The 59,750-nt window shown below is 40.0% G+C and overlaps 4 protein-coding genes and 1 long non-coding RNA gene across 9 annotated transcripts; 3 read left to right on the top strand and 2 right to left on the bottom strand.

The window, feature by feature from the left end:
* The first annotated feature begins 10,709 nt into the window (after positions 1-10,709).
* LOC146654340 (G2/M phase-specific E3 ubiquitin-protein ligase-like) lies at positions 10,710-17,837 on the top strand. Of its 4 annotated transcripts, none has more exons than XM_085380482.1 (15): positions 10,710-11,260; positions 12,254-12,357; positions 12,511-12,585; positions 12,951-13,167; positions 13,477-13,552; positions 13,759-14,070; positions 14,196-14,277; positions 14,357-14,454; positions 14,711-14,908; positions 14,989-15,075; positions 15,229-15,482; positions 15,712-15,840; positions 15,905-16,042; positions 16,780-16,882; positions 17,482-17,837. In XM_085380482.1, the coding sequence occupies exons 1-15, from the start codon at positions 11,189-11,191 to the stop codon at positions 17,697-17,699; spliced, it is 2,163 nt and encodes a 720-aa protein (XP_085236608.1). In that variant the 5' UTR covers positions 10,710-11,188; the 3' UTR covers positions 17,700-17,837. The 4 variants fall into 4 exon arrangements, with proteins under 4 accessions (XP_085236608.1, XP_085236610.1, XP_085236611.1 ...); XM_085380484.1 differs by having other exon boundaries at positions 10,850-11,260; positions 14,360-14,454; positions 17,482-17,835; XM_085380485.1 differs by lacking the exons at positions 14,196-14,277; positions 14,357-14,454 and having other exon boundaries at positions 10,855-11,260; positions 13,759-13,845; positions 17,482-17,835.
* A 113-nt stretch (positions 17,838-17,950) lies between these two features.
* Positions 17,951-23,360, bottom strand: LOC146654339 (uncharacterized). Of its 2 annotated transcripts, XM_085380488.1 has the most exons (8): positions 23,013-23,360; positions 22,791-22,848; positions 20,877-21,550; positions 20,627-20,672; positions 20,461-20,552; positions 19,567-19,677; positions 18,700-18,976; positions 17,951-18,623 (listed from the first exon to the last, which is right to left on the bottom strand). In XM_085380488.1, exons 2-8 carry the CDS (start codon positions 22,818-22,820, stop codon positions 18,417-18,419), a joined length of 1,437 nt encoding a protein of 478 aa, XP_085236614.1. In that variant the 5' UTR covers positions 22,821-22,848; positions 23,013-23,360; the 3' UTR covers positions 17,951-18,416. The 2 variants fall into 2 exon arrangements, with proteins under 2 accessions (XP_085236614.1, XP_085236613.1); XM_085380487.1 differs by having other exon boundaries at positions 22,791-23,360.
* Positions 23,361-39,305: 15,945 nt separating this feature from the next.
* LOC146654338 (uncharacterized) lies at positions 39,306-46,314 on the bottom strand. The gene is made up of 3 exons (XM_085429323.1): positions 46,239-46,314; positions 39,681-45,991; positions 39,306-39,433 (listed from the first exon to the last, which is right to left on the bottom strand). The coding sequence occupies exon 2, from the start codon at positions 45,739-45,741 to the stop codon at positions 39,985-39,987; it is 5,757 nt and encodes a 1,918-aa protein (XP_085285449.1). The 5' UTR covers positions 45,742-45,991; positions 46,239-46,314; the 3' UTR covers positions 39,306-39,433; positions 39,681-39,984.
* A 5,439-nt stretch (positions 46,315-51,753) lies between these two features.
* On the top strand, positions 51,754-53,566 carry LOC146654337 (zinc finger MYM-type protein 1-like). Its single transcript, XM_085380863.1, has 3 exons — positions 51,754-52,230; positions 52,655-52,769; positions 52,977-53,566. The coding sequence occupies exons 1-3, from the start codon at positions 51,791-51,793 to the stop codon at positions 53,502-53,504; spliced, it is 1,083 nt and encodes a 360-aa protein (XP_085236989.1). The 5' UTR covers positions 51,754-51,790; the 3' UTR covers positions 53,505-53,566.
* A 3,979-nt stretch (positions 53,567-57,545) lies between these two features.
* On the top strand, positions 57,546-59,532 carry LOC146654336 (uncharacterized). The gene is made up of 3 exons (XR_014907336.1): positions 57,546-57,709; positions 57,784-57,842; positions 58,174-59,532. It is a non-coding gene; the product is annotated as an uncharacterized LOC146654336 (long non-coding RNA).
* The last annotated feature ends 218 nt before the right edge of the window (positions 59,533-59,750 follow it).

Below are 59,750 nucleotides of genomic sequence, written 5' to 3'. Positions count from 1 at the left end.
TTAACACATCAGATTGATATCTGTATCTTCAAGCTTTTATCAGGAATTGCCTTTGAAATTCCTCCTTTAAGAATAGTTTTTGAAGACAGGGAAATATATGAAGTGGCTCTGTTGGGCTGATTTGCTTTGATAGTGTGATTAAAAATGCGAGTTTAATCACAAAGATATTAAAGAAGTTTCAAAAGTGTATAGTTCTTCTCTCAATCAAAAAAAAAAACACTACAATTCTCAGTATCATCAGTGGCCCTCTGTAACAGCACTGCAAGGTACGACATGTGTGGTGTAAAGTATCACTGCTCTTCAGTGACAAACTGATAAAAACATATTTTATTTAATGAAACTCCAGCCATGACCCTGAATTGGATAAGCTAAAGAAAATGGATGGATGGTTGGAAACTTTCATTGGTGAGGACTTTAGAGATCACGGTATTTATCTAGTACATGATTGCGTAGGCTGTTAGCCTGCAAGCAGTGATGGTCTCATTAAAGCAGACCTTTAATTAACAACACTGTCTTTTTATCACGAGTGTCATGAAGTGCATAAGCACAGCCACATCCAACTCCTACACATTTACACACTGTCAACATGACAATACACCTGGATGGCTTCGGCTGTGATCTAAGAACCAAGACAGTGTTTAATTCAGTCTAAACTTAGAGCCACCGCAAAGCCCTATTCTTCCTTCAGAAATACTGAGTGCCAGAGGGCCTGGTCACTTTCATTATAATAGACAGCTGAGAAGATTTGGTGTCTGCTGCAGTCACCAGGCAGCTGCAATCAGTAGCGCGGCCTTCTCACGCGCTTGCTCAGTAATTAGAAACAGGGAGGATGGAGGAAAGAGCTTGCATTTAACCTTCACATCTCCTTGTTTTATAGGAAGTGAATTTCCACTTCTATTTGGGCAGTACGCCTTAACACTCATGTCTTTTTTACTGCTTTTATCTGCCTCAGGTCTTTCTTCATATAGACACGAGAAAGATTTGTGTTAAAAGCATTTACTAATATTTGTTGTTCTCTCTATTAATACACATCTAATATTATAGGTTATTGATCTCTGAGCATTTAAAAGATTAAAAGATTAAAAAAAATATATATATATGTAAACACTTTAAAAGAGTTCATCTTAATGAGTCGTGAGGTGTTTGCTTCTTATACACACCACAACTAATTGAGTATGCCAACTGGGATGTTTGGCTTGCTGCCCTCCACTGTGTGCACAGAGGGAATCCCAAATTCCTGTCGTAAAAGCACAGGAAGCTGTGACCTCTTTTGAAAGACTATGAATCATCCTGTTATCTCCATCGCTTCAGCGGCAGGGACTCTCGTTCCAGCGTATCACTGTCGACTCAGGGCTTGGTAAATGAAATGGGAAGGCAGTAGTAATGACATTGAAATGGCATTCTCAGAATTGTATTGAGGAATCAGATTTGCATGGCTTCAGGTATTTGAAAGCAATATTACACACCAAACTTAAGAGAAAGTCAATGCAGGAGGGAGCTTAAGTCACACAAAAGGTAGAATGATGGAAAGATCTGTTCAGTAATACCCTTTTCAACACTGTAGTCCCTGGCTGGAGTAATGAAGCGCAGGCAGTCATTAGTATGCCCTATGTGTGTCTAGTCAAATTACCTCTTTGCTTTGCTGCTGTGACTCAAAACAACCAGCTCTTCAAACCATCTGATTAAATGCAGCAAATCCCTGCATTGGCTTATTCTTTTTTTCCTCTTAATTGGTGGTGAAACCTCAAGCCAAGTTCACATACAAAATATTATTGTTGAAATTCCCTTTTAATATGCTCCATATTTAAACCTCGCCAGGGATCTAATTTATCAAGAAACTCTGGCTGTTAAATGGTGAATTTGAGGTTGCAAATGAAAAAGTTCAACTATTTTCAGGGCTACACAACGTTTCACTTACATTTATTTGATTTAGCATATGCACGCTGCAGCCTCATGCAGAGATTTGACTGTTTCACTTTGATCGGTTTTATTCTTCCCGGCATGCACATTAGGTCTGAATTGTCCCTCACATTCCTCTGAATAGAATGTGATTTAGACCCGTGCATATCTATGAAATGGAAAACAGTCACTGGCAAAAGTAGTTATTTGAGGCATGATAATGGGCATATTGCAATGCAAATTTTGCTTTTTTTGCTAATTACTTATGTTTTTGAGGCCTCAAAACAGGGCCATTTGTGATAAAAGGATGAATTTATGATCCTTCTTCTAATCCGTGTGCAGAAACAGAATGGATTTCAAAGGTCATTTCCCTGCCTCAGACAGACATAATGGATATGTCACTTCGGTCCGTTTGTCGTAGCTATGACCTGAATGCATACACGCATCACACCACACATAATACTTGCATCCTGAAGCATGAAATTATTTAACTACCTTAAGTAAAACACTGTCACATGTTAAACTTGATGGTTTTGTTACGCTACCTAAATTGCAGTTTTACCACCCAGAGACAATGTAGTTGATGGCCAATATTTTTGTTTGCCTTACAAAAGCAAACTGAGACATAAGCACAAAATCGCACAAAATCACGGTCAGAAATGTGTCACCAGCAAGCCATTTGCAGGTATAAATCACCGTGTTCATACATGCACCTCAGGGAAGGACATAGTAAATCACAGGCAGTGTTCACAAGTGGCATAATTCCAAATTGAATTCTCCTGCAAAAAATAGGTTGAGACTGGCCCTCTGCCAAAACACTAAGTAAATCTTGCTTGTGCCAAATTATGGTGTTATCCAAGCTAGATTTGATGGCTTATGCTGTGTAAAGATGGCTTATAATGGTTGTTATAGATGAATTACAGGATAGATTAAGAATTTGTTGAATAATGTACCATAAAAGCTATAATATCACTTCATGCATACCAGCCTCTCTTTCTCCACCCCAAAGATAGGTTAGGTTAGGGTTTTCTGCTGTTAATGACTGTGACATTTCTAAATGTCTTGCAAAATGGGCCACATTGCCTGTCTTTGAAAGGGGAGCTGGGACACCTGGTGGTCCAGAGCTGGCCAGGGGCCCGAGAGATGGAGAAAAGGCTAACCTTTTAAAATAAAATGAGATTAGGTCATTCATCCTTGTCTCAGCATTCGCATTGTACTGCTTTGTGCAGGGAAAAGATGAAATCACAGCAATCTCAAGGCCTCTCACACAAAGCCTAAACTGTAAGATTAGGTTTCATGCTACGACATAGAGCACAATACATAGAATAGCACATTATTTGTTTAGCTCCTTTCTGGTATGACTTATGGCCTGGTCATCACCTGCAGTGCAAAGTCAATCCTTATCTCAGTTAGATATTGATTCTGTAAATTCAATTCAGTGTAAAGACTAGAATTATGACTTCCCTTTAAGTCCACTTCCAGGATTATTGTTGCTGTATGCGCAGAATGTTGCATACCACTTTATTGCCTTACTATCTGCTGGGTGGGAAATGTGTAGAAATGGTTGTCATCATCGCAAATCACTAATGGTTATAGATTGGATTGCTCAGAAAAATGTGGATGATTTCCAGAAGTGATGAATAATTCTCCATGAGGCTCAAGAAGCTTCCCCATCACGGCGCAGAACCACCAGAACCGTTTTGTGTTCCTTTGACTTAATATTCATGTCTTTACTTTGATCAGCTTGCTGTCAGTGAGGTCTCTTGAAGTTAATATTCATAAAATTTAAATTCATGGCTCCACTGTGCTGAAATAAAGCACCTGACATCAGTGCAGAACTAGACTACAAATTTATGATTTTTTTTGTCCTGGCTTGCTTTTAATTCCCAAACGTGTCGCTTGGTGACTGCGGCAGTAATTATCACCTGACTAAATATCCCACAGTGTTGAGCTAATACTGAAATTTATAATATTACCTGGAAAAACAATGCCACCGTGTAGCAGAGATAAAACAATTCTCTCCACATCAACACCCTTGTTATTCCCCAATATTATTGCTCATCATGGATACTGAGGTCGCATGTTCCGTTGTATATATCGGTTGTTGCTCAACTGAAATCCTGTTTCTTTTGACATTATTATCGCTTATTAACTACTTTTTGATTCTGCAGTTGTTCGGGGGGTAGCAATTAGAGTAAATTGCTGCGTGAAAGGGAACCAAATATAGCTGGTATATTATGCATAATTTAAGAGAAAAAAATAAATGAAAACTTTCTAAATTTTAAACTTGCAGCTCTGCTTTTATTCTTCAAGTTGCAGCAAAAAGTTACAGATTAAGACCAAGTTTGAGACAAGCTTTAATGCGCAAATGAAAATCTAAAGAGGAAGAAAATGGTTTTTTCCTAAATCTTCTACTTTGAGAAACCAAAACAGCTGCAGGGAGTAAGAGCCCTGGTCTGCATGGGTGAGTCAGAAGCATCAGAGCCTGCAGTCTTAGACCTTATGTCATTCCCATTTAATATTTCCATTACAGTGATTACACACACACTAACACACACACACACCTTTATAAAACGCATGTCATTGTTGTAGCAAATCTACTTCTTTGCCCTCAGGAAATTAACTTTGTGATGTTAACCTTTGGTGTGATGAAGATAAATCCCCAACTTGGGTGATACTTCCTTTCATGAGGACACCACCATCCTAAAATAGAAGAAATCTTTTTATCGTGCTCCGGTGGTGTTTGAACAGTAAAACAATACTGCAGTTAGTGCTCGCTGCTCTGCATCCACCAGCTCTTTTTTCAATCGCTCTTCTTTTTCACTTCATAACCTACAGCTTTCGCCCACAGCCTGTCCTTATCTTGATAATCAATGTTAAATTCACATTAGGGACCATTGTAGTAAGTCAGGAAGTTGGGAGACACTAGAAATCCTGTAATAGAATCTTTGTAATGACCACTTTATTCAGTTTAAGGGCAATATAATCTAAGTAGCTTTAGCCTCAGTCTGAATGGTTTTCCTTTTCGATCTCTCACAGCTATATGCACTCTGGAAAAAAGTTTGGCCACGATTCAAAACCCTTTAACACTTTGTAATTGGGTTTCTTTTAAAGTTTCTTTAATTATTAAGTGAACTAAAATAGACTGAAATCTTTCTACTTATTAGTGTTATAGCAAGAAAAACCAACAACTGTGCAGGATCAAAACAATCAAAGAGCAAAAAACTGCACTTTCCTTCAAACACTTACGACCTTTTATAGTTAAAAAGCCAGAAACCACCAGTGTCAAGTATCTTTTAACACACGAGTCCACATGCTGAGCTGATTTGCTTTGATGACAATCTCATCGAAACAGGAGGTATCCAAATACCACATTTTCTTCCCGATTTCCCGATTCAGTCTTTTGTACCTTCTGAGCCAAGTTGCAACAAAGTTTAATATAAATACAGTGGGGCAAAAAAGTATTTAGTTAGCCACCGATTGTGCAAGTTCCCCCACTTAAAATGATGACAGAGGTCAGTAATTTGCACCAGAGGTACACTTCAACTGTGAGAGACAGAATGTGAAAAAAAAATCCATGAATCCACATGGTAGGATTTGTAAAGAATTTATTCGTAAATTAGGGTGGAAAATAAGTATTTGGTCACCTCAAACATGGAAAATCTCTGGCTCTCACAGACCTGTAACGTCTTCTGTAAGAAGCTTTTCTGTCCCCCACTCGTTACCTGTATGAATGGCACCTGTTTGAACTCATCATCTGTATAAAAGACACCTGTCCACAGCCGCAAACAGTCAGACTCCAAACTCCGCCATGGCCAAGACCAAAGAGCTTTCGAAGGACACCAGGAAAAGTATTGTAGACCTGCACCAGACTGGGAAGAGTGAATCTACAATAGGCAAGCAGCTTGGTGTGAAAAAATCAACTGTGGGAGCAATCATCAGAAAATGGAAGACATACAAGACCACTGATAATCTCCCTCGATCTGGGGCTCCACGCAAGATCTCATCCCGTGGGGTCAAAATGATCATGAGAACGGTGAGCAAAGATCCCAGAACCACACGGGGGGACCTGGTGAATGACCTGCAGAGAGCTGGGACCAAAGTAACAAAGGTCACCATCAGTAACACACTACAACGGCAGGGAATCAAATCCCGCAGTGCCAGACGTGTTCCGCTGCTGAAGCCAGTGCATGTCCAGGCCCGTCTGAAGTTTGCCAGAGAGCACATGGATGATACAGCAGAGGATTGGGAGAATGTCATGTGGTCAGATGAAGCCAAAGTAGAACTTTTTGGTATAAACTCAACTCGTCGTGTTTGGAGGAAGAAGAATACTGAGTTGCATCCCAAGAACACCATACCTACTGTGAAGCATGGGGGTGGAAACATCATGCTATGGGGCTGTTTTTCTGCCAAGGGGACAGGACGACTGATCCGTGTTAAGGACAGAATGAATGGGGCCATGTATGGTGAGATTTTGAGCCAAAACCTCCTTCCATCAGTGAGAACTTTGAAGATGAAACGAGGCTGGGTCTTCCAACATGACAATGATCCAAAACACACCGCCCGGGCAACAAAGGAGTGGCTCCGTAAGAAGCATTTGAAAGTCCTGGAGTGGCCTAGCCAGTCTCCAGACCTCAACCCCATAGAAAATCTGTGGCGGGAGTTGAAAGTCCGTGTTGCTCGGCGACAGCCCCAAAACATCACTGCTCTCGAGAAGATCTGCATGGAGGAATGGGCCAAAATACCAGCTACTGTGTGTGCAAACCTGGTAAAGACCTATAGTAAACGTTTGACCTCTGTTATTGCCAACAAAGGTTATGTTACAAAGTATTGAGTTGTATTTTTGTTATTGACCAAATACTTATTTTCCACCCTGATTTACGAATAAATTCTTTACAAATCCTACCATGTGGATTCATGGATTTTTTTTTTCACATTCTGTCTCTCACAGTTGAAGTGTACCTCTGGTGCAAATTACTGACCTCTGTCATCATTTTAGGTGGGGGAACTTGCACAATCGGTGGCTGACTAAATACTTTTTTGCCCCACTGTAATTACAAGTTATACTGTGGAGACTGCACAATGGCAACAGAATAACAAAGGCGACGTAGACAGGATGCTAATGCTATTTGTAATTTGATAGTTGGGTATGGTAATTGGCCCTTGGATCAGCAACAACAGCAACAATGAAAAAGCTGCAGGTTTATGATTTGAATTATGCTCCTGAAAATCTCCACGTACCTTTGCCTCCAACGCTGACCAAAAACAGCTATTATCAATTCTTCTCCATAAATGCAGAGGCTCATTACTGTGCATATCAACAAGGCATTTTTAAACACATGAAGCCATTTTATCATAATTGCAGTTGAATTATTATTAGCAGGGTTGCAGCGTAGACAGTGGCAAATGGAATTATGAATATCCATTAGTTATCTACACAAACTATAGCCTATGTGGAAAGCCAGCTGAAGGTGTGATTTAAATAAATGTATACATGCATCAGGAATTCCGCTTTTAATTGTACAGTTCGACCATGATGCGTTTAATTGAAAAATTATCTTTATTGTACACTGTATAGTAAAATACATGTGCCCCATCTAGTTATTCTGTTATATGTTAAAACATATTAATCCCTTGTTTTATTACCAAACTGCACAAAATGCATAATTCAAACTCCAGCCTTGTACCAAATCACTGAGGTTAATTTTTCTCTTGCTGGCAGGAAAACCTGTACAGTAAATTAAATGCTTCCTGTCTAGTTTCTCATTACTGCATCACCCTTTAAAACCTAGTAAGTATCTTAAAGGAGGACTGATCACTTTTCATGGCAGCATCTGCAGTGCCTGATAAGGCAAGTCTAGCTGGTGTTAGTGAGTCAAGACCCTTGACTATCTCCATAAGCCCTGTTGCAGTGGCTGGCTCTTAGATATGGGTCTGGATAAGCTCTGGCCCGCACATCATTGACAGCTTTCGGACAAGGATAACCAAACGGACGAAGAAAAAATCAGTTATGATACATGTTCTACAGTTCACCACATGGACCTCCCCCTTCATTCAGCTACTTTGTATCCAGCTTTATAATGTGGCGTGCAGTCTCTGGGCACTGCAGCTGTAACATGCCCTCTAGCAGGTGTTATGACAGGACAGTGTAATACAGGATTTTCACTGACCTCAAACACTAGCTTGTTGACAGCATAATTCAAGGTTGTGCACATGAGAGGTCTAGTACAGAATGCCTGGTTGAAATATATATATATATTTTTTAAAAGCCTTGGTTTGTGGATAAGTCAATAACCCAAGTGTTGTAGCTTCCATCCTTCACAGACATCATTGTATCATAAGAGTAGATTTTATTTGGTAAGTAGAATCTAAATTATTTTTAAATTAACTAGAATCAATATTTTTTTAAGGCAACCCAGAGAGAGACAATACTCAGATGATTGAACTGCTACACAATTCTTCTGTAACCATGGCCTTCAGGATACTTACACTCAAGGGACTGTCCAGCTGCTTGTTGACACAAATCTACAGTCAGCAGCAGCTTGAGGTTTATAGGCACGTAAACATGGTAAAGACGACCTGCTAAAGTTCAAATCAAGTATCAGAATGGGCAAAGAAGGTGATTTAAATGACTTTGAATGTGGCGTTGTTGTTGGTGCCAGGCATGACTGTATGTGGGGTTTACGGGGAATAATCCAGGAAAGAGAATATATCCAGTGAGCAGCATTTCTGTGCATGAAAACACCTCGAGGTCAGAGGTCAGAGGATAATAGTTTGATTCCTTTGAGTTGATAGGAAAGCAAGAGTAACTCTGTTTTAGACCAATTGCTTGGTCTAATTGCCATGTTCATCTCTAATGACCACAGTGTACCGATTTTCAGATTCCTGCTTGCAGCAGTATAATGCACAATGTCACAGAGCTTCAGTCATCTCAAACTGGTTCATTAAACATGTGAATGAGTTCACTGTACTTAAATGGACTCCACAGTCACCTGATCACAATCCCAAGGTCATGTGGTGGCATCTGGAGGAGCAGAAGATTTATATCTTGTATGCAGCAAGTGTGCAATGCTATCATGACAAAATGGACCAAAATCTCTGAGTAATGTTTCCAAGTGAAAATGGTTTAATTATCTTTGCACAAAAACTAAAGTAACAAAATTGCTGATTGGAATGACATTTCCTTGTAGAAAGCATGATAATAAAAATTATACTTAAGCTATGCCAGCTCTTTCTGTTTCAGTCACAAGTATCAGAGGCAGACATTGTGTATCAGAAATAAGTACTGCCATGGAATTCTTCTTTAGCTGTGGCCTTCAGGACACACCTGACATTTGAAAAGGTTGAGCTTTATATGACACCTCTGAAAAAGTTGAGAAAAAGACCTGAAAGTCAAATACAGGCTTTTCTTCTTGATTTAAAACCGAAAAACAGATAAATCTTTCTGTCACTTTTGTTTTGTTCCAGTCATGCCAAGTTTTAAGTACACAGCCTTCAGTCTTCATTAGGATGTTGTTTAAAAGAAGTGCAAGAGGGAAGATTTTGTATCTTGGTTAAAACATATGTTTAAGTCAGTGGAGGTAGAAAAGAAATGCTTTTTCTTCATATTACGACTGTATCAGCTTTAATCACCGAGGTAATGTTTGCTGTTATTTTTGCTGGTATGAACTGAATTTCTCTTAGATGTTTTTTCTTATTTTTTGAAATTGCAGTATTTTTTAAAGTGTATTTCTATTTGGTGTTGCAAAGGCTTGAGTAATAGTCCTATAACCCGCCATAAACAAGTGCATTTAAAGAGATGAAAAATGCACGCTTGATACTGTCTGTTTAGGATGCAATTTTTCCAATAAAATAATGCTGAAGAACGGCTATGCGCAACTGTTTTCATGTGCTGAGCTGTTAGTGAGTGCGTATGTGTGCTAATGAGGAGTTAAATCATGATGCCTTTATCACCATTCTGTGAATTGCCTTAGTGCATGGTAGTTTGGAGCTTTTCTGCTGTCTATTGAGACTCTGGCAGCACATTGTCTGGTGCCATCTCTGCTTTCTATAAGGTCTCCTACTGAAAGCCAGATAAAGCACACACATTCGCACATCTGTTTATTTTTTGAGATGTGCTTTGCTGACAAAATTGCTTGAGCATCTGCTGTAAAGAACAGAGCTAGACTGTAAAAGATTTAACAGATGTTATTAGTGTTTCATCACAAAGGCATTTATGAATATTCATCTGCATATTTTTACAGTTATTAATAAATTATATGAGCAGTCACCAGAAGCATTACTTTCAGTAATTAGGCTAATGTTGAGCATCCGTTTTTTATTTGGCTCTTTGGCCTTATGTTGTTAATGTAAATGTGGATTTAGTGATACTTCTATGAATTCTGGCATAGATGACCATTTGTTTTTGTTCTCCGGTTGCGTAACGAAATAATCACAGTAAGTGGAAGAATATTACTGTGTATCTCTCAGAGTTCCTTTGATGCAAGACAGATAATTAGATCCCAGTAGGGAAAATCTCTTTTAAAGATTTAAGAAATATTTATCTGAAGCAGTGACTGGACAACCGTGCAACACGCGATTAGTGTTGCGTCACGAGTAGCATGTTGAAAAATGAAAATGGTGCATGATATATTGCTACGGTTTTGAAACTGAGAGATATGTATGGAAGAAATATAGTGTCATCAGAATTCAAGTATTTTTAGACATTGAATTTATGACACTGAATTTTTATCCTCCAAATTTCCCTGCAAAAATATTCACCTGCAAAAATATTCACCTGCAAAAATTTCACCTGCAAAAATTCACCTGAAAAAAATTCACCTGCAAAAATTCACCTGAAAAAAATTCACCTGAAAAAAATTCACCTGCAAAAATTCACCTGAAAAAAATTCACCTGCAAAAATTCGCCTGCAAAAATTCACCTGAAAAAAATTCATCTGCAAAAATTCACCTGAAAAAAATTCACCTGCAAAAATTCGCCTGCAAAAATTCAACTGCAAAAGTGATGAACTTTAATGACCCAAGCCAGAGCAATCAGCACCAGATCGAGTCGAGTGGCTCTCAGCCAATTAAATTACGCTGTTTGATCACATGACACCGTTAGCCAGCAGTGTGTCTCCTAAAAGAGAGCTGTTTAGAGGTGAGTGATTAAGTTTTTCTCCTAAATAGAGATCATTACAGAACGCCTAGTCCTACTTAAAATCCCATTTATTTTTATTATTTTTTTTTTATCATCTACTCGAACTAAGGAAAACGTTTGACTAACTCAAAGACAATTTCCACGCCTCCCATGCCTGTCTGCAGAAGCAGTTTTGAATTTAGGAGCGCCAAGATGGCAGCGGCAAACCCTGGCGGCTCTCCGGTGAGTATATATATTTTTTTATCTTCAAGTTTGTCTTTTGAAACCTTAATTTTATTTAAATCCGTTGCTCACGTATAAAGTACACAGACGGGGTCTTTGCTCAACTCGTCTGAGGCGTGTCTCACTAAGCGCTACATGCTAGCATCCTGCTAACCGAGCTACCCTTTACATGCTGTGCTTTAGAAAATAGGATACTCGTTAAAAAAATACTCCGCAGATATTGATAGATAGACGAACACTGCAAATATAATGTTGGAAACGAGAACGGCCTTTGGTGAAGGGGTAAAATACACCATGAATAAAGCCATAGAGTGAATGGCTGCCATGGTTGCAGAACGGCCTGATTTAATGACAAGAATGGGGAAGAGTGAGGTGAAGTGAACCAAAGCCACAAAACACGGTCAGACAAGGCGGCAAAAGGGCAGTGATCTGTCCGTCAGTATGAAGTTGGTGTGTGCTTTGGTGAACAAAAACTCCAGACCGGTAGCAGGAAGATGGGAGACTCGTGTTTCACTGGAATAGTGGTGAATTAAAACATCCTTTGTTGGGGACATTTCGGTGTAAATGCATCCATACAGGTGAGACAGAGGCAGACCAGACAGTGAAGAAAATAAGGCAAACATTAGAAATATTAAAACGGAAATATAGGATTAATATAACATACAATTTGGGAAAATGTAAGGAACGCAATGTAAATGATATTGTAAAGTCATTAAAACAGCATACTCTGATTAAAAGAAACATGTAATTGGGTAGGATAATAATTATAATAATAATAATAATAAACACGTACAAGATGGGTATGTATACTTGTATCCAGAATTTAACAACTATAAAGTTGTAGCATGCCAGACCATCTTGATTGAATGTAACTTTGCTCCACACAAGTTTTTCGTTAGACATATTCATATTGTTATCTAATAAATGATTAATTCTTAGATTTTATCGAACGTTAATTTATAAATTGTTTCTGTCTTTATGTGTTTGTTTCAGATTATGCAGGATGAAATTATTCGGTCAGCAAGACACTTGCTGCAGTTGCTAACATCATCCAACCAAACTCCTGCTGTTGCTGCTGCGATGAATCAGAATACAAGGTACTTTAGCAAGACTTATGAGTTAATCCTACATTCAACTAAATTGAGATATATATATGTATATGTGTATATGTATATATGTGTGTGTATATATATGTATGTGTGTGTGTGTGTGTGTGTATGTATGAAAAAATATGATTTTATTTCTTGCAGAGAACAGAGTCAAGGTGGCCAAGGTACCAGCTTGGTCAACCCTGAAAGACCATCCCTTCAGCAAGAAATGACCAGGTGAAAAAGTCATAAACTAAACACTCAGCATGAGCATGGAATTTAGGATGGAACTTTATATCTTACCTGCTCTACACTCAGGGCTTGAATTACAACAACAGTCAATCACATAAAAATATACTTTTGGTAGTTCTGAGTCTGTCACGGATCTGGCTCGTTTCGACCCAGTATTTTGAGTTCTGATGTTTTGGTTTATTTTTGAATCTTTGTGTTTTTCGGGTGCTGCTATTATTATTATTTTTATTATATTTCCATGTTTCTGTGTATACTGCAGTGTTAGTGCTGTGTTGAATTTGTATAAACAAACTAAAAAAGCATTTCATAATAGTCGCTTTTAAATAATTTTGTTAAAATGTTTGGGATAGGTCTTTTCCTGGTATTTTCTCAAGAGGAAAGGGAAAAAGGCGATTCCCTGCTACATCTCTGGTGCCTGCTAAGAAGCCTAAACCTCTTGAAGTGGTATTTTATTTGCTCCCAAAACAAATGGAGAAGACCCCAACAGAACATGAAAAATATATCCACACACAGGCAGGGATGGGTCAAAGAACAGCACATCTTGATGAGAGCACAACACATGAAGAGGTATAAACTTATTCTTTTTATTCACTGATCAAAACTGAGAAGTTTTCGCTTAATAAAAGTGTTATTGAAGGTGACCATCACTGCAGGTCACAGGTGGCATTTACAAAAAATAATATTATTATTGGATATTCATCATTAATCATGAAAATGTAACTAAATTTTGGATTGAAAAAGATTTTTTTATTATATCCAGTTTGCACTGTAAATGCATGCTTCTTTTACCGTTTCTTAGTATATACAGGGGTATAATTAATGTTAAATGTGTAATTTCTTTGGACTCAGAGATTGTATTTGTATTATTGCTTTCAGTTAAGGGACGCCCTGAATGATTTGTTTCCCAAACTGAAGGAGGTAACAGGTGGCTGGCTGCTGTTCAAACCTGGGGGTGTGTATGAATTCTGCACTGTGTATAATTAAACTAGAAACTGATCCTGCTGTTTAATAAGTACTTTTAAGACAAGTTCCTTTTCACCGCATGTTGTGAATTCCTAATTCTGAGTAGTTTTGAAGATACTTTTCTTTTTTACTTTTCTTGAGGCATTGGATATATTTCATGATCAGAATAATCTGCTGCAATTTGCTTTTATACAGGTGGTTGGGGAAGCCGAAAACTCTCTCTGGTTCCTCCAGCTGATATTGGCTATACAGGGACAATCCTAAAGGCTGCCAGTCGTGGGGGTAAAAATGTATATATTGCTCCTATTCAAGAGGAACTTAGCAATGACCCTGTACCACTAAGCGATGAGTCCTTCAGATGCATGCCAAAAGCAAAATGCCAGAAGTGTGGCATAGGTGTTCCACTGCAACTTCTGTCAGAACACCTAAAATCCTGTCCTCCTTTGGAAACTCCCAGTGAAAGTACTGTGGTGAATTTAGATGGTGATGAACCTACAGAAAAGGAATGTAGGTTTTTTGACAATTTCATACTAACATATTACCCAAAAGCATAAAGTGTTAAGAGCAAGCTAGAAGGAAAAATTAAATGTTATAAAAATAAACTTTGTCCTTTATAATTTATTGCACAACAGCACCATTGCAGCAGTGTCCTGTCTGCACAGATATGTTTCACTCTGACCTCATTGAGCTGCATGCCTCTTCATGTGGAGAAAGGTATTTAGCAACAAAAATTGCAATTTTCATTGTCATTGGATTTAAGCCTTGAATGAAATTTAACAACATATTTTGATAGTAGCTCACGAAATGAAAAGGGGCATGAAGATACAATAATTGAGGAAGGGCTAGCAGATATGCCAGGACCATCTGGAACTACTTGTGAAGTCAGGGATGGTAGGTCAATCATTTAGTCACAGGTTATGTAAGGAAGGTGTTGATTAGTAACAATCAACAGCTAATGTGAACAATTCCCGGAAATCAAACCATTAGTTTGTATCCATTCAATGGATTTCTTATTTTTGATAGCCTCATATTCAAACTACTTTAGACAATCCTTCAAAGGATAAAACATAATCTTCTTGTAATAGTATCTAGATAGAACGTGATATACAGACTATATCCAATTATAATCACTTCTATTTTCTTTTAGGCTGGTTAACTGTTTTGGACTCTTCAAAGGCCATATATGAATGTGCAAAGAATGCTTTGGACATGCATGAAATGGAGAGCCCATTATGTCTCACAATGGACATCAGACAAAGTGTAGCTGATCAGGACATGGCCCTTATCTCATTCTACAAGAGACCCAATGTTGAATGGGCACGTCCCTTGGAGTGCAGGCTTGAGGGTAAATTTTCTGAAAATGATACATAAATATATCTTGAAAGAATTATTTGTATTCATTATTTTATTTTGGTGATCTAACAGGGGATACAGCTATCGGACAAGGAGTAATACGTTTTTTCTTATCAACATGCATGGAGAAGCTGATGTCTGGTTTTTGCATCAATTTTGGTTAGTTTGTTTTGGTTGACCGTACCTATGTTTGATGATCATTATATTGTATAACTTTTCACAAGTTAATTGTCTCTTTATTTTGTGAAAACCTCTGTATTGTGTGTAAGTAATCTTCTTTTTTTTTTTCCTTTCTTTTCATTTATCTCATAGCAAACTCTAATGTTACTCCACTTTTTGAGGGAGAGCCAGGCCATTACATACCATCAGCAGCTCACTTTCTTGTGGAGAGTGATATGTTCCTTATGGCAGGGAGGATGGTAGGGCACTCCTTTCTTCATGGAGGCCCATGCCTATCTGGACTTAGCCCAGCCGTTGTGCATGTCCTACTTGGTGGTAGTCCTGAAACTGCCACCGTTACACCCGAGGACTGTCCAGATCTAGACCTGAGAGGGACAATTCAGCTTGTAGGTTTTTATGTTTAAATGAGGAAACGTTTATACATTGCCCCGTGTGAGTTATAAACATGTCTAACCTAGACTAATCCTTTAAAATTGTTCTAGATCAAAAACTCTGCCATTGAGACATGGTCTGAGACTTTAAACTTGTCTTTTTTTTTTTTTAATTTTTTATGTATGAGGAATTAGGAATTTATAGTTCTTGTTTCTGTCTGAATTACTGTCTTATGGGTTACAGCTTGAAGGGCAATCCAAGCTGTCGGATGAAGAGAGAAAACGTGTTCAGGATCTGGCATATGCATGGGACCTCCCCCCCTTGACAGAGAACAACAGGAGATGGCTGTTTGAGAAATTATTACTCCATTCTGTGAGTAAATTGAAAAGTAAGTAAAATATTTCTGTGTTACTGTTTAGTTAACGTTTTTCCTTAGGTCATTGGAAGAGTGACGAGGTCGATAAAACAGCTGAGAAGGGGACTTAAAGAAACCCATATGTGGACCCTGCTGACCCAGCGACCTGACACGGTGCCCTTACTCTTTCCACAAGAGTTGGCTGCTGTGAATCCTGAGGTAAATTTTGTGTTCCTAAATACTGTATTCATTAATAACATTTTACTGTGTTGTAGAAAATGTAGTCCAAAGCAAACTATGAAGACTTGAGTCATTCTACAAAGTGAAAAAATTGCAATTTTAATTTGGCATTTACCAAGAATTATGTATCAAATAATAAACTTACCATAACAAAGCTGTATTCATTTTTACAAATAAAATGCACAAATACTAAAAATGAACATATTCTTGTGGACCATACATCTTTACAGCAGTTTTTCTTTAGTCCTGTAAAAATAAAACTGCTCGAAAAGCCTGATTTACATATAGAAAACGATTTTGTAGATTTGAAAAAGACATGACTAAAATACATTAGTAATTATTTGGTAATACACATTTTCTAATTATATATTTAGCCATTAATGTTGTTTGAATTTGAAAAAAAAAATTGATTTCTATTTTCATTTTTGGTTTGAGACAGTTTCTTCTTTTAAGATACAGTCAAAACTATGTAGAGGTTTGGGGATCCAAGTGAACACAAAAAGCACAAAACATGTATTATTATAGAAATTTATTCAAGAAATCAAGTCATGGACCATAAGGCTAAGTGGGTGATAGTGAGCTAAGAACAGGTGTGACTAATTAGATAAAATATGGCTATAGGGAAGGGAACTACCCAAAACAAGAAGAGACAAAATCCATGGAAATCTGAAAAATGTGCAGCAGTATTTTTAAGGGTATACTTTGTTCTGTTACAGGTCCTTCTTCAGCGGATCGTGTGGCCAGAAGATGAAGATGATGACTGTCCTCTTGAAAATAAATGCCGAATCACAGGCTACATGAGGCATTTTATTCTAAATGGTAGGTTTGCCATTTTGCAGGAGGGGAATACTACGGAGCCCCGCAGGGGACATGGGAGGAAAAAAAAATTAAGACGGACTTTTGCGAGATCTCGCAAAACAAACTCGGGATCTCGCAAAAGTTGAATTCCAACAATGGCGGCAGCTACTTAGTTGTAATATTACTCTTTCTGGGTCACAAAATACACCTTTAAGATATTTTGAGGCGTGAATGTAGTGGTGTAAATGTCAGATACCTGCTCGGTTTACAAGACATCACATATTTGCAAAAGTGCTCCGACGCTTTTGGAGATGTGACACCCACTAGCTCGAAGCTAACGGGAGGTCGAGACCTACTACAGCCGGGAGGAACACCGCTTTCCCGGCACATCGTGCCTCGACCTCCCGGTCGGCTTCGAGCTGGCGGCCTCTGAAGAATGCGGCTAAAACATTTGCGAGATCCCGAGTTTGTTTTGCGAGATCTCGCAAAAGTCCGTCTTAATTTTTTTTTCTCCCGTGTCCCCTGCGTGGCTCCGTAGAATACCAATATTATTGCAATGTTAAAAATATATTGGTTGGATTTTTTTCAAGGTTGTTAAACCTCATTTTTTTTCTTCACAGCAACACCAAGTGAGCTGAAAAATGTCCTAAAATTCTGGACTGGATGGGAGATTGTGCCAAAAAGTCTCACAGTGGAGCTAGTGGATGGCAGACATCCAACTGCTGCCACCTGCTATGAGACCTTGCGCATTCCATACCACTACAAGGACTATTTAACTTTTAAGGAAGACCTCATTGCCTGCTCTGAAACCTGCCACTCAGGGTTTGGACTCATTTGAGTCATTCCCATAATGCAAGGTAGTGTTGTACAAGTCTCTGTTTAAGATTTGGAATATAAATGTTCACATCTACTGGGCCTCTCTGATGCCATTTACTCTGTGCAGGCAACATTGTTTCAGTTCTCGGTTGAAAATGCCTTTAAGTAGTTTTTAAAACTGTTAATGTCTTGAAAGTTTACCTTGTCAATGACATCTTGCATGCATCTTGATCAAAATAAAAGGACAAGATTGACTTACATTGTTGTTTTAATTTTGAAACATTCCAACCATCAGCCTTCAGTCAAATATTGCTTTACAACATAACATTCAAACTGACAAGCAGTTTCTATTTAGTTTTCTGAGTGAATCTATATTTTTAAGTTCCCTCTCCTAATTCTTCAGTATTTACATTACGAAGCTTTACTAAAAATTCCTACTTATAGCAAAGTTTATAGCTTCAAACAGTTGGTGAACCCTGTGTAATCTCATAGATTTCAGCACAATTTGAAGATCAGATCCCATTTCATGACCAAAGTCACAATAATCAGAACTGCTTATACACAATTATGTTAATGAAAACACCATGAAAATTCTTTGAGTTGGTTTAGTTTAAGCAGACTGATTGTCCAGATGCCCGTGATGAAGATCCGATTACATTTCATGACCAAATTGTGCAGAAATTAATGAAATTCAACAAGATTCACAAACTTTCCTGTAACTGTATGTAGCTTTCCTATTCTAAATGAATTGCTGACAAAACTGAACAGCCATAATGTAGATGTCCGCACCAAAGGACTGGGATGCCGCTCTTGGATTAACAACGCCCTGTAAAGTTGTCATTTGTTCTTCTGTCAATGGACAGTCAGTGTTCGGAACAACAATGCTTGAATGGTTATGGCAAGATAGGCCACTGTCCTCCCAGTCAATGTCTGGAATCTGGAAGCCCTGCAACGAACAAGCAAAATTAGGAAAGAATAATTGTATATAGGAATCAATGAGTACTAAAAATGTGCACCTTTACCTGTGTGTTTTCTGGAACAGGAACAGGGTGATATCTGTGACCCAACTCCCACAGCTGGTTGGGACTCATGTTGTTTTCTGTTCGCAGTGGATGGTTGTCCCATCCACTGCAAAATGTATTCAAATCATCCTCCAGTCGAGGAAGAAAGACGTAATGGCAGCAAAAGAGGTGTGCAACATTTGAAATGTCAAGAAGGCCCTCTTCCTCAAGGTTGTGAAGAACATCGTAGTAAATGCATGTAACGGCCACCCAGAGGTCTCTCCACAGTCGCTCTATTCTGAAATAATATATAAAAAATATTTAATTAGGTATGGCTTTTTTTGGTGTGTATGAGAAATTCCCTGCTTGTTTCTAACCCTACATGAAATGTGTGCATGACAACAGTAATAATACATTACCAGGGCATGTAGGAAGGACCCAGGCATATCACTTAAAAGGTGCCAAAAGGGTTGTAATGATCAGTGGCAACATGAGATGACAACCAGACCATTAACACAGAATGAACATTCATGGAAGGAAGGAACAGACTGGAAAAGGTGCGTGAATAACTAAAAAAATAGGGCACATTCCTGAAGGCTCTTTGGGGTTTGTAGGACCTGTCCAATATTTTCTTCCTTGAGGGGTAAGTAATGGAAATTGAAAGAAAAAACAACAAAAACTGCCAAAAAAAAAAAGGAACACCTGATACATATCAGAAAGTGTATCATGCTGGATAGGGCACTGTTTTCTAAAGACATTTTACTGTAAAACTGTCATAAAACTATACCCTTTAAATGTATGTATTTTTAATTAATGGAAATAAAGATGCAACACCTTCCATCTTATGTCAGAAACATTTGAGGTGGACAGTATTTTATGAGAACAAACCTTTGATTGTGCACACTCTTTCCTGAAATGAAACTGCCTCTTCCTGTGCCACGAACAGTAAACATCAGCCGTGCAACCTCCACATTTTCCCCTCCGTGGTCGCCACGAACCCTGAAAACAAAGAATCGTACCCCAAAACATTGGAAGCTTTAAAAAAACTTAGATCTGATAATAAAGAACAGTATATGCCTTAAGCAAAGTTTGAAAAACAAATTGTAAAAGAATCCTTAAAATCTTTCATTGCTACTGCTCTTGAATGCATCAGAAAAATTGTCTCATGAATGCACTTTCCAGCATGTGTCAGTATGAAGTGTAATTTAACACAGCTGTTAAAACATTTTTCAGGATTTCACAGGTTAGTAGTAATTACTTAGATTTATTGTATTTGTTGGAAATTACGCAAGTGCCATCTTGTATCATTATGATCTGTGTAAGGAGACAATTTTTAGAATATTTTTGCAAAAATATTTACATCAAATTAAACAAATAAGTAGTCTATGGCATTTAAAAGTGGTTACCTACAATTCTGAAATGATAATACTAATTCTTATTGATGATGATATTGAATTTGAAATCATGGTGTAACACTGAACCCGACATCATAAAATGATTACCCTTGTAATGTCAGGGAGTTACAGCCAAGGAGGCAAAATATTACTATCTCACCCCTTGTATCCAATTACATAACAGCAGTGTTTGGTAAAGGTGTTGAATTAATTTTTTTTTATTCTTAAATATCCCCAAGTCACCATAACAATCATTTGAAATTAGAGATATATATATTGAGGCAAGTTAGAATCATCTTAAACAACTTTTAATGAAATATCCAAATGTAGTCTTACAAAAGGTATGTAAGATAATACCTAACCCATAATAAAATGCATCACTTATTACCTGAGAGGAAAACCAAACTTCTCGATTGATTTTTGGAAGAATGCCAGTGTTGTTGATGCCAGATTGTTGGAAGCAGCACCGAGATACATAATCTTTATAGGAAAAAGAACAATGGGAAACTTCCATGTAAATATTACATTTGATTTACTTACTAAACTAAACTTACCTTACGAGAAAAGCCATCAATACCTCCAAAGATCACAATGTTATAGCTGAATGGGGAAAACAAAAATTTTTTTTTATCAATTTTGGAATTATCACTTTGAAGTGTTTAAATGTAAGCAATGCAAGATGTAATTTATGTATGTCCAGATGCAAATATAGTAACGAGTAAGATAACAAAATACAGTTCTGAACATTTGCAGATGAAAAAATTCTCAGGAATATCTTTCACTTCAAAAGATCAAATAATTTACCGTATCAGTTTGTGATTTGTGTCAATATGCATTAGAGACTGTGGTCCTGGGACGGAATAAGCACGTCGAGCAATGCATCCCAAGGAAAACATCCTTGACACAACACCAGCTGTGTCAACACGGTGCATAGAACTTCTAACCCTTTGGTACTGGACTCTGTGTCCTCTGGCCTGAAGAAGTGCTTTCACCATTCGGTATCCAGCGTGAGGCTGCCTGGATTTTATGTCTGTAATGCATTGGTCCAACTCTTCATCTGACAGGCTGCTATAGAGTGCTTTGACTGAAAGATTGAACTCATTCATGCGTCTGAATATTGTGCTTCTTGACATTCCCAAAATTTTAGCAATGGCTGGGATGGACAAGTTCAGTTCCAGAAGGCTGTTAAGATGATGGGGGGAAAGAGCCATTCTTAGTCGCCCAGTAGGTCCCCACTCAAACTGAATGACAGCACTATGTAGATTCATTTTATCCTTTTCTCTTTTTATCAAAGTATGTAAACTACATAATGCATCTAAGAGGACAGGGCAAACCTGAACTTGACCAGACAAAGCTTGTAGAAAAACTAGTTCCTGGGTGCAAATGAAATCTAAAAAGTCCAGATCCAGGGGAAGGTGTTCAAGACAATGTTCTAAACGTGAACGCAGTCTCAGAAGAATATGATGTAGGAGAAGATCCTAAAGGAGAGGAAAAAGTAGAATTATTTTTGTAATTTTTAAATGACCAACAAAAAGTGAGTTAAAAACACAAGGTTAGTTACCTAGTTAACTGAATATTCTTAGGCTATAAGATTCCAATGTTTATTTTATCATATTTCCTTATGGTTCTTTCAAAAAAGTTTTTTTTTTAATTCATGCCATTTGTTGCAGTATTTTGATTTTCTGGTTAGGATTTTATTTATTCTTTTCTTACATCTTTTGTTTTAATAGCACAGTATATTTAAAAATTGAGCTCGCAAGAGAAAAAGCTTTATTTTCTATTTTATCTGTTTTATTTAAATGTTTTTGAGAACAAAGCCAAACCAAAACTTAATGAAGAAAGCTGGAACTGATTATTGAGTTCAGTGTTCCCAACAAATACTCTGAATGGATGAAAAAAAATGAAAACAGATTGCCTGGCAGCGTGTTTCATTTATGAAAAGATCAGAAAATTAAATTTGATATTGTCAAATTTAATCCCTTTGGTTTATGAAACAGTGAGAATGAATTTCTTAATGGGTGGCTCAGTTTGGGGAAATTGTGGGTAGCCTGCAAGGACCTCAACTCAATCCTATATTTCCGTTTTAATATTTCTAATGTTTGCCTTGTTTTCTTCACTGTCTGGTCTGCCTCTGTCTCACCTGTATGGATGCATTTACACCGAAATGTCCCCAACAAAGGATGTTTTAATTCACCACTATTCCAGTGAAACACGAGTCTCCCATCTTCCTGCTACCGGTCTGGAGTTTTTGTTCACCAAAGCACACACCAACTTCATACTGACGGACAGATCACTGCCCTTTTGCCGCCTTGTCTGACCGTGTTTTGTGGCTTTGGTTCACTTCACCTCACTCTTCCCCATTCTTGTCATTAAATCAGGCCGTTCTGCAACCATGGCAGCCATTCACTCTATGGCTTTATTCATGGTGTATTTTACCCCTTCACCAAAGGCCGTTCTCGTTTCCAACATTATATTTGCAGTGTTCGTCTATCTATCAATATCTGCGGAGTATTTTTTTAACGAGTATCCTATTTTCTAAAGCACAGCATGTAAAGGGTAGCTCGGTTAGCAGGATGCTAGCATGTAGCGCTTAGTGAGACACGCCTCAGACGAGTTGAGCAAAGACCCCGTCTGTGTACTTTATACGTGAGCAACGGATTTAAATAAAATTAAGGTTTCAAAAGACAAACTTGAAGATAAAAAAATATATATACTCACCGGAGAGCCGCCAGGGTTTGCCGCTGCCATCTTGGCGCTCCTAAATTCAAAACTGCTTCTGCAGACAGGCATGGGAGGCGTGGAAATTGTCTTTGAGTTAGTCAAACGTTTTCCTTAGTTCGAGTAGATGATAAAAAAAAAATAATAAAAATAAATGGGATTTTAAGTAGGACTAGGCGTTCTGTAATGATCTCTATTTAGGAGAAAAACTTAATCACTCACCTCTAAACAGCTCTCTTTTAGGAGACACACTGCTGGCTAACGGTGTCATGTGATCAAACAGCGTAATTTAATTGGCTGAGAGCCACTCGACTCGATCTGGTGCTGATTGCTCTGGCTTGGGTCATTAAAGTTCATCACTTTTGCAGTTGAATTTTTGCAGGCGAATTTTTGCAGGTGAATTTTTTTCAGGTGAATTTTTGCAGATGAATTTTTTTCAGGTGAATTTTTGCAGGCGAATTTTTGCAGGTGAATTTTTTTCAGGTGAATTTTTGCAGGTGAATTTTTTTCAGGTGAATTTTTTTCAGGTGAATTTTTGCAGGTGAATTTTTTTCAGGTGAATTTTTGCAGGTGAAATTTTTGCAGGTGAATATTTTTGCAGGTGAATATTTTTGCAGGGAAATTTGGAGGATAAAAATTCAGTGTCATAAATTCAATGTCTAAAAATACTTGAATTCTGATGACACTATATTTCTTCCATAGATATGTTACCTCAAACCATTGTGCAGCTTTGGGCAACAGGCTTTGAGTATGCTTATTGTTTAGTGTGTGTCAGAATTGCACACAATGAATTAGTTTTTTTAAGTGCAGTTCTTGGAGTAACAATGCACCAGTGTTTTCCACAATAAAAGTTTTCCTGGTTTTAGTCTGGGCTTAATGCAGTGCTTTTCTCTTGGAGAAAGGTTTCTGATGTGACCTGTTGCTTTTTATTATATCTAACTGTGCAGTCTTCAGAAAATCCTTTTTTTTTTCTGGTGAAGCTACACGGAGTTGTGTTACAGCCCCACGGTAAGGCTGTTGAACTATAGCAGAGTTTCACTTCTTGAAGAAAACTGGTCAAAAATAAACTTTGGCTCAAAACAAGCTAACATGTCTGTAGTTATTATATATATATATATATATTTCATGGTATACGTATTCAGTCACACATCCAAATCACTGAATTCAGGTTTTCCATTCCACTTCACACATGCAGACTGCTTCTACAAACATTTGTGAAAGACTGGGTCGCTCTCAGGAGCTCAGTGAATTCCAGCGTGGTGCTTAGATATGATGCCACCTGTGCAAGAACACCATTGGTGAAATTTTCTCACTATCAAATATTCCAAAGTCATCTGTTAGTGGTATTATAACAAAGTGGAAGTGGTTGGGAATGACAATAACTCAACCATGAAGTGGTAGGCAAGTGGGATCAATGTATGCTGTGGCACATAGTCTCCAGAGGTCACCAACTTTCTGTAGGGTCAATAGCTACAGACCTCCAAACTTCATGTGGTCTTCAGATCAGTTCAAGTAAAGTGCGTAGAGAGCTTCATGGAGTGGGTTTCCATGGCAATGACAATCACCAAGCGCAATGCAAAGTGTTCGATGCTTTGGTGTAATGCACGCCTCCACTGGACTCTAGGGCAGTGGAGACGTGTTCTCTGGGGTGATGAATCACACTGCTCCGTCTGGCAATCTGATGGACGACTTTGGTGGTTGCTGGTACTTATGTGACTTTTGTAAAGTTTGGTGGAGGGAGGTGTGAGCTTAATGCTTCACCATACCGAGACATTTTGGACAGTGTTTTGCTCCCAACTTTGCGGGGAACAGTTTGGATATTGCCCCTTCGTGTTCCAACATTACTGTGCACATGTGCACAAATCAAGAATATATAAATGAACACGCTTTTCAGCAGTTGAATATTTCTGTTTTGTAAGTCCTCTATAAATCAATGTCATCCAGGTCATTGTAGTCTAAGGAGCTTGGAAAGAAAAGCATGGTGATGAGAGGTGATGAAAGGTGATAAGAGCTGAAATGTCTTCAAGGAAGACATTTCAAAGTCCTTGGACTTTTAAATCAATCTTGGTAAATATTCTGATAACTCTGAAAGAGTGATGTCATTTATAAGCCATAATCACTGATATTGAAACGAAGAAGGCTTCCAACAGTTAACTAAACATGTAATGAATATACAATTTAAAATGTGAAAGTTTTGTTTTTTCATTTAAATTATTAAAAAGAAGAAACTATTTTGGTTCAGTGATACCACATGTAGTTTGAAGGCTCTGTGTCTTCAAACTGCTAGTTTGAAATGTGGCCTCATTCACTGTATTGTGGCTACATTATATAAAGAAGATAGTGTTGATTTTGAAACAATGACCAAATTGGTGACACAGACATTCAGTCTTGTTCCATGCTAGGACACCAACCACCTCAGCCCACTGCGCTGGTGCAAAGACCATGTGTGTAAATGTAGGATGAATAATAGCGGTTGAGAAAAAGCATATTCCACAAGTACTCATAATGCCTGATTAAACATGAAAGAATGCTATCTGGCCAAAGATGTAATGTTTAAAGATTATTCTAGTAAAGAATAATTTGAAAATACATCACAATAATGGAGTTTTGTTTTTGTTGACATTGTGCTCTAAATACTGATTTAAACCTATTTGGTGTAATCGTTTTTACAGTGCGGCTGGATAGATAAAAACTCTTATAATGAATTGGCTGCTATACTAATGCAAAACAAATTGGCAGAGATTTCTTATGGTATACCAATTTATTCACAAACAAACTGATGTTATTCATAAATGATACATGAAGGCAAGATTATATTGAAAATGTCTTTTGCCCTGAGGATTTGCAATGCATTAGTTGTCAGCCAAACTGATCTTTAAGACCAAATAATGTTGTCCATAGCCATACTGTGAATGTCTGTTTTTTTCTGTCTGTGTAGAGTGATGCAATTATTCATATGGCTCAGTAACGCGTGAAAATGATAACAATCACTGAACCTTTCTTTTGTAGGTCTGGGCTGGAAAATAGTGCGTCACTCTGCATTTTCAATCTCATCAGGAAAGGTTCGAAGTGCTCATTCTGACATGCTAGATAAACATGAAAATGCATGCAAATTTCTGGAGCACTGCTGTTAAACTTAAGACTTTCTGTACACATTTGCTCTGCAGGGATGGATTCTGACCCTCGTGATTCAGTGGGTAAGTCTGAAGCCTCTATAAGAAGTCCTGTTGCTGATCTGATGAAACCAGAGATGAGAATGAGATGAGGGGCAGAACAAGGTTCTTTGATCTCCATCTACTTGAATGAGCAGTGGCGTAAATTGCCGCATCTACTATCAGCAGTGAAAATCAAATGTGATCTACAAAGCAATGGGCCTAGTTGGCTGATGTGCCTTAACCACTGGCAGCATCCAGAAAGATGCTGTTAACATCACTGTAGAGGGAAGACACAGATAAGACAGACAGATAAGACAGACTGATGCAGAAATGTGATAGCTGCTTGTTTATGCCTTTGTTTTGATTTGGCCTGTTTTGACTCACAATCTGAATGGTTGTAATGATTGGAAGTTTATCTGATGTGTGTTGATGAGTAGTTAGGATGATTTTAAATTGGACGATTACTGAAGTGATCAGAAATAGACCACCAGTAAGCTCAGGAGCATTCAGTACTGCCATCAGTATCATCTATGTCAATGTTTAATACAATGTTTAAACTGCTCATGAATACATATTCGCTTCTTATAGTGTTGCATAACATTGTCATGATCATGTTTATATTTGCTGGGCTACAGACTCATTGTACAAGTTAAAATGCTAACACAGCTAACTGTAACAATGCTAAAACAATCAAACACAGCTCATGCTGGTTAGTAGGGGTGCAGCAATACTCTTATTGATATTGAACCGTTCGATACAGTGCTTTCGGTTCGGTACGGATATGTATCGAACAATACAAATTTTTTTATTTATTTCATCAACTTTTCTTCTGACGATGCTGTCTGTGTTGAGCGCTCAGTGGATTTGCGTTCGACTACTCCGCCTAGGCTGCACTGTCGAGTGCAGATCCACTGCGCAAGCTAGCAAGACAGAAGCTAAGCTCGTTGCAACATGGCAACTGCCTCAATGCTACCCGAAACGGAACCTCCCCCACCCTCATTCAGAGGTTTTCATGTGAAGCAAAACATACTGTTATGTTGGATGTGCCACACAATGCTCAATTGGTGGGAACTAGTGCGTTAGCGCAGTTAGCTTGTTAACGTGTTGACGCCGTCCAGCCCCACACACGGGGCGATCTGTGGTAACTTGTTAACGGAAATTTGCGGCGCTATGGCGTTAATGTCATTTTAACGAGATTAACGCAGCACTAGTGGGAACAGAACGAATATGACTGCACATTTACACCGACATCATCCTAGTGCAAAGACAAGTGGAAGCAGACAAAAACAACAAGCATGCATGATACAAACTTCACCCAAGTCATTTAGACAGCCGTTAGCACATGATTCTCCTTATGGGGACCTGATATGTTTAATATGCTGCTGAGAATATAGCCCAGAAGAAGCATATAGTGTAGCTTTTATTTTGGAAAGAGCCATTTCTCTGTAATAAACTCTCTTTTCCAAAGATGAGTGATTTCTCGATCAGATAGATTTATTTTATTTTATTATTTTGTTGTTTCAGCAACGTTAAATTTAAAAACTGTACTTTTGAGTTAAAATATATATTTATAATTTTAATAAATGACAAATTAAAAAGGCATGAACATTTTTTTGTATCGAAAAAATATTGAACCGTGACACCAAAGTATCGAACCGAACCGAACCGAACCGTGAATTTTGTGTATCGTTGCACCCCTACTGGTTAGGACATAGTAGTGAAAAAGCTGGCACACCTGACTCATCCTACAGATGCCATCCTCAGTTCTCCACCCTGGACCATTTCCTGTGTGTCGCTCTCTTCGCACTTTCCTGTCTACTCTTTACTGTGGCTCCCTTAATAATGGGTCAAAAGAAAAACGTAATACACACAGTGCAGTTTAAGCACTGATGCTACTATTGTCTTCTGGCTGTCAACATTCAACAGTTAATGTATGAGATAAATACAGTAATTCAAATACTTTATCTCTCATATTCTTTATTTAGAAGCCTCTACACTATGCATTTTCATATAGGTATGTTGGTTTTTCTGTACAAATCACACGTTGCCAGGTACTAGTAGATCTTTCACACTTCCCCAGGGCAGCTGTGGCTACAACTGTAGCTTGCCTTCACCAGTGTGTGAGTGTGTGAATGTGTGAGTGAATGAATAGTGGTATTGTAAAGTGCTTTGAGGGGTCCCGAAAAGCGCTATATAAATGCAATCCATTATTATTATTATTATTATTATTATTATTATTATTATTATTATTATTATTATTATTACTTAATTATAAATTAACCATTTCAGTAACAATAGTTGACCATTTTGCAGTTTTTCTGTTAGTCAAATTTTATTATTAATTAAGGAAGAAAATCAATAAGAGTACCAGTGATTATTGATACCTACCTGATATTGGCACTTGGATGCTTAAAATCCTAACCTAGATATTTACATAAGAGCCACTGCGAGATAGGACTAACAAACATGTAATGTGCTTTAGAGGTCAGCACTTTCGCAGTAGTTTAACTACATTACACTGTCAAACCTTCACCATAAAATGTCACTACACACTTAAAAGATTGTTGGCTGATACACACTAGCCTCGAGCAAACACAGCCACAGACAGATGTATTATTTTCAGAGAAAACAATGATTTTTCCATGAGAAACCCACAACGTGGGCTGCCTAGAGATTTTTTTCCTTCTTTTTTTTGTAAAAGATGTAGCACAATCAATCTCTGCCATCGCCTTTCCCTGATGATGAGATCACTATCCAACTCTCTGAAATTTGGTTTGGGATTTATATCTTCTTCACATCAATAAGATATGTTGCGAGCGCTAAGTAATTATTCAATGCAAACTTTATGATTGTGACGGGGTAATACTCTTTTCCACAGTTATCTTGTGAGTTCAAGGAATCTCTTAAAGATGAAAATCGTGCAGATGAAAGATGAAAATGATGTGCTTTAATATGTTTAGGTGAGACATTGCTGCTAGAAGCTGAATTTAAAAAATGCTCCACATGTAATTGCATAAAAATCTATGGTCCTAGCTAGAAAATGCTTTTTAATACATCAAGGTTGAGTTGTCTTGGGTTTCTGTCGGATTAAACATAATAGAGCTTTTTAATTAAGCTTTAACTACTGCTGACCTGTTGGTCTTTAAGCATTCAGCGGTACTTTATCTCATCGCTGCAGTTTATCAATGCAAGCAGGCCCTTGATATGGCTGAACTACATTTCAGCAACACATGAACGACGTCTGTGTTCTGCTGGTTGTGGAAACAGTTTCACAGTGTCTGGTCCTGCATTGAAATTCCAGTCCTGTAAAAGACACAAACATGGTGTGGAAAGATAACAAGCTCACTCCTAATCTCCCTAAATGTGTTTGAGGCAGGTGTTTCCTGTAAAATGGGGACAACACACCAAGATCAAAGCGCATTGCTTCATAAATTCTGTCATCTCATTCCACATTCAGAGGGAAATGACCTAGAAGCCATTTTCCGTTTGGAACAGTTAAAAAATATAGAGAGGATATGTTTATATCTTCAGTTTGACTGGAGTCAGTGTCTGACACTGACAGGGCCATAGGTTTCACTTTAGGCTCAGGCTGATGGGATGTCTGCACGAGCCATTTACTGCTAGATCCAGTTAATGGATTACACGGCACAGCATCTGGAATCATTTACAGCAGCAGGAACAAAAGTTGTTTTCAAGAAGTTATCCTTGCCTTAAGAAAGGTCAATGGATAAATAAATGTGATGTTAACAGAAGTGGTGCTAAATCGTATCTATCAGAAGATACGGGCCACCAGGAAAAACAAAATTGAGTGTGTTGTTTTCGGTTGGCTGACGCCTTATCTGCAGCCACCACAAATCTTCTATTTGGGAGGAATGTAGCACTCTTCCTATGCCGGTTCTTTCCTCACTGATCAGTGTGAGACTACATATTCCTGTCTGACGGGATATAACATCTTTGATCAAAAAAGACAAGGTACCAAGATGTCTCTGACCCAGTTTCAGCCTTGCATTTACCTCATAATTACTGAACTCTACTGCAGTGAATATCGGAAACTGATAACAGTAAAGTCACCATGGTAAACGTTTAAATTCATACTGTATGTGTTTGGTCACATTATTTAACCCATTAAAATTCTCTTGTTGACTTTTGGTATCTGAAAAGTTAGTCTTTGGAGTCTTTTTCGCTTCCTTTTCTTTGTTTTAAACACAAAAGGAATATCAAAGAATGACTTCATTTGAAAGCCTGGATATGCAACAAAGCATCTTTTTAAATAAAGCCTCTGTAATGAGAAAAAGATTTGATTTCACGCTACAAAAATTATTCTGGCATCGACTCATCAAATGCACAACATGTTGCTTTTTCCAAGTCACAAAATTAAATCAGTTCCTGTTTGCATTACATCATTGGTATCCGGAAAGCAAAAGGTTGCTTTGCGGTGCTTTGCTTTGTAAAGGCATTACAATGATGGTGACAGTTTCAAAATTCAGGTCATGTCCCAGCAGACAGTATCGGAAATGGGTGACCATATGATCCTGTCTGCACTGATTACCTGCAGCATTGTAAAGTGATTACTTTGGTTAATAAGTTGTGTAAAGAGAACAGTGTGATATGCAGCGGAGTCATTTCTATTCCCCCTGATGGAGAGATCAACACAGCTGTCGGTTTTTACTGCTCTTGTTGCTGCTATCAGTGCCTATTTGCGCCGTGTTTATTAAGCTGTATACTGGTTTGACAGGAGGCAAAAGCCGTGTGTCTGTCTGTGTTTGTAATTGTGTATGTTTGTCCTGTGTGTGTGCGCGCAAGCAGAGTGTAGAATTATGTATGAGTCTTGTGTTGAATGCTCGTGGGATTGCAGGATTAAATACGATTGTTGATTACAGATTCGACACTAGGTTTATGGGCAAATATGTGTTTGAAAATCCTGCAATATTTGTGGTCTGGACCGGTCGCCACAACATCTGGGATTGAGCAGGTAAATAAAACTTTACCTGCTCAATCCCAGATGTCAACAAGTATTAGTTTAGAAGAACAATACGGTACAAAGTGAAACACTTGGAGTTTTTAATTGTTATAATTGTTCTATACGGTTTTAATGAGTTACTGTTAATGCAAAGCATCAATAAAACTGCCATTGTCAATAATTACTAACAAGTACTCAAATTCAGTGGTTATTTTACCTCATTAGTGTTACTTGGTTAAAGTTGCATAACTACAGCTGGCTCCCATCTCAACTGGAAAGCTACTAAGGTGTTGAATAACTTTCAATTTCATAATTGTGTATTAAGACAAGACCAAAAGCTAAAACGATTGTGAGAAAAAGAGGCCACAGAAATTAGACTACTTCTAGTTATAATGAACCCTCGACTTGTGGTAATTGTGATATTGTGTGATCTAATTTGCAGGTCTTCTTACTGTGCCATTTTTATTTTTAATTCTCTGTACACAGACTTCCTGCTTGATGACTTTAAAAAGCTGGTGTTCATTGTTGTGTACAGTTCTATTCTCATATATACGTAGTACATACACTACATACTATAATATACTATTAATAATATTGTGGCATGAATAAGGCACGGCGGGACCACGGAGCGACGTTCAGAGCCAACTTTATTTGATTCACGTCACACCACACCACCACCAACCCCTGAGTCCCCGTGTTTTAACACGGCGGGCGTGATTGCGGATGCCGTGCAGGTGCGTCCGCACGGCCCCGCAGACCACGCCCCACCACATACCCCCATCGCCCGATTGAGGCCGGGGAGCAATCTGGCCGAACCTACTCCCCCCCCCCCGCGCGAACTGGGGCGGGACTCGGCCCCTACACATCGGCGCCCCAGCCCCTGACCAAGCGACGGGGAAGCGTCCGTTCTGGTGGCCGCCCGCGCATCCAGCGGCAACGGCGAAGCTGGTCCGGAGGTCGGCCGCGTAGCAAGCGGACACGGCCCCACAGGCATGGCCGTGCGCTCCTGCACACAGGCGGCTGGGCAGACGTCAGGCGCGCAGAATCGACTGGTGGCAGCGAGGCTGGACTAGCCAGCCCGCCGATCCCCGGCCTAGCGGGGCTGTCCCGCTCCTCTGCCTCCAACTCCGGCTGCACAGGCTGCCCTGGAGCAGGGACCTCCGTCTCCCCGCACAGCTGCTCCGCCACCGCCTCCGCCACTCCCGTTTGGAGCGGCTCCCCGCACTGCGCCTCCGCCCCCAGCAGGCACAGCCCCTCGCCCACCTCTGGGTGGAGCGACTCCTCTGCCTCCGGCAGGTGTAGACCCTCGCCCGCCTCGTCCTCGGCCTCCGATTGGAGCGGCTCCTCCACCGCTCCCGGCAGGAGCAGCCCTTCACCCGGCTGCTCCTCCTCCTCCGGCAGGCTCGGACCCCCGCGTGGCTCGTCCACCACCTCCGGCTGCCGAGGTGACCCACACGGCTCCTCCACCGCTTCACTGTCCTCGGGACACACTTGTGGGGGTGGCGCCCAGGCCCAGAGCAGCGCTGCCAGCTCTGCCATCTTCCCCAGGTGGCGTTCGCTCTCCTTCCGCAGCTCTTCCTGTTGGCGACGCACCTCCGCCGCCTGCTTCCGCTGGGTGGCCGCTATTTCGGCCACCCTCTCGGCCAGCTCTTTCCTTTCCTGGCTCTGATAGGTACCCGCCATGCCGCCTCCTGGGTTTCGGCACCAATGTGGCATGAATAAGGCACGGCGGGACCACGGAGCGACGTTCAGAGCCAACTTTATTTGATTCACGTCACACCACACCACCACCAACCCCTGAGTCCCCGTGTTTTAACACGGCGGGCGTGATTGCGGATGCCGTGCAGGTGCGTCCGCACGGCCCCGCAGACCACGCCCCACCACAAATATCTATCCATACAGCTGTCCATCCATCCTCTCCTGCTTTTCCAAATCTGGGGTCATGGTGTGGTTAGATCCTACCCAGTCTGTCCAGTGATGCCCCAGCTGTCATAGGGATGGTGGCCGGACACCCCCTGGATGGGTTGTTAGTCTATAACATGGGCTAACACAGAGTGACAGACCATTCACACTCACATTCACACCTATGGTAAATTTAGACTCACCATTTGACCTAACATACATGTCTGTATGGGATGACTTTAAGAGGAAACTGGATACTCAGAGTACCTGGAGGGAATCTAAACAAGCTTTTCTGATTTGGAGACATGAGAAATTACCCAGCGGACCAAATGTATTAAGTTTAACCAGCTGTTCTGACAATACACAACCTTAATTTCTCATTAATATTTTTAAACCCCCTGTAGATTTTGACAGTTAACTGTGTCACAAACTGGTCATTTAATTTTTTTATTGGCTTTTAATTTTTTCTTTTTACTTATTTTAGATATTTTATTCTACGTTTCTAGTCAAGGCGTAGGACTGATTTTATGAGGTCATTAAAAACTGTTTTCAGAGATATTTGGTCCTCACAGGACAGCCACACTATGATTAATGACCAAATCAAACATAATATAAATCATTTTAAATTAGCTCAGCCTTTGCAGCAGTAGTCACTTATTCTCCATGCCTTCATGTAAACATCTGCGGTTCACATTAAAGTTTTGCTGTAGCACTGCTGTAACAAAAAAATGTGGCAGTGTTGGTACAATACAGTACAAAGTGAAACACTTGGAGTTTTTAATTGTTATAATTAAAAATGAATGTGTGTGTGAATGGGTGAATGACTGAATGTAGTGTAAAGCGCTTTGGGGTCCTATGGACTAGAAAAGCGCTATACAAATGCAGGCCATTTACCATTTATTTACCATTTACAGTGATGGACCTCAGAGTAGAAGTGTTTGTACTTCACTACTGTATTTAAGCTGAAAAGTCTTTCTATCTTTGCTTTGCTTGAGTATTTATTTTTCTGATCTTTGCTTCCTGGATTTTTTCACAGATACGTTTACTTTCTACTGCTTACTGCACAATTTCAAAACAGCTCATTACGGTGAGTTAAGTTATTATTTCACAACCTTCCAGGCTTCAAACCAATTTGACCTTAAATGGAGAAAACATTGACACATAAAAGACAGTCCTGTTGCTGTATCCAGCTTGTTGACAATGTTAATACGCTGCAGTTGCAGTATCTCAGCATTTAGCTAATGCAACAGAAGAGAAGGAAGTATATAGGGAGTAACATTTTTAAAGTGGCAAGTAATATTAAATCCAATGTTTCTAACAGCTCATCAAATCCCAGCAAACACACAGTTTCTGTGTATTTCCCAAGGCAGGGGGGAAAAGGTGTTATAACTCCACTCAGAGGTGGAGAGAGATGTAAGAAAGATAGGACAGGAGAGATTATTTTTTAAAGGTAAGGAGTGCTCAGTGACATCCAATAAATAGCAGACTTAAAGCTTACATGCAATGTAATGTTAGAGTGTTGTTGTTGTTTTAACATACATTGTATGCATTCGTGAAGTGTTGCCAGGTTTTCTTGGCAGTGCTTCACATTCCTCCCTTTTCCTGAAACATTTTGTTATTCAAATGTTGCATTAAAATATCAGCCAGTTTAGTGCAGCCTTTACAGTTTTGTTAGTTAACCTGTAAAGCTCATTAGTTTGCAGTATTGTAGTCAAATTTACAGTAATGCAGCACGTTGGACTGGTGCAGAGCAGTTGTGCATGTACATGGTCAATGTAACAGTGTAACAGACACAAGTTTAAGCCAATGTACCATTCATCAAATTTCCACCTTTGATACTTTTTGTTTTGTATAATCTAGTCATGATTAAGCTGACCTCAGCCATGATTGCTCATGCAACATCTGCTTGTATTTGTTGAATTCTAAGTCCACAAAGAGCAGCAGCCCAGTTCAGCTGATCACAAATTATCACAGAAAATATTGTGACTTAAAAGCTATTTTTCCCCTTCCTGTACAACTGATCTTAGCTTTGCCACACCTGCACAATCCCGCTCTAACCCCGACTATATTTGTTTTCCTGTTTTGATGTGTTCAAATAGTCTTCAAATACAATAGAAACAGATGAACTTGCAAACAGCAAAATGGACTTGATTTGTACATGTGCACATTCATTAGAATTAGAATTTAGCTTGAGATAAAGTTTAAAATTTGTCTTTATTGATGTTGGTTTTTACTATAATAAAAGAGCGGATTTTATTTTTATACTAGTTTGTGCCTTTTCATCTTTACTTGAGTAAAAGTGAAAGTTACAGGTCATTTTAATCTTTTTAAGCATATGACCCATGATGCTAGGTTAATTCAGTGAAGGAGTTCAGAAAGGTAAAGTAAGGTAGGAAATTATCCTCTTAGTCAAAAACTATAAATCTCTGACAATTTTTAAACTGAACTTATAATTCACATATGAGCAGCTCATGCACTGAATAAAAGCTTAAAGCTTTTCAAGCTGCAGTAAACATGTAAGATAAAAGTGATTCAGAGTATTTGTATTATGTTAATACATTTCCTGTCTATCAAAGATTCAGCTGAAGCAAAAGGAATAGTTTTGACAAGGCCACTTTACTTAACTGTGTGCTCGCCTCCATTAAAATTCATATATGAACATAGCAGTTGCTCTTTGATTAAATCGACATTACAGCATGATTTGATACAGAGAAGCAACAAATTATAAAAGAAACCCAAAGCCTTGATCTTTGCAGTAAGAGGAGCATCTCTGTTATGCTAAGGGGCATTTTGCTGGTTTGCTTGGTCTGGGCCCTTAAGAGCATGCATTTCTATGCTGACGGGAGTGGTCGCTTCTAGAATGACAATGCTCTGATCCATAGGCCATGGGTGTGATTTTTATTTGCTATGACACTTGCAGTCAGATCCAAGTCTAACTGAAAACTTATAGCAGATTTGAATCAACATGTTAGACAGTGCTCCCGGCAATGGTGGAATAAAGTGCATAAAGCGTTTTGTTGCTCTGGTAGAGTTCCAGATGCTTAATGCCAACATCCTGTTTTATCCAACACCTTAGATAATTTGCAAAGGACAAGCACAAAATGGGAACATCTACAACAACTTGTGCTAAAAGTGCAGGTTACCTATGAGCGAAATGGAAAAAGGATGAGATTGATGACGTGACTGGCAGCATATGGTAAGATGTTTAGCTGTCTTTCAACAGATTCAGCAGTTATGTGACAGAATATTAACGGTAATAAAAAGATGGATGCTTTTACTTTAATTTGCCTAAGTGCCCAGTGACACAGGGTTAGAGATTAGTAGGTGATCACTTGACAACAACCAGTCAATAGGGAAAAATGTATATTCCCCGACTTGTCTTAAATGGATGCTGGAGGTTGCTATCAGTCTCTAGGATAAACTGGTATATGATGGTGCACTGAAAGCCTGTGTAATCTGTTTGCTGTTGTTCTCAGCCCAAGTACGACAGACACCAGACACTGTTCTTGCGGGGCGGCTTTCACTTTATTCACTTTATTTATTCAGGTCTCCTCCCCTGACCGGTTACTGAAATAGGAAAGGCATGATTAGACAACTGTCTCCAGCTGCTGCGACAGCCTCCACTGCACCACCCTCCTCTGCAGCTGAGATGCAGACCACATCCCCCCACATGCTCCTTGCTGTGATTTCCTGTAGTTTGTATGGAAGATGGCAACTTGTCTGCAAATCCTTGTGTATTCTGCAGTGAAACAGAGTCTGTTTCAAGTTACATCTTACTGCAGCCACTAGCATGTTTCAAATAAACAACTTTTGCTTTGAAGCTGAACATTGTCCATCTCTGCTTTGTATTGTGGTTTTTCGAGGTTAACTACTACTTTTACAGTATTTGGTTTGTGTTTGCAGACAAATCACTGTTTTCCATGCAAAGTATGGGAGACAGGGACAATGTGCGACCAACCAAAGCATTTAAAAGGAGATGGTGCAGCACCTGCTTTGAAACTGATATCACTCAGGGACACCCATGAACCTCCACCTCGCCAACCAGTTGAGGAATACACATTTTTCCTTTGTGACTGATGGTTAGCAGGTGACCAGAAGTTACCAGGTAGTCGGAGATGGTATCTTGGCCTGAGGAAACAAAGAAAACCTCAGAGCTAAACTCATTTATACCTGTGCTCACCCTCCACATACATCCTAAAAAATAAATATGCTGCACTTAAACATACATTCAAACACATTTCTGGTCACGAGGTGAACTTGTGACCAATTATGCCGCCAGATCTGAGTAAAACGGAGGTTTTGCATATTTCTTGTGAATGTGCTACATTAAAACAAAGATAAAACAAAGGGAGGCAATATTTTAAAGCAATGAAGTCCCCTGGGAATATTTTCTCCCAGAGAGACTGGTTGCTTTGAACACTTTTTGGTGTTTTTTTCTCCTTTTATTTTGTCGCCCGTATGTAACTGCCTTTGTGCAGCGGCGCATTGAAAGTCCTCATCTATGGAAAATATCCAAAATGGGTGAACTGAGGTGACAGCTAAGCCAGCTTGTTTACCAGACAGATGGAAATGCTGCTTTCTATTTATGCTGGGCATGACACACCAAACCCCTGAAGCAACTCAGAGAGTGGGAGAGGGAGTGGGGAGAGGAAATTGTTTGGCAGTGATTATTCTGTCTTAAGCAGAGGGGTGTAAGCATTAGAACTGTTTCACTGCAGCTGTTCAGGCCTCTCTCATAACTAGGCTGTCCTCAGTTATGAGGGGAAGTCCTGACACAGAGAAGCCCTTCTGACAAATTGAAGGAAATAAATTTGCAGTGGTGGCCACAGAGCTATGACATACTGCATGCAGCAAAACAACTGCCTGGTATATTACCAGTATTTGTGACTTTACTCTGAAGTTCATTCAAGCATCCGTTCAACATATCTTATCTCCAAAACCTCCTTCATCCTTGCCCTGGCTCCCTCCAGGCCACGGATTAGGACTGTTGTGAGTCAGGGAGCTCTTCCAGACCTGTCAGAGTTCTTTCACTAACTGACATCGGGATCCTGCCAAGAAATTCAAGATCTAAGCGGCCAATTTTTAACTGATACACGACACAATGGTAATTGGGCTTGACGGCTCATCGAGAATTAGAGAAAACTTGCCTTGAAATCATGTGTGTGTACAGTGGTTATAAGCCAGTAAAGCATTTGTGACACTTGCCTCGTGGGCAGTAGAGTAATACATGCATACATAATACACACACGAATGTCCTTCAAATGCTCATACTGTCTGTGTGTATGCCCATGGTGAAGTTGGTGAGCATCTGCTTTGCTTTGCTTGAGTGTCCTTGAGCGAAAAAGCCTGACCCTGCAGCAAGGGGTTATTATCTGAGATGCAATAGTTATGCTCTCGTAGCCTAAGTGACCTTTGTTGTGTAGAACTGAGTTATTCACTTAGAAAAAGGTGAAGGGACCCTGGGTGACACAACTGAAAATGTACAGACTTATTGTAGCTCAACCTACAGGAAAAGCTGAACAGAAATTGCTGTTATTGGTAAGCTTCATTTGATTGAATATTGGAATTTGTTTCCTATCAATAAAGTGGTGCAGCATTATTATCTGCAAGCGGACAAATTATTATATGTGTTTGTTCTGGAGGTGGATGGGAGTTGCTTCTGTGTGGAGAGTTTGTCCTTCAGCTTCGAGTGAAAGGGTAGTGAGGAAACTAGTGTCTGTATGCTGTAGTGATTCATAGTGATAGTTCATGGAACCTGACAGCGTAGTGCTGCCTCCACACAGGTACAAAAAAATTGTAATTGTATAAAATTTTGAAAAACCAAATTGTAAAAGAGGGGTATTGATGAGGAGGTGGCAGTGATGGCGGATCTCTTTTCCTGTGGAAAATAAATCCACTTTAGGGGATTTGACACAGGAAAAAAAAGATTCTGAGATTTGAAGACAGATGAAAGAACCGAAAATGAATTCAACATGTCAGAGTTGAACACATGAAACCAAATCCTCCTTTTCAAAAACGAGCAGATGCTGTACTGTGAATGCTCTGACCTTATTCCTCCTTCGTGAACAGTATTTTGTTGTATTAAGTGTTTTACTGCTAGCAGTGGCTGTGCTGACCCTTACCCGTCAGCTGTAGCCATTCATATTGCGGTCTTGTGTTCTAGTGTCAAGTCGCATTTTAAAATGTTATTTTGTGTGATTCTTAAGATCACATGCAGATGGCTATGCTTTTGTCACTTTTCTATGCCTACCTGTGAAAAAACACCTCACATTTTCACCATTATAAAAATAGATAAATGCATACTGACTGGCTCAGAGGTTATGTGCCTACTTTACTTTCTGTGGAAGTTTGCTCCACAACCAATCAATTAGTTGAAGAGTGCAAATGATTTCAGGTGAGATTTTCTGTGTTTGATAAAAAAAAACTGTAATGTCATGTGACCGCCTGGATGTTTAAACAAGAAAACTCATGCTTATTAGACCAAAATGTTCTGTCCTTATTGTGCGTCCCTTTGCCCAACTTGACAGACAGCTAACGGTTTCAATGAACATTGGAGGCGGAAGTAAGTTTAAGGCTTTTTACTTCGTCAGTAGTTCAATGATTGACATCCTTTTCTTCCCGTAAAACTAAAAACAAACACAAAGTAAATGTCACAAGATGTCTTTTCCTCTTTACACACACTTCTAGGATATGAACTATACTGTTATATAGTATGTGTAATCAACAGCGACTCAGTATTGATCACAATACAACTTAGCGAGTTTAGCTTCCTCAAAGATAAACATAGCACATGAAATAACTGGTTTCTAAACAAATCTATGTAATAGAAATGCACCAAATAAACTTGTAAACATGTTGTACATTAATACTCACAAGCAATAACTCTCCAAGGCAGAAACGTTTTAAAGAGCAACAACATATTCTGCAGGCTAACAAGCGACCAGCTTCCGGTTTCCTCTACCCACAGGAACACAGAAAAACCCCACCAAAATAAAAGCTGGTGAGTATTTCCACTATGACCAGCAGAGGGTGCTGAAGAGAAAGAACCTATGCATGTCATAACACTCCCCGTCTGGTATTGTAAAATACCATTATGAACCAACTGAAACATCATAAACTGCAAGATTTTACAGATTATATCTGAATACAATGTTTACCATCATGACACACATACTTCTCAGTCCTTTGGGGACATCAATAACACTGTCTCTGACACAGGTCTCAGGTAAGTATTAATAGTTCCATTTCTCGAGACCCTCACTTCAATCTTCCTGACCCTGCCATCCTTATCCGGGAAGATCTGGTTGACAAGTCCCATTGGCCATTCATTCCGCCTCGCTTGTGCGTCTTTGATGAGCACCAAATCTCCCACCTTGAGGTTTGTATGGTTACGTTGCCACTTGTTCCGGCTTTGCAGTGTCCCTAAGTACTCCCGTCTCCATCTGGTCCAAAATGTGTTTGCAAGGTGTTGAACTTGCCTCCACTGCTGTCGATGGAGATCCTTCTCAATAAAACTTCCCGGAGGGGGAAGAGGAGTGCACACCTTCTGAGTGAGAAGCATGGAAGGTGTCAACAGGAAGGGTGTGTCAGGATCTGTTGTGATAGGAGACAAAGGTCTAGCATTAATGATGGCTGTTACCTCTGCCATTAGAGTAGAAAGCACCTCATGTGTCAAGTGAGAGTGCGGGGTTTGGAGAAGCATTGCATCCAGGATACGTCGGGACAATCCTATCATACGTTCCCAGCTTCCTCCCATATGAGAAGAGTGAGGTGGATTAAAGATCCAGGTGCATCCCTCTTCTCCCAGGTATGTTTTAATGCTTGACACGTCGGGATCTGTCAGTGTGAAACCTAGCTCCCGGCAAGCACCAACGAAATTAGTCCCACAATCGGATCGAATCTGCTTAACAGGCCCTCTCAAACTGAAGAATCGACGCAGGGAATTGATGAAACTTGATGCGTCCATCGACTCAATCAGTTCAATGTGCACAGCACGTGTGCTAAGACACGTAAAAAGAACAGCCCACCTTCTGCTATTTGCCTGGCCTCCTCTTGTGCGCCTTGTGACCACAGACCAAGGGCCAAATACATCCAAACCCACGAAGGTGAAAGGAGGTTCGGTGCTGATACGATCAGAAGACAGATCTGCCATTCTTTGCTCAGTTGCTTTCTTCCTAAGTCTGTTGCAGGTGATACAGTTGTGGATAATCTGTTTGATTAGCCTCCTTGCTCCTGTAATCCAATATCCAGCAGTACGGACTGCACCTTCTGTGAACACCCGTCCCTGATGCATTACTCGCTGGTGATGGTGTTCTACTATCAACTTGGCAACATGGCTACCACCTGGAATAATGAGAGGATGTTTCTCCTTGTAGTCGATGTTGGCGTGTTTGAGCCTTCCACCTATCCTCAAGAGTCCTTGATCATCACAGTAGGGACTGAGTTTTTGTAAAGAGCTGTGTTTTGGTATGTCTTTACCATTAGCAATACAGGCAAGTTCCTCCTCAAACATTTCCTTCTGCACACTTTTGATGACGACAATCTCAGCCTTTGTCAGTTCCTCTGCTGTGCGAGACTGTTTGCAATGATGCCATGAACTGCAAGAGGGACCTTCATCTTTGCTCTTGAAGACCTTTGCAATATGAATGAGCAAACTAAGGGCCTTGAGGAGTTTCTTCAAAGAGGAAAAACGTCTGAACCTTTGCGATCCAAGCAGAGACCCATCATTACTCGTGTGAGTGACAAAGCTGCGTATTTCATCATCCAACTCGGGGTCCACAAGGTCATAGGTTTCAGCTTCTCTTGTAACACTAGCTTGTAACAAGAAGGCAGGTCCTTTAAGCCAGGCACTGTCACCAAGCATGGCGGCAGGCACCGAGCGTGTGCCTATGTCAGCAGGGTTAGAGCTCGTAGGGACATAGTGCCATTGTTTTGGTTCTGAAATCCTCCTGATTCGCTGCACCCTGTTGCCAACATATACATAGAACCTCTTCGTCTGGTTGCTTATATAGCCTAAAACCACACGACTGTCTGTGTAGAATTCAACTGCCTCAAGATTTAGGTCCAGTTCACTTGTGATGACTTCAGCAAGCTCTGCAGCTAAAACAGCAGCTCCCAATTCCAGTCTTGGAATTGTATGAGCAGATTGTGGGGCCAATTTTGCTTTCCCTAGAACGAAGCCCACCTTATGGTTCTGATTTTCGCCAGTGGTCTTTAGGAAAGCAACTGCTGCAATGGCTTTAGTGGAGGCATCTGAAAAGATGTGTAACTCTTTTCTGATTGCTGTTGACATCGTAGCAGAAGCGTAGGTCCTTGGAATATGTACATTCTTGAGATCGACAAGAGATTCTTTCCATGTATCCCACTCGGCCTCCCTTTCTCTAGGCAGTGGAGTGTCCCAGTCTAGGGCCTCACTTGAAAGTTCTCTCAGCAGCATCTTTCCCTGGATTGTAACCGGTGAAGCAAATCCTAAGGGATCAAAAAGACCATTGATTGTAGCTAAGACACCTCGCTTTGTAAAGGGCTTCACTGTCTCTGCTACTCGAAAGGTAAAGGCGTCTTTCTTTAGGTCCCATATCAGACCAAGACTTCGCTGTGTAGGTGTCACATCAGTCTCCAGATTTAGCTCTTTAAGCCCCTTTGCACGGTCATCTGGAGAAAACGCATCAAGAACCTCAGAGCTGTTTGATGCTATTTTATGCAGGCGAAGGTTAGATGTGGCAAGCATTTCCTGTGCTCTCTTCATTAGATCAATAGATTCACTGGCTGTGGGCCTTGACATAAGCGCATCGTCAACGTAGAACTCCCTCTCAATGAAGCGTCGTGCATCTGATCCGAATTCCTCTTCACCATGAGCTGCTGCACATCGAAGGCCGTATATAGCTACGGATGGTGAGGGGCTGTTGCCAAACACGTGAACCTTCATTTGATACTCACAGATGTCATTGGCAGGATTGTTGTCTTCATGCCAGAGGAAGCGCAAATAGTTTCGATGGTCCTCTCTTACAATGAAACTGTGAAACATCTGTTCAATGTCAGCGGTTACTGCAACAGTTTCACGTCTGAACCTCAACAATACTCCCAATAAGCTATTATTGAGGTCAGGTCCAGAGAGGAGAACATCATTGAGAGAGACGCCATGGCACTTTGCACTTGAGTCAAACACAACCCTGATCTGATCCGGCTTCTGAGGATGGTACACCCCAAACGTAGGTAAGTACCAGCACTCCTTGTCCACCTCAAGTGGAGGAGCCAGTTCAGCATGGTCACGATCAAATATGTTCTGCATGAAAGCAAAGAAATGCCTCTTCATTTCAGGCCTTTTTTCAAGGGTGCGCTGAAGAGAGGATAAGCGTTTGACGGCCTGGTCGCGATTGTTGGGCAGCCACTGGCGAGGTCCCTTAAATGGAAGTGGTGCCACCCAGCTGTTGCTGTCATCTATGAACATCTCTCTCTTCATGACCTCTAGGAACAGTTTGTCTTCAATAGAAAGGCCGATTTTGTTATCGTCCTCGGATGTATCAAAGATGGTGCTTCCAAGAGTGCATGCCTTAACTATAGGTGTTTCGGTGGTAGGGAAGGCTTTACGCTCAGACTTGGACCCATAATTCTCTTTGATATGAACCATATTTGGACATGGTCTGAAATAGGATGGGCGATTGTTCTCAAGCACATTAGTGTGATAGGCATCCACAGCTGCAGGCTTATGAGCATCACCTAAACAGACGTCACCAATGATGACCCATCCCAGGTCCAGTTTCTGTGCATATGGGGCATTGTGAGGACCGTTTCTATGCTGCCTCGCTTTGTGGACACTAAGTAGGTCACGTCCAAGTAAAAGGAGGATCTCAGCTTTGTGATCGAGTGGTGGGATGAGATGGGCTATTGGCCTTAGATGAGCATGTTCTGCTGCCACCTCAGGGGTAGGTATCTCAGCTCTGTTACTCGGAATGTTATTACATTCAATTATTGTCGGCAGCGCGACTGATGTGGCTCCGTCTAGTGACTCCACTACAAAGCCTGTAGCTCTTCTACCCATCATTTCTGTTGTTCCCGCACATGTACGAAGTGTGAATGGAGACTCTGACCCCTCTATGCCATAAACATCAAAAAACTCTGACCTGGCAAGTGACCGATTACTCTGATCATCGAGCACGACATAAGCCTTTGTCACTCGCTCTGGCTGCGCTTTTGGGAAAACCTTTACCAAGCAGATCTTAGAACAGGATCTTCCTCTCTGAGCTTCTCCACATACTTCGGTACAAGTCGATGTTATAGCAGGCTGAGTTGTCTCTTCTGTGCCCTCCCCGCCATGACCAAAGAGAGTTGCAGGAGGTGGTCCTGGATGAAGGGCAGAGATATGATTCCTGCTTTCACATTCTGTACACTTGATTGTTGTGCTACAGTTCTTGGCCATGTGACTAGTGGAAGAACAGCATCTAAAACAGATACCATTGTCCTTGAGGAAGGTCTTACGCTCCTCAATGGGTTTATTGCGAAACCCTCTGCAGCGCTTGAGGGGATGTGGCTTTTTATGAATAGGGCACTGCCTTTCCACATCACAGGTTTGCTCTCTCACGCTGTCTTGGCCAGCTTTCCCCTGTGATATTTCCGTCTTGTGAGCAGAGACCAAACCCTTATAGGTCTTCCTCACTGTAGTATCTGATCTAAAGTGGTCTGTTGTAGATGCTAAGAGCCTGAAGCCTGGATCATTGCGGGCTTGTGCCTCTCTGCAGACAAAGTCACAGAGAAAGGAAAATGGCGGAAAAATGACACTATGGTCAACTTTATACCTAAAACCCTGAGAGAGCCACTTTTCCTGGATATTGTGTGGTAACTTGTCCACAATTGGAGCGACACCACGTGCAGTGTCAAGATAGCTTAGCCCTGGGAGATAACCCTCTGATTTTGCTGCCTCAACCTCTTGCAGCAGGTCACTAAGCTCTCTCAGCTTAACAGGATCTTTGCTACTGACCTTTGGGAAGTTTGTAAGCCTGTCGAACAGTGTTTTTTCAATTATCTCTGGAGAGCCAAAACATTCCTCCAAGCGCTCCCAGGCTTTGTCCAGTCCAACTTCAGGACGACAGACATGCACCGTCTTTATTCTTTTCACATGCCGTGCTGAGTCGTGCCCTAGCCACTTAATAAGGAGGTCCAACTCTTCACTGGGGCTGAGTTTTAGTCCACTGATTGCATTCAGAAAGGAGGATTTCCACGCCCAGTAATTTTCAGGGCAGTCATCAAACTTTGTGAGACCAGCATTAATAAGATCCCTCCGTGCCAAGTACCTTGCTATATCACCCACCTGAGCACCGCCATCTGGTAGAAGTTGAGGTGTGACTTGATCAGGCGACCTTTCCCTTGTGCTCTCTGGTGGGTGCGGTGTTGAGTGGAGATAAATACCAGACTTTGGTTCCTGAGATAGCCCTGATGTTGGAATGGCTTTGTTTCTCATTTTGAACAAGTGAGATTCAACATATGGAGTACCAAAGCTTTGCCTGGGTTGAATCGTGGGCTTCAGCTCATGAACAGTTGACTCTCTATGCTCTTCCTCTGGTTTAGCACTCTCGGTTGGCTGTAGATGCTGCTCCACATACTGCCGTGTCCTTTCAGCAGTCTCTTCAAAGGCTGGTTTCCTTTCAGTTTTGACAGACTCCTCTGCTGCAACCTCAAGGATGCTGGCTTCAGCCATAGCTGCTGCTACCTCCTTTTCATACTGTAAAGTGTTCAATTTGGCTTCTATGCGAGCCTTTTCAATCATCATTTCTGACTCTATTTTGGCATAATCAGCTCGTGCGCGAGCTGCCTCCAGTTTAGCACGAGCTGCAGCAGCGGCTCGACTGGCTGATGATCCACTCGATGCTATAGAGGCCACTGACCTGGTCTCTAGAGCCGACAGCTGCGTTATTTCTTTTGTGACTTGTGTGTCCTCCATCCCACAATGCTGCTGTGTGGCAAGCGTAAGCAGTAGTAGAGATGAGACGTGCTGGCAGACGAAGTTGCTGTTTTTGATTATCTCTGCCTGCTGAGAAGCTGCTTTTTTACTGTTCTGTCCTTATTGTGCGTCCCTTTGCCCAACTTGACAGACAGCTAACGGTTTCAATGAACATTGGAGGCGGAAGTAAGTTTAAGGCTTTTTACTTCGTCAGTAGTTCAATGATTGACATCCTTTTCTTCCCGTAAAACTAAAAACAAACACAAAGTAAATGTCACAAGATGTCTTTTCCTCTTTACACACACTTCTAGGATATGAACTATACTGTTATATAGTATGTGTAATCAACAGCGACTCAGTATTGATCACAATACAACTTAGCGAGTTTAGCTTCCTCAAAGATAAACATAGCACATGAAATAACTGGTTTCTAAACAAATCTATGTAATAGAAATGCACCAAATAAACTTGTAAACATGTTGTACATTAATACTCACAAGCAATAACTCTCCAAGGCAGAAACGTTTTAAAGAGCAACAACATATTCTGCAGGCTAACAAGCGACCAGCTTCCGGTTTCCTCTACCCACAGGAACACAGAAAAACCCCACCAAAATAAAAGCTGGTGAGTATTTCCACTATGACCAGCAGAGGGTGCTGAAGAGAAAGAACCTATGCATGTCATAACACAAAACATATGATAACATATGGAAAGACAGTCATGGTCAGCCATAGAAAGAACTGACATATCTGTTTTTGGCACTTTGACTAAGTTTGTGCTGCATCACCTGTAATGTATCGAAGAGAGTTACAAAATATATATAAATACCCATAAGTGAATACCCAGAGAACATAAGCAGAGGGTTAGAATGTTTAACTGCTTTTACCAATCAATCAACAATAATAGCATCTTCCTATAGAGCAAACACACATGAATTAGCCTATTGTGCAAAGTGTCTTAGATGGCAAATTTAATAATGTAGGCAATATTTTTCTGTCTTTCGGAACAGACACACATCCAGATGTGCAGCTGCTCAGTGATCTAGAACACTGCTATCAGAGAGCCGCAGGCTTTGTAAGACATTGGGCTGTCTAGCCAAAAAAGCTAACCAAAACAACATCATTATAGTATTTAGCATCATTATAGGAATGTAACCTTTTCAGGTCTGCAATGGAAAAGTAATCTTGTTTCTGTAAATTACGGGCCACCGTGAGCTGCATTAGTCACCTGTTGTTTTTATATCTTTGTCTCAAACAAAACAGTCAGTCATCACCGAGCCACAAATTTGTCTCTTATACACCGGCAATGGGAACTCATTGTAGAGAATAAAGCAAGAGACTCCTCAATTTAAAAGCTATTTGCCGTTCTCATTCTCAGGCAGAATAAACGAGTAAACATGAATATGCTATGTGCAATTCACTGATATGACATTACATAATTTCTAAGTGCTAAAATTTTCAAATGGTTACATCACATTACCATTTGCAGCGGTCTCTGTATGATTGTGGGAAACCAATGTGTATTGCTTAAAATCACTTTTGCACAGGCAGCAAACTGAACACAAAACTGAACTTGGTGTCATAAGCTTTACCATGTGAAGAACTAGACAGTGACGATTACCAGCAAGAGGAACGATAGAACATGCATGCAAAGCATCGCTGAAAAATGTAAAAGTTTAATGTTTTTGTTATTTTGAAATAAGTTGGTGTCTCCAGCATTCTTAGAAGATACAGCACTGAATTTACAAAATTACATAGGCATCATTATCCTACATCTTTATATCTTCAGAATTTCCTTAATTCTTCATGCTATAGATTTAACAAAGTGCCGGGACATTCCTCATACGGTATGTGTGATACTATCATATTGATATGCAAGCATCACACATTTGCTCCAGAGCATTTTGAGTTCTGGTGGAATCCATTTGAGTAGTGAACTCAGCATAATGTTCAAGAAGCCAGTCTGAGATGATTTGAGCTTTGAGATGATTAACCATTATCATGGATGACATTAGAAGATGGGTAAACAGTGGTCATAAAGGGATGGACAACAATATTCAGGCTAGGGCAACTAGGGAGCTCAAAGCATGGTAAGAAAACATCCCCCACGCTTTTACATCACCACCTACAGCCTGAACCATTAATACATAGCGGGATCAAGCCATGCTTGTGTGTTGTTTATGATACATTGTGACCATTTCATCCGAATGTTGCAGCGCAAATTAAGACTCATGAAATCAGGGAACGTTTTTCCAATTTTCTGCTGTCCAGCTTTGATTAGCTTGTGTGAATCAAAGTTGTTTCTGCTCTTAGCTGACAGGTCTGGCACCTGGTGTGGTATTCTGCTGCTGTAGGTTCAATATGTTGAGTTTTCAGATATATGCTCTTCTGCATATATATTTTGGTTTTAACAACTGGTTATACTCAAGATAACCACTTGAAGCCATGCTTCTCTGTTCTCTGGCATCAACAAGGCATTTTCACCTGTCACCCACCAGATATTTTCTCTTTTTCAGACCACCCTGTACACCCCAGAGATGGTTGTGGAAAATTCTAATAGATCAGCAGTTTCTGAAATAGTCAGGCCAGTAGGTCTGGCACCAATGCTACATTCAGTGTCACTTAAATCACATTTCTTCTGGCTCGGTTTGAACTTCAGTGGGTCATCTTGACTTCCATTCATGCCTAAATGCACTGAGTTGTTGCTATGTCACTGCCTGATTAGATATTTGCATTAATGAGCACTTGAACAGATGCACCAAATAAAATGTTCAGTGAGTTTACACAGAAAATAAGCACATTTCTTTCACATTTCAGAAGTTCAAACCAAACATCTGCCATATCCTCATCATAAATGACAAAATGTACTTATTTGGGATAAATTTACGTATTATCCCTTTTTCTGACTTGGGCTGCAGTTGACTGACAAGGGAAGTTCAGAGATAGCCCAAACTGACCCCCCACCCACCCCACTCCCAGATAACCAATTTTTCCTAATCGGTTCAGGCCAACATTTGCTTTAGTGAAGTTAAAAAAGCAACGAGTGAAGCAGGACTCAAGAGTAAGCAGCACTCTCACAGGACATCCTTATCATCTATTCTTTCATTTGTCCAAGTCGAATTTTGAGACCCTGAAATTCAGGGGATTAATGTCTGCTGTGATAACAGACAGGATGTGCCATGGGAATTGGAGCTGCAATCCACAGGACTGCTGGACCATGACGGCCTTGCAAAGTATTTCATTTATATTTTAGGGATGACATAAAAAGAAATAACTAAATCAAATGAGTGATAAATGAAAGGATGAGGATAATAATAAAGAGCACATTAAGTTTAACTTCAAATGCTGACAGTGTAGGTAAAGTAAAAATTGGAATTGCAGGCAGAGGTAAAACTTTAAACTCTTTGCAAGAGCTGAGGCACTTGATTCATCAAAGAGGGGGTCAGGCTGCCCTCATCACCGCCAGGTGGGTTTCATTAAGTTGTCATCCACAGCAGCCGGGAGTGTGCTGTTTGTGTGTTGGTGGCTCGCCTGAGTGCTCAAATTTTTGACATGGGCTAACTGGGTTCAGTGCAGCATGCAGTGAAAATGTAGCTGACATGGTTGGATGTTCTGTTGCCACATGCTTATCTCCAAGTTTAGTGAAAAATTTACAATTATATTACTTATGCAAAACACTTTCCAGAAACACACACACACACTCCTTAAATGAAAATTCTGTAATTTTTATACTGAAATACAGTAGAATATGTGTTTCAAATTTAAAGAAAAAAAGTCTCTTACTCTGTATATTTGCATTTAGTTACCGCTCACCTATTTTATGTAGGTTTCCGTCATGGTGCCAACACACTTCCTGTCCTTCAACCCACGAACATGAGAGTATCTTGCAATGTCTGGAACTGCAATACTAGCAATGGATCCTTTGGGTCCTGTGCTTTGTGGGTTATGGCTTTGGTTTATCCAGCTTATTCTTGCTCATCCTGCAGATATTCAGTTCGATTGGGATCTGGGGAGTTTGGAGGCCAGATAAATTCCTTAGGCCGTCATTGTGATTGTCAAGCCATTCTGAGCTGCTTTTGCAGTATGGGGAGCAAGTGTCAAAGTAAAAGCCAGGACCCAAGGTTTTAGAGTAAAACATTGCACTGTAACTAGATAATCAGTGTCATTCACTTCTCCTGCCATGGCTTTAATATTGTGGCTGAGTGGTGTTCGTGTGTATGCACTTGAAAATCCAATGGCAATGCAAAAGCCAACACATGTCACTCAAGGTTCCTCAAACTGTGTGGTTGATACCAGAGAGACTTTCACAATAAAGCAAAGATTTGAATGACTTGATGGGATTATTTTTAAATGTAGCTTCAATTTTAATTGTTAGAATTTCATTTACCTTGAACATGCTTTCATTTAATTGTGATTTTAACTGGAATTCTGTGCACATCATTGTGGGTGAAAATATCCTCAGTTTATCCAGGAATATATATCAGTAATAGATGCCCAATGCTCTAAAGATCTCATGTTTGCAAGTTACCCACAATAGCATTACATATCAGCAGTGGCGGCTGGCCCATAGGGGGCGCTCGGGCTCCGCCCCCCCAAATGTGGAGGAGTAAAAATATATATTTTTAAAAAATTCATCAATGATAGTTTTACTATGTGTGTGCCCATATACAGCCAGGCGTATTTTAACATTTTCACCAGCTGACTCATTAAAGTTCAACCAACAAACGGTGTTTTTCTTCTTCTGGGGCGCTCGTCAAAGCGCCCTTGATATGCAGCGAAATAGCCTATCATTAAATGGTTGCCAGGGGAAAATAATAAATATTTGACCTATCAGCGTCGCTGAATTAAATGGTTTGGGGGCGCTTAAAATTGCGCCCCTGCAGAAAACGCGCGAAGATTTGCCGTTCTAGAATTTTACCTCAGTCAGTAGCCTAAGTGAGCTATAAGGTCAGAGAGAGACGATGGCAGCGGTATTGTTAACGGTTGAGGCACAGCCTCCCCCAAATTCGGTTAGATCGCTTCTAACCTACCCTTTTGCCAGAAGGACAATGGCAGAAAAACTGCAAGTTAAAGAGTTGGGACCTGACAAGCCCGAAATTCAACTAACCCAGGCAACGAAGGAGAAGTCAAAAGCATACAACAGGACTTTTTGTCGGAGTTGGTTCCAGCGCAAGTCGTGGCTGACAGGCTGTGGAACAGCTAATGCACTTTTTTGTTTCCCGTGCATACTGTTCAAAAGTGACAAGTGTGATTTGACGTGGACACAATCTGGACAAACCGACTTAAAGCACCTCTCCGAACGAATCAAGAAACATGAAAGCTCACGAGTTCATATGGACAACAGTGTAAAGCTAGCTGTGCTAGGGAAAACTAGCATAGCGGCGCAGCTAGATGATGGACATCGGATTGCTTTAAGAAGGCACAACGAAGAGGTAGATAAAAACCGTCATATTTTATCTAAAATCATCGATTGTATTAAGTTTTGTGGTGCTTTTGAGCTAGCAATGCGGGGACATGATGAAAGTGATTCCTCAGACAATCCAGGGATTTTTAGAGGTTTAGTCGACTTGATGGCATCAATTGATCACGACTTGAGGCAACACCTTGAAAATGCTACTGTATTTAAAGGCACCTCGAAAACAGTCCAGAACGAGATCCTGGATTGCATGTTGGCAGTTCTGAGAGAAAGGATCGTGGAAGAAGTAAAGGCAGCGAAGTTTTTAGCCATTCAAGCTGATGAAACCACTGACATTTCTACACACTGTCAGTTAGTCATGGTGCTAAGATACATTGACCAACGAAACCGTATTCAAGAGCGTTTTTTTGAATTCATCAAGCTACCCAATGCTTGTGCAGATGCAATAGCCAGTGCCTTATCGGAGAGGCTGCGCTTCATCCTCCCCCAGGGACAAGAGAGAAAGTTGATCGCCCAGGCCTACGATGGGGCCGCTGTAATGAGGGGTACCACTGGAGGAGTGCAGCGTAAGATACAGGACATTTATGCAAACGCTCACTACGTACATTGTTATGCCCATCAGTTAAACCTGGTAATGCAACAAGCAACCTCCCACATCCCTCAAATCAGTCACTTTTTTTCCGACATAGCAGGATTCGCTTCTTTTTTTACTAAATCGAGCAAGAGGACTGCAGTGCTTGACGAGGTGGTGGCGCACCGACTTCCAAGTGCATCGGCAACCCGTTGGAACTTCAACAGTCGTGCTGTGAATACAGTGTATGAACATAAAGACGATCTGGTGAGGTGTTTTCAGACCATCCGTAACAGTGAAGGATTTGATGCCCCTACAAAGAGAGATGCCGGTGGTTTCGTGAGAATGCTGGAAGACGAAGCTTTCTGTTTTTTCCTGGCCTTGTTTCACAAGATAATGCCACATGTAGACATGCTGTATAACCACCTACAGAAGAGAAACATCGATTCTGTCACCATCGCAGGGATCACCCAGACATTCATCAGCCGCATGCAGGCTATCAGGTAGGCATAAAAGCATAAATATGTAACCTAGAATAAATGTTAATTATCTATGCATAGATTCTATCAAATTCTCTGCATATATTCTGTGTTCTGTGACTTAAATGTTTAATGGAATTCAGATCATTTTGATTTATATCAGCCTTTGAAGTAATTTTATGAAAAATATTTGATTAAGTATATTTGATGAAGTATATTCCCAGTAATGATTTGATGTAGCCTATACCATAGGCTATTTCCTGAAATTATGGCCAGGGCCTTTATTTACTTGCACTGGTTTTCCCCCAGCCATTAAACCAGGTCCGGTTATTAATTAAATCCGGTAATTCCCGGTAATTAGAACACAACCTTTGTTTGGTTTGTGTTTGGTTAATATATCCCTATTCAGTTTTCAGAAGCCATTAATGAAACTTATGTATTGGATCAGGGAGGCACTTCCTAATCTGGTTGTGGATGAGGAGTACAGGGGACCTGTTCAAGACCCACCCACAAAGAGACGGAGAACATTGGGGGAAGACAGGCAACACCATTTGGCACTGGAGGTAAGCACTAGCTGCTTGGTCTGATTTAAATCGGATCATCAGATAAAATCTAATGACGATGCTGTCAGATGTCATTTGATATAGTGGTCATGACTGTTTTGTTTTGTTATGGACAGATTTTTTTTTTCAGAATAATGATTAACATGAGACATGTGCCAAAGTCTTACCACTGAATCTAACTCTTACCAATTATATATTATTGGATAGGTGTGCGACACCATTATGAGCCATGCCAAGGAGAGGTTTTCTTTCACCAAGCACCTTGTCAGCGCCACTCTGTTGCAAGGAGACTTGTTCCAACAACACAGCAAAAATTTTCCAGATGCAGCACTACAAACCACAGTGGAAGCCTATCCCTCATTGGACAAAGCCAGACTTAAAACAGAACTGTCCCTGATCTACGACAACGAGGAGTTTCAGAGTTGTAGTGGTGCGCTGGCGCTCTATCAGGTTCTGATGGAAAACAACCTTCAAGACACATTCACCGAAACTGTAAGTCTTCTTAACATCCTCATCACCACACCAATGACAACATCAGAATCGGAGAGGTGTTTCTCTACTTTAAAGAGGATAAAAACTTTCCTGAGAAACAATATGGCTCAGGATCGGCTCAACGCTCTGGCTATGCTGTCCATAGAGAAAAAACTCACACAAGAACTTCCTGATTTCAACACCAGGGTCATCGAGAAATTTGCCACTCAGAAAGACAGACGAGCAAAGTTCTTGTACAAATAAGAACCCTTAACCATATTTACTCTCTTTCTCCATCCCTCTCTCTTTCTCTCTTTAGCCCACCCCCCCAATCAGTTTACAGTTGTTGTTTTCAATAGTTATTTTTCATTCATTCAAAAAAAAAAAAAAATCTGTTCATGTTCATTTTTACAAATCTATACAAATGGCCAGAATATGGTTGTTCATTTTAAATTTAAATTAAAATTGTGTTGTTTGATGTACTCATTAAATGGGTCATTTTAGTCGATATCATAAAAATTGCCCCCCCTGAGATTTTTTTCAGGAGCCGCCACTGCATATCAGTTTGAATTAGCTCATGAATTGTCTCTACAATGGAGATAATAATTTAAAGTAAAAATCAATTCCAAACACAGCTGCACTGATGCCTTGTTGATGTCAGTGATGACTATCTGACCTTTTCATGCAATTTACAAAAATCAGTGGAAGCCTACACTCATCAAAAAAAAAAAAAATAGAAAAAAAAAGAAACACAAGTTTTATCGTGTAAAACACATTTTCCATCTCTGCTTTAAAACCGTTTCTCAGTACATAATTTTACTTTCTTAGAAAACCTAAATAACTTTGCTCAAGTTGATTGGTTTCAGCGACTGGCAGGATTGGTAATTCATTTACCAAAGACAAATGAACTTACTTGTACACCTCAGAATTGGTTCAGTTTATTGCATTCTCAAAGCATTGGTCTCAGAACACAAAAAAACAGTCTGCACAACATTGTCATTAGTGTAACATACTGTGACTAACTAAAGTTGACTGAAGCATGCTGGATGCTGAGAGGCGTGTCTGGGATATTGCTTTATCCTCGCGTCTTCATGAGAGTACCATCTCTGATCTGACTGGTCTTGGTAGAACTGATCACTGGACAGTAGAGGTGCTCCGACCTGTACTTATCCCACTGTTGCAACAGCACCCCACCCATGGCTGTTTTAGTAGGACAACCCCCACCAACACACTGCCAGAGTAGCGCAGGCCTGAATCAGAATCATATCCAGACACTTTCTTGACCAGTATTTAGTCCTAGTACATCTGTTATGCTGGTACATCATAATTAGCCACAGCTGATGACCACTCACAAATGCAGCCTGCACCCATCCAGCAATGGAGAGAAATTCCTCACCAACAGATCTGGACACTTATGCAGTCCATGTGGACACAGATGACTTCTTGCATCATGTCCATGTCAAGGCCATACCTCATTTTAAATGTCTGTGCGTACATATGTTACAGTGTTTGTCTAGGAAATCTAGTTAAATTAGACAAACTCGTGTTTTTATTGTCTAAGTATAAATGTTAAGTAATGGCTTGCATAGAACTAAGTAATGTTTTGTGGTTTAAGAGTAGTAACAATACATAAAATCTGTTTCCAGTGTGGATGAAAGGATTTCCTACAGTGTTTATACTGTATATAGAGATGTGCTTCTACTGAAACAGACTATATCTGCTCATGTTGTAACAAGAATCAATACCGTTATAGGATAAAACATTAACCTCCAGGGCAAAACAATACTTGATACACACTTGTAAATGAGTTTGACTCTTGTTTGTGATGTAATCTACCAACAAAAATATGCTACAGAATGTAGCTCGATTTCTGCTGGAAACCCTAGTGAGTGTACCACCTAACTCTTAAAAAAAATTAACAGCTAAAAAAATAGTGATAAAGTCTGTGCTCCTAATCTTGAATCCTTCTCTGAATATTAACTTCATATTTGGCAGACAGGAGAAAGCGATGCACACAAAGAAAAGCAAACAGTCAGCATTGAAAATACAGATTTTGTGGCTCAGAGACACTGCTAATGGAAATTTCATGCTGCCGTTGGACCCTTAACAGAAGATGAATATATTCCTGGCTGTGGTGTTGTGTAATAAATGAATGGTAAGGTGATGATTGAAGCAATTAGTGCCATTTAATTTAATTGTCCACAAATTCCTATTTAATTGCCTTGATCATGCATATCAATCCACTGCGTCTAAGAAAAGGAATATGCTTACAAACTGTGAATGTCACTTGAGCCTTGTATAAATTGATGATGATATTGCAGTGCAGTTTCTACATTAAATATTAAATATTTTTGCAGGATAAACCCATAGTACAAAGGGATGCCTGAATTTAGACAGTATGGATAAATATCTTTTACACAATAACATAGATAATATTGTCCTATGAGCAAAGAAAACACACCTTCCCTTTTATTTATTTTCTTCAGTTTTCTCTCATTTTTGCATATAGTGCAAGTGCAGTTATTAAAAGCTAATATGCGTGCTTTATATACCCAAGTTTGTGTATGCCATGCTATACTTGCACAAGAAATACTGCACAGGGAGCATTTGGCAAGGGGCTACTGGCTTATTTCTAGGATCCACAGAGGCTATATTTGTGACAACACCACAGTGACATCATTTGATAAACTAAACCGCATCATTATAACAACTCTGTGCTCAGACTTGCTTTGTTTATGGGTTCTCCACTGTGACACACAGAAATAATGAAGACAGTGTTGCAGCAACGCATTGAGGTTTGTCCGCACTAATCACACTGCCAAGACTGCTTATTACTTGCACAATAATCAATGTGACACCTTCAGTGGAAGTACATAAAGAATAGAAATTTGCACCATCTATGAAGGAGTCTTACCCGTAACACACTCACCGACCTATTGATAAGACAGGAGAGGGGTTATATTTGTCAAGACTTATAATTACATTTTTAAGCAGCAGTAAATCAGGTGTGCCTATGTTTGTGGTTGCAGCCACCTATTGGAAAGAGATCAGGATGAAATATTGGTGCTGCTGCTCTGGGCTCAGAAGATGCTTGTTTCAGCATGTTGTGCATGTCACCCTTCCTTCCACAGTTCGAATCAATGCTGCCTTGACAAATCTCAGCAATAGTGGGAATGATATTTTCAAGCATTTCAAGGGCTTTTGCTCTTGCTGGTCCTCATAGTGACCCATCTCAGCTCACATTTCCAACCATTTCACACCGTATGACACATATAATCCACTCTGTATTCACAGACTAACTCGAGGGTGTCTGTAGGGCCTGCTATACTCCAGTTATATGATTTGCACATACAGTATGCATTAATAATCTATACAGTTCTATATTATATTATGTTTACTGGTGCCAGTGTGTGCCCACATGACTGACATGGCTTTACCAACTCATCCTACTCTGTACCCATGACTACTTCTGTAAGGCTATTTTTGTCTTCACGTCCTTTATTCTCGATCACAGTTGGATAACTTTAGCTAAAACCTTTGCTAGATGTATATTATAATCTGCAAATATTTCATTTTAAAATGACCAATTAACCTAACCCCACTAACTGAAGGTCTTTTGGACTGTGGGAGGACACCCATAGAGAACCCACGCAAAAAATGGGGAGAACATGCAAACTCCACATCAAACAACCTTCTTGCTGTGGGGCAACAGTGCTAATCACCGTGGCACTGTGCTGCCAATGCAAATGTAAAACCAGAAAAAATTAAATCAATTAAATAGAAACTTAAATAGGAAAACAAAAAAATAATTAAAACGCAAAATATTCATTAGGAAAGTGCTCTTCATTTTCAGAAATATGAAGAGCACTTTTAATCTGTCATGTCATATTAAAAGTTGGGAAGCGTCATGGGCAGATGTTGTTGCCAGTCTTTGAAAAGATTTCCACATTGCTCCTGGGGAAACAGTTAATGAGATAGCATGAGTTTATTTTACCCACTTAAATAAACCAAACAAAACAAGAAAACGAGATTCAAAATAGGAATGTGGATCATGTAAAGCTGTTATCAAGTCTATAAGAACAGAAGTTCTGTTTCATAATGACACAATGCTACTCACGACTTAGATATCATTCCACTTGTCATAGGTCGAGGACTGAAGGGTACCCTATTAGATTATTCCCATCAGAAAAGCATGGTTACATTATTAGTAACATTTATTTTACCCAGAAGAAAACCTTTACATTCTAACTATCTAATGAAGTTTTTCAAAATTATAATACATTAAAATGTTTGTGTAACCCAGAGTAATTTCCTGCACTTATTTCCTGCCATTGAACGCATCACAAATGCATGACTCCAACCACATGACTTTGCTCAGCCAATCGAATGGCATGTAGGTCATAGTAAGCCTGTCCCGGCTTCCTCCCGTCAGATGCGTGGAGGCAAGCCAGGTGACAGAGCTGTTGCAGGTGTGTATTGGCAAACATTTGCTTTTCCCGTTTTAATGCATTTTTTTTAACACCAACTAACTTATGCAACTTAGATGCTGATTACTGTGAGCCAGAGCCATAATGTTGTTGTGCACTGAACAGAACGGAATTGGTGAGTTTGAACTTTTAATTGACTGTTTGTATTGCTACCAGCTGACCCTAATCGGCTGCTGCCGGTCCAAACAATTTGATTTTGATTTGACTGATAGTTGTTGAATAACAAATGTTGTGGAGCTACATAGTATGTATGTATGTAGCAGTTGAAATGTTTTCAGTTAAATCCTTATTGGTTAGAAATATTATATTTAACCAATATATTGTTTGTTTATTTTTATAAATTGTGTACACAGGAACAAGAATAACTTAATGTATTTAGCTTAATTGGCTGACATTTTTGTATGTTGTTCTTGTGATTTCTTATTGGCCTTGTTTATTTAATGCAGGCCAGGTGAACCTTTTTTGGGTATGGAAAAGGATGGCGAGCCAATGAACGGCTAGGAGCAGGACTCACTCTGCATTGAAGCTTCCACTGGACTGGTAGGAAGCTATCAAAGGCGACGCTCTGTCCCGTAATTTCCGAATACACTGATTTCCACAATCATACACACCAGTTCCCCCGTTTATGGACAATAGCGCTTGGACATCTCTCATGGATATTCAGATAAAACTCATGGACTTCAGTGTGGATCAGTGTTTTCGATGTTAACATGTGTTATTTATGGGGAACTTTTTTTGAGAATCTATATTGCTTGGTATAAGCCAGAAGAATTTGCTTAGTTGTTTTTGTGCACCCCCACTGGGTTTTTCTATTAATTAAATAGCTACAGCAGGAATGATTATTTAAGCTTTCATTTTCTTTTCTTAATTTTCTTTGCTTTCGGTTAAATACATGGTACCTGCAAAAGCATTTTGTGTTGTGTGTATTTAATTACTGCCCATCAGCTCCAGTAGCATTCCTAAATCTTCTGATTAATAATAATCACACTCAATCCCTAGCCTGTATTAACTCATTAGCGCTACATCAGTGTTACATTTCGGAACATAATGCAGAAGTGAAGACCACATGTGTTATAAGCTGTTAACTGACTGGTGACCTAAAAGTAGGTTATCAACCATAATGCTTATGGTTTACATACAGCATAGCTTCAGCTCACTATACTGAACTGAAGGCTCATTCAAGGTCAATTAAATACTTATTGTGATCTAAACAGTTACAGCTGGCATGAATGTTACCACAGCTCGTTTTATCACACAAACAAAAATAGATTTTTATCAACCTGTCCTAGGTGAAATTTACCTAGCCTTTTGTGTGGGATATTTTTTACAAATAAACTGAAATGTCCTGGATTAACTTGAGCTGTTTAAAAAGCCCACAAAGCCCCAAATATGGCTGCACGTCTCTTCACATTCAGTGTATTTTGACAGATACTGCAGACTTTTCACTGCTCACTCTTTGCACATGAATGCACCTGAAGTGCAAGCGTATAAGTGAATATTACAAACCCTCTGACCCATGATGATCAGCCAGCCATGTGAACCAGTTTTGATGTTCAAATCTTTCCTTTGTTGTTCCTTTCTCTTTTTTCATTTGTAGTGTTTGCCTCCCTATGTAATATCTAGCACATGCTAACCTTTGACACGAGAAGACCTTGGGCACTGGATAAACCTTTTCATAAGGGACCTACAGTAAGAAAGTGTTGCTACTACAGCACAGTAGGAGATGTAACACACAGGGATATATGAGTTGACAAAGGAAGCAGATAGGGAAAACTTGAAACTAATAGGGTGAAAGTCAGTGAATAATGATCAGTGTGTGTGTGTGTGTGTGTGTGTGTTTGCAGGTCAGATACAGAACAAGAAGAGGCTGGAGAGATGAAAAAAATCAATGCCTCTCTCTGACTTCATTTTTTGTTCATTTTTTCCCCGTTGCCTTTTCACAGAATTGCAGTGCATATGTTTACACACAAAGTTGAGTTTCAATTGAATCTAACTGAAGCGCATGTAACAAATGACATGTTTC

The sequence above is a fragment of the Rhamphochromis longiceps genome, linkage group LG14 (genome assembly GCF_057381845.1).
Source record: "Rhamphochromis longiceps isolate RC_006_pf linkage group LG14, R_longiceps_female_GT1.1, whole genome shotgun sequence".
In the NCBI taxonomy this organism is placed as follows: domain Eukaryota; kingdom Metazoa; phylum Chordata; class Actinopteri; order Cichliformes; family Cichlidae; genus Rhamphochromis; species Rhamphochromis longiceps.
The sequence above is the reverse complement of the archived record's forward strand: the minus strand, read 5'-3'. Positions and strand labels throughout refer to the sequence as shown.

Bases quoted from the DNA above. Each gene is read 5' to 3' on its own strand.
- LOC146654340 (XM_085380482.1), top strand. From the start codon at position 11,189: ATGCCTGTCTGCAGAAGCAGTTTTGAATTTAGGAGCGCCAAGATGGCA. The intron at 14,909-14,988 runs GTAAATTTTCTG...GTGATCTAACAG, and splicing joins CTTGGAGTGCAGGCTTGAGG to GGGATACAGCTATCGGACAA. The intron at 16,043-16,779 runs GTAAATTTTGTG...GTTCTGTTACAG, and splicing joins TGGCTGCTGTGAATCCTGAG to GTCCTTCTTCAGCGGATCGT.
- LOC146654339 (XM_085380487.1), bottom strand. From the start codon at position 22,862: ATGCCTGTCTGCAGAAGCAGTTTTGAATTTAGGAGCGCCAAGATGGCA. The intron at 21,551-22,790 runs GTGAGTATATAT...CCTCTCCTTTAG, and splicing joins CAAACCCTGGCGGCTCTCCG to GATCTTCTCCTACATCATAT. The intron at 18,977-19,566 runs GTTTGTTCTCAT...ATATTATTTCAG, and splicing joins AAGAGTGTGCACAATCAAAG to AATAGAGCGACTGTGGAGAG.
- LOC146654338 (XM_085429323.1), bottom strand. From the start codon at position 45,741: ATGGAGGACACACAAGTCACAAAAGAAATAACGCAGCTGTCGGCTCTA.
- LOC146654337 (XM_085380863.1), top strand. From the start codon at position 51,791: ATGCAACAAGCAACCTCCCACATCCCTCAAATCAGTCACTTTTTTTCC. The intron at 52,231-52,654 runs GTAGGCATAAAA...GTATTGGATCAG, and splicing joins AGCCGCATGCAGGCTATCAG to GGAGGCACTTCCTAATCTGG. The intron at 52,770-52,976 runs GTAAGCACTAGC...ATTATTGGATAG, and splicing joins AACACCATTTGGCACTGGAG to GTGTGCGACACCATTATGAG.